At 48.9% G+C, this 71,892-nt stretch overlaps 3 protein-coding genes across 5 annotated transcripts in view; 1 reads left to right on the forward strand and 2 right to left on the reverse strand.

Annotated features, from left to right (window-relative positions):
- The first annotated feature begins 7,370 nt into the window (after positions 1–7,370).
- LOC119114365 (keratin-associated protein 5-2) lies at positions 7,371–15,406 on the forward strand. Of its 3 annotated transcripts, XM_037238561.1 has the most exons (9): positions 7,371–7,439; positions 7,768–7,869; positions 10,259–10,342; positions 11,147–11,230; positions 12,038–12,121; positions 12,957–13,040; positions 13,864–13,947; positions 14,356–14,457; positions 15,160–15,406. In XM_037238561.1, exons 1-9 carry the CDS (start codon positions 7,385–7,387, stop codon positions 15,258–15,260), a joined length of 780 nt encoding a protein of 259 aa, XP_037094456.1. In that variant the 5' UTR covers positions 7,371–7,384; the 3' UTR covers positions 15,261–15,406. The 3 variants fall into 3 exon arrangements, with proteins under 3 accessions (XP_037094456.1, XP_037094457.1, XP_037094458.1); XM_037238562.1 differs by lacking the exon at positions 12,957–13,040; XM_037238563.1 differs by lacking the exons at positions 11,147–11,230; positions 12,038–12,121.
- Positions 15,407–28,243: 12,837 nt separating this feature from the next.
- On the reverse strand, positions 28,244–55,607 carry LOC119113468 (cytochrome P450 3A9-like). Its single transcript, XM_037237778.1, has 5 exons — positions 55,528–55,607; positions 45,846–45,981; positions 35,175–35,338; positions 29,401–30,043; positions 28,244–29,342 (listed from the first exon to the last, which is right to left on the reverse strand). Exons 1-5 carry the CDS (start codon positions 55,605–55,607, stop codon positions 28,569–28,571), a joined length of 1,797 nt encoding a protein of 598 aa, XP_037093673.1. The 3' UTR covers positions 28,244–28,568.
- Positions 55,608–71,354: 15,747 nt separating this feature from the next.
- LOC119113469 (uncharacterized) overlaps positions 71,355–71,892 on the reverse strand; it is a 5,866-nt gene continuing 5,328 nt past the window's right edge. Inside the window, exon 3 of the mRNA XM_037237779.1 lies at positions 71,355–71,604. Coding sequence (XP_037093674.1) covers positions 71,355–71,604 — 250 coding nt within the window. The remainder of the gene's footprint in view (positions 71,605–71,892) is intronic.

Below are 71,892 nucleotides of genomic sequence, written 5' to 3' on the forward strand. Positions count from 1 at the left end.
AGCAACACTCTTAGGTCGAGCTTATTGGAAACAAATTCCACGGCAACATGCATCGCGCCGTCCAATCCAAACGAAGTTGCGCATGCATCGGCATATCATACAGACGTCACCGCAATTATTTAATCTCCCATTCAACTTCGGAGGGGTCTGCACCCGGAGTTCTACGTTCTGACTGGAGAAACAACTCCAGTACAATCTCATCCAATGTCTTCCGGCTACCTCTCATCCCAGTACGCGCCAGTCTCGGGAAGATGCAATGTCTGACCGGATCCAGAGCTCTTTTCAAATGATTGGACGGTCTGCACGGTCCTGACAAATACCATACAGCACCCGAGCACACATCTCCCACAGCGGTGTTTAGGTCTGCTGGTGCCTTTCCACCTCGCAAAGGTCACGAAATTTGCGTAGAGGTCAGCGGTTTCGCGCCAGAATAATTGCGTAACGATATGGATCACTGACTGTTCAAAGTAACAGAAGTTATTGACGTGGCACTTCAATAACAGAAGTTATTGAAGTGTTTAAACACAAGACCGACTCTTGTTGGTTACAGAACCTCCCTGCCAAACCCAGGGAGTGTTATGACATATTATATAGACAATTAAATAGCAGATCGTCTGGCATCAAACATCTAGATGTACCTTATATTTTGTACCTCATATTTTATGTACCTTTATATTTGGTGGTTAATAGTGACGGGACTACGAGACTATATCAGCGTTTTCATTTCTATGAGCTTGCTTAAAAGCGTAATACCTCCATAATATATTATGCGCAGCATGCCTTTTTAGGAGAACGGATTCTAAGGGTCGTTTTCTCATTTAATTTCGTATTGCGTGCAACGAGCTCTTTTGAAGTACTATACGCACTTGGCACGAGTAGACAGGTTTAGTGAAACCCCACTGCTGTCTGCAGAAATTTAGATATACATATATGTATGTATACATATGCATACATGCATATACGTATATACATATACATATATGTATCTATATATATATATACATATATATATATATATATATATAATAAATATCGAGAACTATTTGCATAGTTTCAGCATGTTTACAGTGAAATACTGAAACCCAGGCAACGGATGTATGAGCTGATGCCCAGTGCCGTGCTCCTTAGGCACAGAGTCAGATTTAACCCCGCCTTGTGCAATGACGTTAGGGCTTCTGGTACGTCGTGTTCGAAAAATCTTCCGGAGTTTATGGAGAATGTTACTAGTCAGGTAGATGGAGACAATAGTTAAGATGTCGCTTTCTTAGATCTTAGTAAGACATTTGATGAGTGGCCACGACAGCGTGTCTTGTATCAGATAAAATTGCATGGTAATGAGGGGAAAATTATTGGCTGGGTAGGGACTTGGCTGCAAGACAGGAAACCGAGAGTAGTGATTAATGGTACAAAATCTCAGTGGGAGCTTGTAGGGTGTGGGGTTTCACGAGGGTCGGTGTTGGGCCATTCGCTCTTTATTATTGTTGTGAATAATATGGAGAGAATTAGAAAGTAAGGCGCTTAAATTTCATGACAATTCTAGACTGACAGAGGTGTCGAAAATACAGACCAGGTAAAACTCGAATTAGAAAAACTAGCGAAATGGGCTTCCAGTATGGCAAATGCTATTTAATCATGACAAGCGTAAGGTGATGCATATGAGTGGTTCCGGCAGTGATGACATTAGCTATGAAATGACAGGTCGAGAGTTGGGCCATATCGAGGAATGGTTTGAATTCCAGAGATTCAAAGGCTGAAAAACAATGTGGGGCTGCGAGGAGCGGGGCATTTCCGATGCTGGGACTTATTAACAAGAATGTCCATTACAAGATTTGGAACATTGTCAAAAATGTGCTCTCGGCTTATGTCAGACCACAGCTAAAGTATCGTAAATAGGCTTGGTCCTCATGCTTGCAAAAATATATAGATAGGCCGTGGAGAGTACAGCGAAAAGCAACTAGGATGATAAACGGGATTGGCAACTTAGGATATAAGGAAAACCTTAAGGCCTAGGATGTGTATTTACTGAAATAATACAGACTTAGAGATGATCTGAGAGAGGTAGTCAAGGTTATGAAAGAAACAGGTAAAGTAGATCTACAAGGGACACAAAAAATAGGCCGAGGCTTAGAGGAAATCAAAAGGTAGAAGGTAGGATTATATTTAGGATCATTAAAAAAGGTCTGATTATTAACAAAAGGTAGGAGTGGAACTTCGAAGAGGCAGATTCTATTTAGTCAAAGAATAATGAATCATTGGAACGGACTGCCAAACAAAGTTGTGAAAGTCCCTCCCCAGCACCATTTAAAAACCGTTTCGACAAGTTGTGTAGGTCTAAGGATCTCATTTATAGCTAAACTCAGGCAGCTCAGGTAGCAAAATTAGTTCAAGGATGAGTGAGGAACCTGGGGTCAGCCAACCTCGGTGGGCTCTTGTGGCTCTTTGTCGGCTGATGCGTATATGTCTATATGCCTACAAATGAAAATAATAAATATATATGGTTCCCCGATCGCGACGGTCCCGCATTTTTTAAGACGTTTTGAGTTGGTCAGTTCTCACAATCACAACCAAATATTTTGCGTCGAATGGAACTTGGACATGAACTTAAAAATACATACATATAACTATACATCCAGAGATAAAAGGCTGAGAGCACATAGTTTCGTAATACAAAGTGTGGCATTTTGAATCTCCACGATTTTTGGCAAATAATGAATACTAATAAAAAATAGATGTCATCAACAAGAAAATATCATTGAAATGGAAAAGGAAGAAATACAGGACAGAAAAAGACCAGTATAAATGCGAGACTTATTTCTTTCTTACCTCTGAGTCGATGCTAAATAAAACCTTATCATATCGTATAATCCCCGCGTGTAGGTCAGATCAACCACGAATCGCTACGGCTTGGTTTAAGCAATGATGCACAGGGAAAAGGCTTTTGGAAATTAAATTGCTCCCTGCTTACAAATTTGAGCCATCTAGATCTGGTCAAAACTGAACACGCATCACGCCTCTCGTTTCACTCAAGCATGCAAGCGAGCTGAAGCAAACAGGCACCACACATCACGCATCAATTATACATGCAAGCGATTTCAACTAAACAAGCATTGCGCGTCATGCATCAGGTGTCACTTACACATGTACACGATTTTAAGCTATCACACATTACACATCAAGCCACGTTTCACGTTCGCATAATCAGCAAATGATGAGACCTGTACGTTGAGATTTGGTCGCCGACTTTTTACAAAATCCTGGAAGGTATGGACCATATGCCCCTTTTAGAGCTCAAAGTTATCTACAGAGTACGGAAGTACTCAGACAGGAAACTAAGTGAATGTTTTCTTATAAAAGTCGACGACCAAACCTCAACACACAGGGCTCATCATGGCCGATTATGTAAACGCAATATGTGCCATGATGCGCGATGCCTGTTTAATTAAAGTCGCTTGCATGTATAATTGATGCTTGGTGTGTGGTGCCTGTTTACTTCAACTTGCTAGCGTGCTTGCATGAAGCGTGACTCATGATGCCTGTTTATTTGAATCCGTGTGCATGCACACGTATTTTCGCGTTTTTTAATTCTTAGATACGTACTGTATTGTGGTAATGACTGGCAATTGCTCCTTGTTTGGTTCCTGGGTGTTGGTGTCCAAAAAAACTGTGGCTTGCTATTTTAAAAATAGAAAAAAATCGAGTACGATCATCGGCAGGTCGTTTTGAATTCACTTCTGATATTCTTTCGATTGAAGCATTTTGCCGAAATGTCAAGGCATTGACATTTCCATTCGCCTGATTTTTCTCCGAAGAACAAGGCTATTACTACTGTGTTATCTATGTGAATACCGTTCCTCGCGCATGCACTCAACAACGTACGTGAAATACTCAGGTAGTATATGGTGTGTTGTCGGATGTGTACACAAATGATAAAAGGAATCCTACTTTTCCGTAGTTTTAAGTCTACATTTAACACGATGAGTTGGAACGTTTTATATTACTGCTTACAAAAGCTCAGTTTCGGCACCAAGCTCATAAATGTTTTTCGTTGTTCGCACAAACATACGTTTCCTCACATTGTCTTCAATGACCACTCGTCAAAACACACAATACATCTGGAGAAGGGTTGCAGACAAGGAGACCCCGCACCACGCCATTTTTCAAAACAGGTCCTGAAATTCGGTCCAATTTGAATCAGACAGAATAATACCATTCGAGGATTTATATTAAGCGAAACACCCGTTAAAGTCATCCAATGCGCCGATGATAAAACTTAAGGCATTTACACGTGCAAACACATACCCTGACGTTAATTTGAACATTGATGTGAATGTGTTAAAAGATCATGAGATGATATTTCTCGATATCTGTCCGGACATGGCTTGGGACACTTCAGCAACAAAGTAAGAGTATTCGGCGACTGCAGCAGTAAGTTACAACCCACATCGTCACAACTGCAAAATATGTCATATGCGATGCGAGGCGTCGATATATTCACCCGTACTTCAATTACTTTAACACATTGTTCAAGCGAGACTTTGACACTGAAAAATACATAGCCAGAGAGCATGGTAAAATGAAGAACTAAAGAAAAAAGTAAAATGTTTCATCGGGAAATATAAATTCTGTCAATGAATAAAAGACCGACAAAGCTTTCGGCAAGATTGTTAAAATCATCTCTATTCTTCCACCAGCGGATTTTGTGCCTTCTCTCCTCAACGTCCCCCTAGCCATGCTATTCGCTCAGTCTCTCAAGCGTGTCGTTCGGTCCTGCCGCGCCTGGCCGACTGGCGCTCTGGACCGCGCCACTGCGCACCCCGCAGTGTGGCCCTGTCACTGCTGCCGCTGCCGCCTCGCACCTGTCAACATGCCCTTCCCCTCACCCCCCCCCCCCCCCCTCGGACTTTGCTGCCGCCCCCTCTGCCGCCATAGCTGCCGCCGCCGCCGCTCCCGCCCAGCTGTGTGAAGCCGCGCTGGGTCACACGCTCGTGCCGGAATCTCGTGAAATGTCTGTTTCGTACAATTGTGTGTCTGTAGCTGAGTGAAGGATGTCGCAATGTGATTGATGTTCGTTGGTTTCCTGTTGTTGTGTAGCTTGTGTCTTTCGCCGACGATATCATTAGACCTGCAGCGCAGATGATGGGACAGTTTTGCTGAAGATGTGTAGCTGGTAATCGTCGGCTTATGGAACTGCAGAATTTGAATTACGCTGCTATGTCGTCATAAATGCCAAAGTGACTTCGAAATACTCTCCTCGATATACCTTTCCCCATTTTTTCGGGCGTGTAGCTCGAAAAACAGAGGGGCTTTGGTCTTCAGAAGGGCAGGACTGTAAACAGCACCAAAAAGCATTTAAGATGACTATGTTAGTTCAAAACCTCACATAAATGTGGGACGCCCCCTTTAACTTATTCGATTATTGCAAGTCATATTTCCGTAATAAATAGGAAAAATGTCCAGTTTCTTATACCATGCCGAACAAAACGCAATTCGTGACTGAAATTTGCACAGATTGCTCAACGTTGATGGAGAGCAAATTGATGCCCATAAGATTTGGAAATCACGCTCACGGACGCTGGATCTCAACGGCCGGACGATAATATTACTTGTGGCCTTGAGCGCAGCCTGTTGCATGGGTGACAGGATTTGAATGACGTTGCTAAGGCGTCGTGCACTTACATTAATGCTTTCAGAATAGTCTCCACAAATAGGCTGCACATCCTCGCAGGCGTGCAGCTCAGAACTATAGGAAATATTTGTTAAGAAGGGAAGAGCTGTGAACTGCACCGAGTAATCTCAAACTGCTTCTTTAATTTTCAAACCCCATACAAATGTGGAACTTTACATTCATTAAGTTTTTACGCTCAGTGCAGTAGATTATTGATGTACGCAGTGCGTTCGCTTAGCGGCATTCCATGTGCAAGACACTGAATTGACACTTAGCGGGGAGATTATCTCCATGTAGTTTTTCACTTTACACTTATAATCAGCCGAATTTGTTTTTACCATTTCGCCAGAATAATTATGTTTCAATGGGACGAAGGTTTCGTGTGGGCCGCAGTTTCTAAAAGACCACAAGTACTAATCTAATGTCGCAAGTATTGAAAACCTGTCACTAGAGCCTCTGAAATGAGCAAATTGATGACCGTTTTGGTATTTGACACATACCTGGTGAAGCATTTTGTTGATAACAAGGTAGTACTACCCACAACATGCTGTGAACATTTCTGCTCAAGGAGATGGCGTCGGCGTTTAAGTTGATGAAGGCGTCGCTCATGCCACACGGATCTGTGTGGCATGAGCGACGACTTTATGGCATGGCATGGCAATGTCATGTGCCACGCCTCACTACATGAAGGCTAGTGCAACGGTCAAAGCGGCGCACGGGCACACTGGAGGCTTGTGTAGGTGGGTAAATGTCGGGAGTGCGTGTGTGGGGGGAGGGGGGGGGGGGGGGCGATACCGCGCGTATTGAAGGGCACAGCGTGGGTAGTGGCATGTGACAGTGCCGCCCCCGCCCCCCCCCCCCCTGGTCTGACAGGCATGAGATACTACAATATCGCAGCGAAATACTCAGCTCTGTAGAGCCTTCCACTTATTTTATATGCAATGTTTTCCCATCTCGCGGTTTTTAGAATGTTACGATCGAATAGGTATGCCCAAGACACCCCTGAAAAATGTTTTGCGTTATGTAATGTTATGAAAGAAGTTGTGTGTTAATGTAACGGGTGTCGCTCCATCACATATCTGCAACTGCACGCATCACGCCAAACTGAACGCCCTTGAGCGCCATTATTTCTTCTCCGAGTAAACAAACAGTACCCAATCCATTGTGTCTCAGTCGGACTAGTCATATCAAAGTCAACCAAACTTAAGTGGCGTCTCTCGGCAGTCTCCCAGTCCATTCCAGTCCGCTTTGCTGGACGATCAAATTCCTCAACATCTCTAGCGACATTTGTGAATGCGAATGCCAGTCCACTTTACTGGACGATCAAATTCCTCAAAATCTCTAGCGACATTTGCGAATGCGAATGCCAGCCCACTTTACTGGACGATCAAATTCCTCAAAATCTGGCGACGTTTACGAATGTTACGTGATTTATTTGGGAGTGCGCAATCTGCATAGTCCCACTAACCACGACCAGGGCGCACGCAGTTCCGCCTGATGTCCTGCACAGTGCCGTGTTGGACACCGTACGCCTCCTGCCAGCCTTTGACAGCGGTGACATTCCCGCAGAGGTTAGAGATCTGCGCACAGAAAATTGACGACAGCTATTGAACGTGTCAGGAGTAACTGACGTTGCACTGTGGCCTTCCTGGCTCGCCGTGCGTATATAAAGTGGGCGGGGGCCTGGTTGGGTATCAGGTTTCTCTTCGGTCGCCAAACATGCGCCTGCTACCTCTGATCCTGCTGCTCTGTCTGGCGGTCTTCGCCGTCGAAGGTAGGTTGCCGCACACGCTGATAACAGGTTGTTGGTTCCAGTAAATAGAGGAGTTGAGAGCAGGCAAATGTAGTCTGCCGATATGGCGCGGCAAGTCCTCAAGTACAACACCGACTCTTGTCGGTTGTAGAGCCGCCCTGCCAACTCCGCGGGATGTTATGTCTTGTCTCCGAAACCCAGAACGAAAATACGTCGTGTGCGTGAGAGTGAGTTCATATAAGTGCGCCACAATACGCCCAGGAACTAGGTACGGGCTCGGCAACAACAGCACGGCAAAAGCAGCCGGTAGAACCGCGCAGTGTGTCGTGTGACGGATTCTCCCTTCCAGGCAGAGGCAAAAAGGGCTTTTGCGGCAAGGGTGGCCTCTGGTGCCCCAAGGGCCAAGTCTGCAGACCCTGTGGCAGGGGAAGATGCTGCCGGCCCGTAAACCGTGAGTACTGCATGGGTGACAGACGGTATCCTATTGATGCGGCATGTCTCCGCGTTGCATGCAGATGAACAACACCGCCATATAATATCGCTGTCGGTAAATAATATCGGTATATATATCGACATAAATTGACGGCATTGACATCAATATATTTCATTCCATTTCAAATCGCATTATCCAGTGAACGAAATGCTGATACCAGGTAGAACTGAGGCTCAGTGAGGCAAGTGGCAAACTATAGGCTCCAGGTGACGTGTGTCGGAGCGTCGTGCCCACTTATGCTGGCCCACCTGGCCACTTATCGAGCCATACTGGCCGCGATGCCCACTCTATTTCAAATGTAGGGATGCAACGCGTACTTATGGTGCGACGCAATCGCAGCATAGCCTTGCCAGGGCAATGTATCTCCAAGAAAAATCAGCAAAATCAGCCCCCGCATTTGACGACATTTTCCCTGGCCTCCTCTTATCCCACATCAAGTGGGGTGAGAGGAAGACGGGGAAAGTCACCAAGAAAGACAGGGAGCGTGGAAATCACATTTCCCCGGGTGGTTTCGACGCTCGCTCTCACCTGGACATGCTACAGCAGCTGTCAGCCGTGGCTCAGTTTCACGGTCGCCCCGACGGAGGCTCCGTCAGAGCTCTTACGCAAACTTTTAGGAAATCTGACTGTGCGGGGCCAGGCTTGGTGGCGGAGGTCACTCACGATACCCGCGCCACCACCCCACTACCTGCCTCTCTGCCTAGTCCCATAGCCCTAAAATGGTCAAAACTGACCGACAGGGCTATTATCCCCCGATCCCGATAAAAAACATCGATGGTAAAATTTTCGTGTGTGCGCCCTGGGTGATTTTTAAAAAAAAATGATCGAGTGCGCGTAGCCACAAACGTACCCCGCCAAAGCGACCAGCGGCGTTGTTCTGAATTCGATGTCAGGTAAACCCTCGGCCATCCTGTGGCTGGTAACAAAGGAGAAAAGACGCCTTTTCTGTCATTAACGTAATTTGGCACCATCTGAATTGTCACCTGGAGCCAAAAATTTCACAAACCGTTGGAATACAACTCTATATGCGATATACCACAAGAACGGAGACAAATTAAATGAAATGCGGTAAACCCATCAAACATTTTCGTTTTGCGAGTTTATTTGCACGAAAGTATCATGTAATGGCCGTAAAATACTAAACGATGATTGAGAGTTGACTAACAAAAGAATGAGATAAAGGCCTCATTGACATAACCAGTCTAGAGATGTGTAGTTTCCTGTCCATTTGAGGGAGGGTGGGATTGTGCCCCAAACCAATGGTGAGGCTGCCTATTTTCAGTTATTATTTCTATCCATAATTTTTCACTTTTTATACCTTGTATGGTTTAGCCCCCAAAACTAATTTTGAGAAACTACACCACTGCTCCCAAGGCAGTGAAAAGAAAGCGCATCAAATCTGGGGAAAAACTTATTTGAATGCATTTCGGAGGCAGTTAGCCATGTTTTCCTTTGCATCCTCTTCACCCTCCCTCCTTAACCCCTACGTATTTTGGAAAACTGCATCCCTGGAGACTTTCATTTACCGATATCATGGTTCTACAGGCACCTGGAGACAATATCACTTTTCGTTTTGTGATATCGTACAATCAGCTGGAAACGAGGGGCAACCTTCACTGTCTTTGCATAATCGTTACCGGTGCAGAGCTCGCCCTTTCGAACATGACCCTAACTATTTGCAATAAAACCCATGTAATCTTGGTATCAACAGATGCAAACAATACTTTTGGTCACTTTTAGCACCTTGATCATCTTTATGTGCAATATGATGAGAATTGAAAGTGTTTAATCTCATGCCTGTCCACTGATCAATACGCTAAGTATGAGGTGCAACGGGCAGTGTGAGAGGTCCGTGCCAGCGACGCTTGGCTTTTTACCTCAAAGCCGCTGTTCCTCTCAGCAGCAAGAGGCCCCGGATGAACTCTTGACAGGAGTCGCCCCAACGTCCTCCGTTACCTACGCAGCTACGGCTCATTTATCCACAAACAAAAATCCTCATAGATCAGCAAAAACCTTTAACGATATGCGCTTTAACGCTTTAACGCTAACGCAGTGCTTCGAAAACAAATGGAGCAGTAAGAGCAGCGAGTCGTTGTTGCAGTGTGAAACTACACCGCCTTGCACTGCGAAATGATAACGAAGAGTTGCCATATCAAAAGTGACCTATCGGTTGCATTAATCCTGAGCATTTCGCTGTTTGTAACATGGATGCCTTCACACACCAATGCATGTGGAGGAAAATGCCCAACACGCGACATCCTGTAACTGTTGTCCTGTAATGGTTGTCCTGTAACTGTTGTCCAACCTGTAATGGGTTGTCGAGTCTGACGGTGGCCCTACGCTTCAGTTGCCTGCGGCAAGCCGGGAGGCTTCTGGTGCCGTAAGGGCTACTCCTGCCAGTACTGCAAAGGCGGCAGATGCTGCAAGCCCAGTGAGTCTTGGGGCGGACGAGCGCTGTTAGGGGCTATCCAAGCATGATATGTGTTCTCTCGTGTCGAAATGCAATTTCATGATGCTAATGGTTGAACATAATGTAAATAACGTGCGTTGCAATTGCCACGTCCGATAAATATTTGTTTTAAGTAAACGCATGGATCCACAGTGTATGCCGTATACATGGCATTGCTTTCAACTGTTCTTAAGTTATGATGTGTCGAATAGGTGAACTTTGCGTCCGATCTTCCAAAATTAGATATTGCAACACAACCATAACGTCCAAGTAAAGTTCTATGCGATTGCGATCTGGTGATAGTTGGGATTAATGCTGATAGGACTAGACCTACATATTTTATTTTATGGGCTCACGTAACAGCACAAATCGCTCCACAGTGCGCTATGCGCAGCATATGTTTTTACATAAATTGATTCTATGGGTTGTTTTCGCATTGAATTCCCTATTGCCTGCAACGAGCAGCATGCGCATTTGGCACGAGGTCAGTCATTTATGGCACAACAAGGATTTGCACAAAGCATCGACTATCAGTACTTCGAAATCAAAGGGAGCAGTAAAAGCAGCGAGTCGTCGTTGCAGTGTAAAAATGCACCGCCTTGCACTGCGGAATGATAAAGGAAATTGCCGTATTAGAAGTGACCTATCGGTTGTATTAGTTATGAGCATTTCGCTGTTGTAACATGGGTACCTTCATACAACTACGCATGTGGAGGAAAATGCCCAATACGCGACATCCTGTAACTGTAATGAGTTGTCGAGTCTGACCGTGGTACTATGCTTCAGTTGCCTGCGGCAAGCCGGGAGGCTTCTGGTGCCGTAAGGGCTACTCCTGTCAGCGTTGTGGACGCGGCAGGTGCTGCAAGCCCAGTGAGTCTTGGGGCAGACGAGGGCTGTCGAGGGCTGTCGACACATGATGTGTGTTACCGCTTTGAAAGACAATTTCATGATGCCCAGGCTGATTGTGATGTTGATGGCGTGCGTTGCAGTTGCCACATCTCTTTGATAAATATTAGTTAGCGGGAAGAGGATACATCCACAGTGCGTGCTCTATCTACAGCGTTGCTTTCGACTGCGCTTATTTTGTGATGTGTCGGATAAGTGCATTTTGTGCCATATCTTCCAAAACACAATATCGCAACACAACCATAATGTCCAATCCAAACTGTATGCGATGGTGATCTGGCGATAGTTGGCGGTTGATAGTGACGAGGCTAAACCTACATATTTTGCTTGATGAATTTAGATAAAAGCACAAATCGCTCCACAATGCGCTATGCGCAGCATCTGTTTTTAAAGAAATGGATTCTACGGGTCGTTTTCACGTTGAATTCCTTATTGCGTGCAACGAGCAGGCGTGCGCATTTCGCATGAGGTCAGGCCTTTATGGCACAACAAGAATTTGCACGATGCATGGACTATCAGTACTTCGAAAACAAAGGGAGCAGTAAACGCAGCGTGTCGTCGTTGCAACGTGAAAATGCACGGCCGTGCACTGAGGAATGATACTGAAAATTGCCTTGTTAGAAGTGACTTATCGGTTGTATTACTAATGAGCATTTCGCTGTTGTTGCATGAATACCTTCATACAGCAATGCATGTGGAGGAAAATGCCCAGCACGCGACGTCCTGTAACTGTAGTGAGTTGTCGAGTCTGACTGTGGTACTACGCTTCAGTTGCCTGCGGCAAGCCGGGAGGCTTCTGGTGCCGTAAGGGCTACTCCTGTCAGCGTTGTGGACGCGGCAGGTGCTGCAAGCCCAGTGAGTCTTGGGGCAGACGAGGGCTGTCGAGGGCTGCCGACACATGATGTGTGTTACCGCTTCGAAAGACAATTTCATGATGCCCAGGCTGATTGTGATGGCGTTGTTGCAGTTACCACATCTCTTTGGTAAATATGTGTTCGCGGGAAGAGGATACATCAACAGTGCATGCTGTATCCACAACATTGCTTTCAACTGCTCTTATTTTGTGATGTGTCGGATAAGTGCATTTTGCGTCATATCTTCCAAAACACAATATCGCAACACAGCCATAATATCTAATCCAAACTGTATGCGATGGTGATCTGGCGATAGTTGGCGGTTGATAGTGACGAAGCTAGACCTATATATTTTGCTTGATGAGTTTAGATAAAAGCACAAATCGCTCCACAATGCGCTATGCGCAGCATATGTTTTTACACAAATGGGTTCTACGGGTCGTTTTTTGCATTGAATTCCTTATTGCGTGCAACGAGCAGCGTGCGCATTTCGCATGAGGTCAGGCCTTTATGGCACAAGGATTTGCACAAAGCATGGACTATCAGTACTTCGAAAACAAAGGGAGCAGTAAGAGCAGAGTCGTCGCTGCAACGTGAAAATGCACGGCCTTGCACTGAGGAATGACACTGAAAATGGCCTTGTTAGAAGTGACTTATCGGTTGTATTACTAATGAGCATTTCGCTGTTGTTGCATGAATACCTTCATACCACTACGCATGCAATGGAAAATGCCCAACACGCGACATCCCGTAACTGTTGTCCTGTAATGGTTGTCCTGTAACTGTTGTCCAACCTGTAGTGGGTTGTCGAGTCTGACGGTGGCCCTACGCTTCAGTTGCCTGCGGTAAGCCGGGAGGCTTCTGGTGCCGTAAGGGCTACTCCTGTCAGCGTTGTGGACGCGGCAGGTGCTGCAAGCCCCGTGAGTCTTGGGGCAGACGAGGGCAGAAAAGGGCTGTCGACATATGATATGTGTGTTATGGTTTCGAAAGACAATTTCATGATGCCCAGGCTGATTGTGATGTTGATGGCGTGCGTTGCAGTTGCCACATCTCTTTGATAAATATTAGTTAGCGGGAAGAGGATACATCCACAGTGCGTGCTCTATCTACAGCGTTGCTTTCGACTGCGCTTATTTTGTGATGTGTCGGATAAGTGCATTTTGTGCCATATCTACCAAAACGCAATATCGCAACACAACCATAATGTCCCATCCAAACTGTATGCGATGGCGATCTGGCGATAGTTGGCGGTTGATAGTGACGAGGCTAAACCTACATATTTTGCTTTATGAATTTAGATAAAAGCACAATTCGCTCCACAATGCGCTAGGCGCAGCATATGTTTTTTTTTACAGAAATGGATTCTACGGGTTGTTTTCGCACTGAACACTTTATTGCGTGCAACGAGTTTTTTTAACGTACTATGCGCATTTGGCACGAGGTCAGGCCTTTATGACACAACAAGGATTTGCACAAAGCATGGACTAACTGTACTTCGAAAACAAAGGGAGCAGTACAAGCAGCGAGTCGTCGCTGCAACGTGAAAATGCACCGCCTTGCACCGCGGAATGATAATGAAAATTGCCGTATAAAAGTGACTTGTAGGTTGCATAAGTTATGAGCATTTCACTGTTGTAACATGGATGCCTTCACACAACAATGCATGTGGAGGAAAATGCCCAATACGCGACATCCTGTAACTGTAATGAGTTGTCGAGTCTGACCGTTTGTCCTACGCTTCAGTTGCCTGCGGTAAGCCGGGAGGCGTCTGGTGCCGTAAGGGCTACTCCTGTCAGTCTTGTGGACACGGCAGGTGCTGCAGACCGAGTGAGTCTTGGGGCAGACGAAGATTGTCGACTATGCAGCAGTCAGTGATGTGATGTGCTTGAAACAGGAGAAGCTCTTCGACAGCAAATGCAGGACAATTGACATGTGTTTTTTTTGCCAAACGGCAATTTCATGAAGCTAATGTTAAACATGTTGTAGATGACATGCGTTGGAATTACCAGGTCTCTTTAATAAATAATCATTTAGAAGTAAAGGCATGCATTTATAGTGCATGCCCTATCCACAGCATTACCTTCAGCTGTTTTTAAATTGCGATGTGTCGTTTGAGTGTTTTGTGTGTCATGTCTTCAAAACTCAATATCATAAACAACCACAGTGTCCAATCATCCCTATGGCACAGCGAGCCAGTATCTGAGGTGACCTGATTGGGTAATTACCCTTTTTCAGTCAATACTTGCAGATATGTCAACCAGAGTTGCGGTAAAGGTCGCCGGTGCCTCCCCTGCGGACCGTTCAAACGTCTCTGCTGCCAGCGCAGGGTCTCGCTGTGTAAGACTGAGCATCCACTGGTTGCTGGGAGCAGTACATCAGCACATGCACATGAATTGTGGCGTTCCGTGCCCCATCATTTCAGCAGTCTTCATTCAACTCGTTGGCCAAGCCACCCCCTTGTAGCACAAGTCCATGACAGCGGAATCTGTCATATTAAATATCATTGCATGCCTGCACCATTACGACCCCTTGATCCTCGAAATATATCTTGACCCTTGAGATACATCTCGCGTCCATTGGCAGTTTGTAGCTACTTGCATAATCGTGTTTACCTTGTCTGATTACGGAGCTTTCTATTTGTTCACAATCTTCAGATATTGCCAGTACTATCGAGCCGCACCTGTAGCATTCGTTGTCGAAGACATCCCATCGAAATTGAGCCGAGGACACACCAATAGGCCTGACAGTGGAGACGTGCCCATAACGCAAAATGACTAGAGTAAATCTGAAATGGATTTGATTGAATTGGGTCTGTGTCATGGCTCGTTTCGTCTTTTTGCAGTGTTATCTGTCTCTCAATATGTAATCACGCTTTGCCTTGGCCATTGCGTAGTGTTATGTCGATTCGTTGTGTCCTTGCATTCTGTTAGTTTCCTTACGAAATGACAAAATTGGTTCAGTTCTATTTCCGAAGTTCCGCTACATCGCAAGTGACCATGGAATACGTCACGCTTACAAATGCCGTGTATCCCGTTTTAGACGAATGCCAACGGCGTTGCCGGAAGCCCAACCACTGCGTCAAGTGCAAGATTGGCTACTGCTGCCGCAAGGCCTGCTATGGCAAACACTGCAAGCACTAACTGTTACTGGCACCAACTGCAACAGACTTCAACAACAGAACAGCTCGACAGATATGGCGCTAAAGCAACGACACATTCAAGAATATGCGTTTTGGTCTCATTTGTTCAAAAAATGCGCTATAGTTGCTTCTGAATAAACCTATTATCATTCGTCTGCTTCTTGAATGCTGACAGGTCCGCCATGATGCACTTTTTGTGTTGGGGACAAAGGCAGTTGCAAATGGTAACAAGATTTGACGACATTATCCTCTATATGACAACCATAAATGCTACTGCGGAAGAGCATAGGAGCTAAGATGCTTGTCGCCAGCAATGCTCCGTGATGCTGCTTAGCAGAGCACTTCACGGATTGGGTCGACCACAGATTGCGCATCAATCCGCGGACCGGATCGGGCCGGATCAGGTATTTCCATCAAAACATGGATTAGGACCAGACCTGATTTTCAGACCAGGCCCACACACGTTGCATGAATTGAAAACCATTGTAATGGAAGTAATCACTAAATAGTCCCTGAAATGTTCCATTAAGTGATCAACTCGGAACGAAAACATTTAGACTAAAAAATTACATTAGTTTCAACTCTAAGCTATGTATGGGCACGCTGAACAGCACTCAACTCAGCTATAGATTACAAAAATAATGTTTTTGGTCAACAGATAGCACCTTAAAAATGTGCAACAAAGTTACTTTTCTCGGCAGTAAATATCCCTAGAAATATAAAAACCTCTATGTGTCTAACCACTTCAAGTCTTTAATTTCCTCAAGTCTTTTGAACGTAAAAAGTACTGGAAGACATTTCAACATTCTTAGATAGAGCTCTCTCACCCCATGCCATTTGTTCCATTGGAACCGGAACCAAGCCTAACTTCCGAAACGGTATTCGATGCTTCCTTTAAAAAGTCGCCTTCAGTGCCTCATTAGCTGTCAATTGCATCAGATAGTTCTAGGATCGCGAGGTGATGCTCTACTTTGTGGTAAGCTTAGCCGGTCATCGTACCATGTCGTACTCGCTTTCTACCGGCTAACTATTACATCATTTCCGGAACCTGTGACCAGGAATCGTTTCCAATGTAGGTAGTAGGTAAGGCGCACCGTTGGTCACCATGTAGGTTAATACTCTCTCTGGGCTAAAAAGGAGCAGAACCACTGTTGATTGTGTGAGTGAGCATTGTGGTGTGAATGTTGGTGTGTGGAAGTGTGTACAAAATGGAGGTGGTGAGTTACCAAGATCTCTCTTTGACTGACTCTCGAGAAAGGCTGGCGCGAGCGAGGTCTACACTGGTATAACTATCACACCAGCAGTAAGAAATTGGGTACGCATTGGTGCCATGATCCGGATTCGCAAATATCCATTTGCAAGTCGTCAATCTCCAAGTTTTCTTAACCCATCCTGAACCTATCATTAAAAGCTTGAGCCAATATCTAAGTGTGTGAAAGGGTTTCACACGCATTCTTATATGTTGCTACTTACTGATTCACCCGACTACATCCGCACCTATGCCTTCTGAGGGTCAGCTTATTGCACAAGCTATGCAAAAAAATTGTACACGAAAGTGGGGTTCAAGGGCGTACACAACCCGTTATAATATTCAGCGAAGAGAGTCCGTCAAAATTTCAAGACTGGGCAAGGGATGTGGAGAGCATCTTTTGCACAACGGACGATGAACTCATGCGACTTTAAGCAACCCGTACTCCGAGTGGACCTGCAGGAAAACATGTCTCTAGGGTTATTGATAAAAATACACAAATAGGCCTGAATGGTCTCTGTACGTAATTGCATGAGAGAAAGATCTCTATTGCGTTTAAATGCAGTTGCGTCAAGTCAAACAGCATTCTGGAGAACTTGCGCTTTTTCAGGAGGATTCAGGCGCATGCATGCGAGACTTTTCATGATGTGTCTAGTGCCGACGGGCAACGTTTTTCGGCGGAAATTTTCCAAAAAAGGAGAAATTGACGATACTTAGCCCGTGGCATCACCCGTTTGCAATTTTATACGTTTCAGGAAGCAGCTTTGCGTTGTGCGGAGACCGCAAAAACCTACTTCACATTTAAAATGTGTAGAATGAACAATAAGTCCCACTGCGGAACCCGGATGTCGAAATAGTCCGCAGCGTACCTGGTTCTGGAAGAGTGAAAAAAATAGGGGAGGCGCTTAAAGAACTAGGCCCAAAGTTGGATAGCCTCGAAATAGGTGTCAGCTTCAAAACGGAATTCGCATCCGTGCGTAACAAAGAGTCAAGATCAACCGCAAAATCGAAGATATACAACCCGAAATGGACCGCCGCGGAAACATCCATAAATTTTGCACAATCACGTCACTTTCAGCCGTCTCAACGGTCGGGAAAAGCAGGTTACCGCGACGGATTTTCACTCCATCTTCGTTTCAGCCTCCGCATCAACCTCCGAACTTGCAGCAAAACGAGCTTTATGATGCGCGTTCAAGTTATTAGTGGGTAAATGATGGTTGTCCTGCATGGCTATTTGCACAAAAATAGGCCGCTCTCAACGTAAAAGTCGTGCTGGAAACAATCCTCAGCGCTCTAACGTCAAAAAAGTCCGGGAAACTAAGTCGGTCCTCTGTTCTTAGAACTGAGCAAAAGGAGGGCCAATGTGAAAATGGCTTACCTGGCAAAAGTGCGCGAATCTTTATAAAATCGAACACTCCTATACGCTGGATATAACTTGGTAATCGTAGAACGTACTCGCTGGTAGATAGGGGCGCGGACTTCCTTATCTCTCTTATTTTCCGTGAAGCATTTGACAGAACCTCGCTTGAAAATGTCTATGATTTCTCGACAAAAAACTACCCTCTTTCAACCCATTTTTGGACATAGCCTTTAAGCTTTTGGAATCGCTATTCTTCCTGTAGCGATTTCAAAGCCCCAAAAAACATTCAAGTTTCAACTTGCAGAAGGTCCTAAAAATCTGTGTTTTGAGAAATGATTTTCTCAAACGCTTTGGTGCAATTAAATTTTGGCAGGAATACGCATGACATTCAAAATAGCATCATTCCTCTACAACCCTCAAAATCTGACATGTCAGTTAGTGACATCTGTAGTCCGGACTCCTCGAAGGGCAACAATTCTTGCGCAGTCTTACGTCAATTTAATTACGTCAATTACGACAATTAGCCAGCTTTCATCAACCGTGCACAGCTCAAAGAGCAAAATTGTTTAATAGAACCGCTGAATGCCGCTCGCTGTCTCAGCGAACAGCCAGGTCTTTTTCCGATGAATCCCGTGGGGTGTCCGGATATAAATGGACGCGCAAAACCGTCCTGGTTAATACCACTACCAGAGACCATACTTTGCCAGCCCGACATGTTACGGGCATTGCTGAAACGTTACAACAAGCCGAAATGCGCACCGTAGAAATAGATAAGGACTCCGGACATCAAAGGACCACTCTGGATCCTACTTCCAAGCTTCAAAAGGCTGATCTGTTACACATGCGTGTCTTTGAGGACAATACAAAGCGGTGTATGTCATCACTGAGATGTGTGAAATCATCCGCACGTGTATCCCCTATTCTCGAATACAACGGCGATGTGTTCGAGGGTGATGAAGAGCGAACCAACTGCCTAAATGAGCATTTCTCCCGAAAGTTTGGTGACCCTACAGTCAGGGCTCTATCCGGCCAGCCACTGTCTGATGCGCTTGGGCTTAACTGCTTTACCGTGCCACATGACCGGGTAGTACAACTGTTGCACGGTGTGTATGCGCAAAAGGGCTGTGGTCCTCATGAACTAAGCGTCAGGATCTTGCGAGAGTGTGCCGATGAGCGGCCGGAACCGATTCAAGGGGCATGCCAACTATCAGTTAGATCCGGCACCTTTTCTAACGAGTGGAAAGAGGCTAACGTGATCCCAGTGTATAAAAATGCAACCAAAATGTTACCTGAAAATCATCGATCTGCATCGCTTCTGCCAAGTTGTTCAAATATTTTAGGGGGTCGCTTATGATAGCCTGCTACCTGCTTCCCTACCGGTCGTACCATCATCCTAGTGTCGTTTCCTTCCGAAACGATCCTGCATCACCAACCTCTCCTGCTTTCTTGAACATTGCTGGACCTTAATTGCCTGAGGCAAACAGACTGACGTCATCTGCACGGATTTTTCCTCGGCGCTCATCAGCGTCAACCATATGCTTCTGTTGCACAAGCTTCGACACTCTTTCGGAATTACTTGTGTCGCGTACGACTGGCTTGAGTCGTACCTGACCGATCGCAAGCAGCGAGTCGTCCTGAATGGCAAGCAGTCTGACTAGGTTCCAGTCCTACCCGGCGTACCAGAGGACAGTACCTTACGACCGCTTTTGGCATCTTTTCTGGGGAACCTACCCAGTCGCATGGCAAATGAGTGCATCATGTGCGACGATGATGTAAAACTCCACCGATGTATTGAAAGCAGCGCAGACTGTGTCCCCGTCCAGTTGGACTTGAATCGTCTCCGCCACTTGTCCAGAACCTGGTGACTCGGCGTCAACCCAGTAAAGTGCAATTTCATTTCTTTCATGCTCCGGACCTCTCCTCTTGTCCATCAGTGCAAAACAGACGGTCACTACCTGTAAACGAGTGATCAGACCCGTGACCTCAGCCTTCTATTGGACGCAAAGCTCACTTTTGCTTCACATGTTGACGCTACGATCGCCATAGTTAAAGGAATGCTTGGTTTAATCGTACGGGGCATGCAAATGCCGAGGTGCGCACGCCAAACGCGTTTCATCCACCCAGCCTTGCTGTGCGCGTTCAACGCTCGTGTGAAAGCGGCAGTTGTGCACGGCAGTGTCATCTGGAGCGGGCTACCATCACACACCTAGCTCGCTTCGAGCGACTCCAGCACAGATTTCTAATATGGATGGCTGCAAACACCCGGGATAAGTGCCCGTCTCCGGAATTTGAGGGTTTTCTCACACATTTCGCATGCTATCAGTCAAGGCCCACTTCATTTAGTCGAATGTTTTATTCATGCACACATATCTCGCCATCAACTGGACTGTGCTCAGCTGACCACACTGTTCGGGCTGGCAGCACCAGTAAGACGTCCGCGCCATACTGGTCTCTTCCACGCGCCGCTTGGAAGAGTCAGCACCGTAAAAGCAGGATTCCCTGTCCGCATTCCGTCACCTGCAGCCGCCTTCTTCAAGGTACACCAACAGCTAAATTTGTTCATTTGCTGTAATTCCGTTCCCATGCACGCAGGTGTGTCAGCAGTGAAGGCACGTTCAACCTAGTTAATCTGCTCGTCAAAGCACTTGACTAACTCTGCAAGCGTGGTAGTGTGTATGCTTGTGTTTTGCGTTTGGGTATTTATTGTTTTTAACTTATTGGCTACATCAGTCACTGGCTATCTATTGAACCTGTGGATTGCTTATGCAACTTAAATAACTAAGTACATAAATAGACACACCTTGTCATCAAAAACAGCATTTCGAAAACCTGATGGACAGACCTTCGGACATATTTGCCAAAAGCGATTTTGATACTGGTCGTGCAGACCTAGTAACAATGAATATAGATACAACGGATCATTCCCCTATAAGACAAAATCCATAAGCATCCTTTCAGTCAGAAACAGATGTTAGAAGACCACATAAAGTGTCTGTTAAAGGCTGGAATAATTCAGCCGAGTCGAAGTCCGTGATCTAGCCCGCTTGTCATAGCTGACAATAGAGATGTAGGAACAAGGTATTGTGTAGATTACAGAAAATTAAACCGAGTAAATTTAAAGGACTGCTACCACCTCCCTTGCATCGTCGACATCCTCGCCTCCCTTGGAATATCAAAATGTTTCACTTGTTTGGACCTAAAAAGCGGTTATTGGCAAGTTGCTATGGATCCTGATTCTATCGACAAAACTATTTCCCCTTGTTTCTTAGGGTTATATTCCTTTTCAGCCCTCCCGTTCGGTCTCTGCAATGCCATTGGACTATTCTCTGAGCTAACGAACAGAGTTTTGGCATGTATCCAACATATATTTGCAATTGCGCACGTTGATGATATAACGATGTTTTCAAAAAGCTTCGAAGAATATCCTAGTCACATCGAAGCAATGTTTGAACGTCTACGAAGTGCAACGTTGAAGCTCAAAATATCAAAATGCGAATTTCTGAAATGGAAGCTAAGCACTCAGGTAATATAGTGTCACAAAGTGGGATCAAGACAGATCTTGCTGAAGAAGAGGTCACTAGAGACCTGAATCATCCCTTCTATGTGAAAGGCGATCTTTCTTTCGTTGGCATGTACTCGTATTATCGCCGCTTCTTTCCAAATTTTGCGAAAATGACCAAACTTCTTGCGGGACTACCAAAGAAAAGCGACCACTTTATTAGAATGAAGGATGTCAAATAGCGTCGGCAAGTCTTCGCGAAGCTCTCACCGAAGCTCCTGTGCTGGCTTACCCACACATGTCAAAGCCATACAAACTTTACGCCAATGCATCCAACCACGTCATTGGTGCAGCTCTCGTGCAATACACGGAGCAAGGCGAAAATGAGGTTCAATATCTCTCACATCAATTGAATGCCACATAGCAACGATGGCCTGTCCTGGAAAAGAAGCACACGCGATTGGTCGCGGCATTCAAAAAACTTACTGTCATGACGGGCCACAAACTCCTAACACACCTTTTACCGACGAGGTGAGAAATGCAAGAATCCGACGCTGGCCATAATTCTCGACGAAATGGTTGCTATGTCCAGAACATTTTTGGCAAGCAAACTGTTGCTGGTGCATTCCGACGTCCCGAAGCGCCATCAGACAAAAGTATATAGACTCCGACCAAACACCTAGGGTGTCACTCCAAAGTGAAAATTGCTCAGCAGAAGTGGTGCGCCATCCGAAAAACATCAGGAAATTTCTGTCTTACAATTCCGACGTCAGGAGTTTGCAGAAACATGACTGTGATATGATGATGATAAGCAGCATCCTCACGAGTCGGGAACATCCCAAGTTTGCTGAAATCTCCGTCCATTTTACGATGTTTGACGTTTCAATATTTCATGTTGCAGACACTCAAATGTGCATTCCACTTCCTGGCTTGCAATTAGTCATTTTTCGCATCGTGCAAAGCCCTCTTGTCGAAGAAACCCAGTCAGGATATCTTGATGCTTATCTAAGCATCGTTGAAACATTTGATATATTCCGTTCTCGTTTTATTGGCCTGGCATGTACCGAGACGCAGTTCAGTACTTGAAAACTTGTGTAGCCTGCACCATGCGAAAATTGCGAAAAGAACAACCTCCTCTGCGAATGTGCAGATTCGAAAATACCTCTTGTAAATTATTGCAAAGACATTTCTGGACCATTTCCTCGATGCTATAATGGGAATCAATAAACTTAATGAGAAGCGCATTGTGAAAGAGATTAAACAAGCATAGTTTTGATTGGCCACAGGTAGAACAATTTTGCTTAACGTTTTCTTCTGTGCCCTTTATATTCATCTTGACATGTTGACAGACATTTTAACTTAATCTGTTAGAACGACCATTTTTGACCTTTCGTGACCTCTGGTGATCTCACCTTTGAACTAAGGTGAAATATTTGTGTGACTTTTTCATGATTTGGCGGGGGGTTCACAACGGTATCTTATCTTTGTTTTCTCGCACGACATTGAGGTTCCTCGGCCAGGCGCGCTTTTCTCAGACCCACGGCTGGACGCAGGTTAATATATCAGCTTCCAGATCCATCAAAGGGTCTCTCTGTCCCAAAGCAGGGCCTTCTGATGTGGAGGTGGCCTTCCAATCCTAGAGTATGGTCATCCTATTCATAATATAGAACCTCCACGTCCATCAAATGACCTTAACATCTCAAAACCTGATACTCCCAAAACCTTATTATCTTGATGCATAGCGGTTGCCTCTTAACCCAGAACACGGATCTCCTAATTCATGATAAGACAGCCAACAAAGACTGCCTTCAGCACAAAATAGGGCCTTATTTTCCCAGGGCTCTAGCTATCTTAAACGGAGCGTGCCACATTTTATGGGGTTTTGAAATGAAATAGTCTTTTTGAAGATCAGTCGTTGCAGTTCACAGCCATGGCTTTCTTAATACCCAAACCTCCCTAATTTCTGACCTACATACCCGTGAAGATGAACAGACTATTTTGTGAAGACTTTTTCAATGCCACTCAGGCATCCATGACGTTATAAAACCCTCACAAATTCTACCATTCTATTCGTCATGCGGCGATTCAGACCGAGCAATATACAATTGTCGAGTCGTCCATATCTTTCGTACGTTAGCGCCATTTCCAGACACAATATTCGTCAATTTGCCCCAAATCAATGTTGTGCAAGGTACTATGACGGAATCAGTCAATGGCGTAAAGAGAAGCATACCTACTAGATATAAAAATTTTGTTGTCCAGGGCAATCTTTTCCACTTAACAGTACACCAACAGTTACAAGTAAACTTATTTCATTATATCCGATGCTTGCTCTAGTACTTTCAAATTTGGAGCATTCTCATTGATGATGAAGGGAGCTTTCTTGGCTTCATAAAATCAGAAATCAAATGAAAATTGAATCAAATTCAATTAAAACGAACAAAATTGATCCAAATCTTAATCAATCAAATCAAATCTTAAATAAAAAATGCTCGCTCCATACCTCAAGGCAAACCTTGAGGCGTGATTTACAGTCTTTCATGGATTTTCTTTGATATTTTCCGTTTGGCAGATACATTCCAAAGATTGAGGTGTGCAGGGCAAGGTATCACATTTCGTGAATGTTAGAAATGAGAGCAGGATGAGAGTTCTAGTTGGCAAGCAGAGTCAACTCACTTTATAGGTACCAACATGATTTATGGTGCCGTGTAAGTGATCCACCGATCTTGCGATGCTGATGGTTACAGTAGCTTGTTCATACGTTGCATTCCAACAGAATGAGAGATTGTCTGGGTGAAAAACGACACCATTAATCGGTAGCATTTTGGAGTTACAAGTAGTTCCTGTGCCATGACGTAATGCAATTCAGACAGCCCTAGAATTGTCTACTAAATGTTGATGTCATGAAATAAGTGTCACGATGAGGGTAACTAACACACAGAGGCCAAACTCCCCTAGGATAAAACTTGACTAACTCACTTCCCACGCGCTGAGCCTGAAGGCCCCAGTGTTTGCCGTACACTATCTAAAGAAAACAACATCTGAAGCATCAAAGAATGGTTTAAAAATGTAACCTACTGATCAGCCCCCCCCCCCCCCACACACACACACACCCTCATCCATATGAAACATATTGTTGTGCCTCTGGTAATGATCCAATGCTAAAATGCGTCAGTTGTGTGTCATTTCGCTAAAAGGAATGATTTAGGTGCGTTCAGCTAGCAACAGCGCTATCAACGGTGCGCTTACGCTGAGAGTGGGCAAAGATAACGATAACGCCAATGCGTGCGAAAAAAAGCGAGAAATCTGTCATTTCACAGCGTGGGTCTCGACCGATCAGCAGATAGAGGGCGCTGATGGAAAATACCGTGGTCTGTCCGCTTCAAGGCGCCGGCAAAAAGCAGGGACACATTCCGCAGACAACCGGTCCCTGTGTCTGTCACACTGTGGCACACACTGTGTTTGCTGGCGTTTTTTAGGGATGGGTTGCATCATTCTTCACTGATCCGGCCTCCGGGGGCTGAGTTGAGCGAGGTGAGTGGAGTATGAATCGAGGACACCAGCTCATTTGACGCTTCTGACCACAGGACACTTGTGCAGAAATCACAATATTGCATTAATATTAGTACTAGTGCAATTAAAACACGTTTGATCGACTGCATTCCAACGACGATATTTTGGACATCGAAGCATGGTAGATGTCAACCTGCACACAAGCGCTCATTAAAATATAATAATTGATGCGTAGTTGACCGTAAGTGTTCTTATGCAATAGTCTTATTACTATGGTGCGTGTTTTTACCAGCCCATCTTTCTTGGTCGGACTGGAAGAACACAGAAGGGGTGAAACTCCAAAGTTTGGTGTGGCAGAGTATGCATGGTCAGACAGTGATCACCGGTCCTCATAGCATCAGATAACCATCATAGACAGAGAGTAACACTGGAAAGCTAAGAAGATTGGGAAGACGCTGGCTGACAACCCCATCCGTAAGCTAAGCGTGAGCGTCAGCCCAATAGAACACCTATTTTTTCTCGGAAAAATCCTAGAACATGTCGATGAATGACATCAAGTTTGAACATCGAGACATTGCCTTTCCGGTCAGCTCAGTTGGAAGAGCACCGTACTCGAAACCAGAACACTCTGGTTCGAATGCCAGCGAAGTCCCAGCGCCTCCTCGTGACCAACACCGGTGGCGGAGGGCACCGTCTGGACATCACAGCACGGAGGAAGAAGTGCCGACGAGCGGTCACTGACTGAGCCCTGGAGCACAGCGACGTCTTCTGGCGGGCCGGTCAGGTTCGTCACGACCAGGTCTAGCGCTGTTAGTGTCGGGCGGAGGTGCGCCACCTCTCGCTCTGCTGCGGCAGACTGATGTTAGAGTCCGGTCGGTGCTCGTGTTATTTTTACATATATCGTGACCGTTACCGTTTTTTGCATATATCGTGACCGTTACCGTTTTTGTTGTGTGTGCTTAAATGTCTGCTACCTTTGTACAATGTAAGCCTGGCTAGATTCATGATGCTCACAATAGGGATGAATCTTTAGCACGCGCACGCGTGTTTTGTTGAATGCGCGCTTACACTGCACTGTAGGCTTCGTCGTCCTAATATAAGACCAAGGACATTAGAGTTATCAGTGCATGCCAACAAATCACTCCCTGCCAAAAGCACTCTGGTGGAGAGGCTAAAGTCAAACGTAGGAGCGTTCGTCTTATCCCGCTCTCGCTCCAGTTCCGCCCACTTCAAACGTTCGAAACAGCATACGTGTGACCTGTATTCGCCGTGGTGAGGAAGATATGACGGCGGATATGAGCATTACTATCGCGCAGATGATATGGAAGTCCAAACAAGTGGTGCCAGACGTCGATGGGGCACCGAGTCTACGTCTGTCATTAGTCATGTCTGCCTGTCACGAGAGCTCACGGTCAAACGGGCTCTTGGAGGTAGAGTTAACGGAAAACACGGGCTACTTTAATGAAAACAATGACTTTCTGTTCAGGTAAAGTGGGATTCCCGGCGCAGAAAAGAATCTTCTGAGCCGGATCAGTGCCCTGACTGCTTTGACAAGCTCAAGTATGATAACCTCCTTAACCTGAACTTTAACAACACGTTACTGCTACAAAGCCATCAGTTTGTACAAATGGGGTCTCCCAAAAGCCTTGAGGGGCAAAGACACACTCTATTTCTCCCCATGTCTGCTGGCAAGTTTGGGCTCGACATTTAACCCATAACAATAGGAACGTATGCCGGGTCTATCAAAACTCATCAATGAGGCTTGATAACACGAGACAAGCTCCGTATTGTGAGAATGTCACACTGCCATGTTGGTGTTGCAAGCGGCGCTGAATGAAGCAGCGAGTGCAGGGTCGATATGAGCCCATTTCTCGATTAAAATTTTGGAGTTAAGGTTGTGCAAACGCAACTTCGCGAGATAATATCTTCACTTAGAGCGATCCTTTTATTTGGCGGAAAACTTGAAATAAATATGGAGAAGGGTAAAAGATGGACACACGGAAGTTTTCCTTTGGTAAAACATGCCACAGTTTGTATCATACGTTTATATGTAACTTATTTCAAGAGCGTTCGTACTTCGCTGTTACATACATGCCTCTCGGTGCTACAAACGTTGAACTCGATCTCGAGATGCAGCCCGCGATGCCGGCGTCTGCTTTGAATGGAGAACCAATGTGTTCTCAACGTCAAGTCCCTTGATTCGCCGCTGCCGCTCAACATCAGCGCGCAATGTCCCGTCTCCACCAGAAGCGAACCAAACTAAACAGAGTTCTCAGAGAACATGAGCCTTTACGGTTGTACTTTCCCACGGCACAGCATGTGAGCGGGCGGTGAAAGCTGGGTGTGGTCCGATCGGTGACGTTTGCGAATGGTGAGACGTGGGCGTGGACGCAGTTGGCAGGCAACTCGCTCCACAGGCCCTCCAGGATTTAGGGGTGGCATAAGTGATCTATCCATCGTACAGTGCTCATCGCTGTAGTTTTTTTCTCAACGATACGAGAAGTGGTGTGGGTAAAAAAAAAAAGAAGTTAATTGGTAACATTTTTGAGTTACAAACACTTCCTGTGCCATTGCATAATGCAAAGTTAAGACAGCCCGAGAACTGTCTGTTAAATATTGATTGAATGCTTTTTTATTATTTTGATGATGGTACCTGACGCCGAGAGACTTGATACAATACACCTGGATGGTAAGCGAGGCCTGATATAGGTACTCGGTATGGCTGTCGTAATCACCAACATGTCTACAGTCAGGTTCCCATTGCATTTAGGCAACGTTAATCGGGACCAAATGACACTGGTTTCACGTGTACCCCTGTCACTTCGCAAAAGCAGCGACAGTCGCAGAGGCGCTGCTCTCCCTCGTGCTCGTCACGCGGCGCAGAGTTCTGGGGCCACATCAGTGGACCAGCGCCGGTATTCATGGCACATCTGTAAGTGTTAAAACGTCAGAAATTGCATACCTTATTTGGTGTACTCTATTTATGCCTCTATCCTCACAGACCTCAGGAAACCAAAGTAAAATCTGACCTTACGTCGGGTGTGTTTATGAAAATAGTGCTTCCTCTCGCTCTCAGGATCACTCTGCACGTCCTACTTTCTACCTCATATGCCATCATCCTTCACCTACCTTCATTGCCTTCCACTTTCCTCCCCTCCCTTTTATCCCGACCCCTTAGCCATATTTCCGTCCGCTCATCACCACTTTCTCCTCCCCAGCCCATTCCCTACATAACACACCGCCATCCATTTCGCCCTCTTTCATCATCCCACCCACGTCTTCCTCCCTTCGTTCTCATCTTGCTAACCCTTGCCCCGTCCCACTTATCACTTTCCTCCAGTTTGGCCTCATTTATTACTCCTTTCTTTCCACGTGCTGGTATATTTTACTCTTTCATCTGGTCCTGTTCAGCTTCTTTGAGCTCGTTTACTTTATTCCAGCTTTCCTCAACCGTTCCCATCTCATCATACACCCCATACATACATGCATACATACCCCATACATCCGTCTCTCCCCTCCATCCTGGATCTTTCACCTCTTCCTCAATTCTAAAACGTTCTTCTTATAACACTCCTCCCTCATCAATCTTTCTTTTTTCACGCAATCCCTGTCCCGTCGTCCCTTCCCCTTCCCTTCATAGATCCCTGTACACTCCCTTTAGTGCCCCCTCTACACTCCCTTACTCCCTCTACACTTTGTCCGTCACCCCGTCTCCCCGAGGCTGCCTCAGCTCCACCCGCAGGTTGATTTGGCCCGAGGCGGGTGCGAGAGACGGCGGAACGATGGCTAGCTCCAGCGGCTCGCTGGTCGGCAGCAGCCGGTACCGACGCAGCGTGTGACACAGCGCCAGCTTGATCTCCATCATGGCGAACCGCATGCCGATGCAGTGGCGCGGCCCGGCGCCGAACGGCATGTGGCTGCAGGGCACGATGTGCGGCTTGTTTTCGGCGCTGAACCGCTCCGGGTCGAAGCGCTCCGGGTCGGGCCACAGGTCAGGGTCGTGATGCATGCAGATCGGTACCACGGCCACGAAGGCGCCGGGCGGCACGCGCATCCCCTGAACCTCCGTCGCGAAGCTAGCCTGTCGGCCGTACAGCGCTGGGATCGGCGGGTAGAGACGCAGTGATTCCTGAATCACCATCTCCAGGTACGGCAGGCCGAGCACGGTTTCGTAGTCGAGGTCACCGCTGGCCGGTACGCTAGCCACGATCTCGTCGTACAGGCGGCTCTGTACGGTCGGGTGGCGCGCCAGAAGGTATGACGTGAAAGCTAGCGCTGTACTTGTTGTCTCATAGCCGGCCCCGATGAACACGAACGCGTTGGAGAGTAACTCTTGGTCAGTGACGGCTTCGCTGCCACTGTCGGCGCGCTGCGCCTCCAGCAGCAGCTGCAGGGCGTCCGTGACCGTCGCACCACTCCGTTGGCGATGCTGGATGACTCCGCGAAGCCAGCGCTGCAGCTGCTGGTCCACTTGGTACGCGCGCGAGGCCGGCCCGAAGGCGCGCAGCAGGGGGCAGCACCAGACGCGTCAGCGGCTGCAGACCGCGCAGCACACCCATTAGCGGAGCGGACCCAAGCAGCGTCTTCATCATAACAAGGAGCGGGTCGCGCTGGTCCGTCTGGCAGTGCACCTCCATGGCCAGCGCGCACTTACCAATCACCTCCAGGGTGAGGCTGCGGAAGGCGGCGTATACGTTGGTCGGCTGGCCCTGGAGCCTGTTGCCCTCTAGCACGTCCAGGAACGTCTGAATGGACACGTTCATAGCCGGCGACATGCCCTTCAGCTTGTTGGTGGTGAAGGCCGGGTTCAGGACGCGGCGGACGTATTTCCAGCGCTTGCCCCTCAGCGTCAGCAGGTTATGGTCCGGAATGGTCAGCACAGGGCTCTTGTTGTCCTGCCGGTCAGGAAACGTGTCCACCCGCTGAACGAACACCTCGCGCACCAGGTCTGGGTCCGTGGTGCACAGCGTGGGTTTCGTGCCGACGTACAGCGCCACCGTCTTGCCTCGCGTTCCATGCTGGACCCCGTAAGCGTCGAACAGACGCTGGAACTCCGCCGGACCGGCGGTGCCCTTCAGCTTGCCGGCGTGCCCATAAAGCAAGCTGTATGGTGGTATATTGTATCCTAGTCTCTGCAGCGTCTGGAACTTGTAGAGCCGTCGTCTGCAAACCCGCAGAAGATATTTAGTACACGCAGAAGCGATACATAGCCAAAATGCATCTCATCGCTTGAAACAAACGACCGTGCGCGAGTCCATCAAGCGATCAACCGACGCTATTCCGTCAAATGTGAATATTCCAATTCCTTTTACTGCAATGTTAAAAAGCCAAACAGGTAACATGCGAATAGCGTAATGACATGTCTTTGATTGCTGGTTGTTGATGTTGATGTTGTTTTGTTGTTTTTTGTTTGTTGTTGTTGTTGATGTTGAAATGACACGACGGACAGATTGTTGAAAGGCAAGATAGCTTAAAAAAACAGGCATCCGAAATGTGTATTAGCCCAATATCAATAAACCAAAAAGGAATTGGGGTGAATGGCAATTAGATGATTGAAAACTCACGGAATGGTCCAGTCCCACAGTCTATTACGTGCAATGTGACTTGGGCATTGACAAGATCTGTATTGATGCCTTAGGAAGCCTCAGAACGCCGTCCATAAATTACGCTTGACATTGAAGAGGAGGCGAATGGAAGCGTAACGAATGTAATGAATATAAGAGCATCGAGTAACCATGACTATGCGTGTAAAAAAGATGGAAGAGGATGGGAGCTTGTAAATTACCAAATACTTTATTACCAAATACTTTAAATTACCAAATACTTTATTACCAAATACTTTAAATTACCAAATACTTTATTACCAAATACTTAAAATTACCAAATACTTTATTACCAAATACTTTAAATTACCAAATACTTTATTTGTGGATGTCCCCTGAGCGTTTCTACCAAATCCTAAACAGAAGAAAAGGGGAAAGCATTTTCTCGCTATCTGTCCCTCCAGGCAACGGCATGACACCAAAAGTAAATTGCTATCCTTAAACCTTAAACCTTAAACACAATATGAACCACATTCATTGCAGGAGGTTTAACAAAAACTTTGTGGGTTCGGTCTTCCATTCGTAGGTGTGTCAGGAAATAAAACGACAGTTTAGGTAAAATGTATCTCTTTACGGCCAAGTAAGCATAAAGACGTTCCTTTTTCATATCCATCGCCGGAAATTGGCATGTTAACATCTATAAGAACAAACAAAATTGTCACCCAAGGTCATACAAATTGTTTGACGTTGGAAAAGCCAATGACCTGTAAAAACTCAACGGAGTTTTTACCCTTGAGGTTTTCTTGTCTTGCTTGTCGTTTAAGTGTGTTGGGGCTTGTATTGTACCTGTCACAGATATCCGTTCGCCTTTAAAAGGAATGCTTCACATTATAAAATACTGAAGCAAGCATCCCATATCATGAATCAAGCTTACTAATGATTATTGTTATGCCTTTAAGCTGACGACATTGCTCTAGATATTACAATTACTCTATTACTAAATATGGTCCCCAATGCGTCACTGTTTGAGTGCGTCATGGAATGTCTGTGAGACGTCAGAGTTGCTGTCAAACTGACCATGCGAAATCGACACCCTGGTGTTCCCCTGAAGTTCTCCAATCTCCCAACAGGTGGCCGCAGCGGTGCCGGAGGTATTTGTTGAACCAAGTATCGTTAGATACTCGTGGTTTGGTTATTCTCGTCGTTTTCTTGCATATTTGTCGATAAGCTTAAGCTGCTTACTTGTGTCCAAATAACCGTTTATGGTGCTACTCTTAAGCTACTTGATTACAAGTCATATTCCTGTAACAACTAGTAAGGATGGCCAGCTTCTTGTATAATGTAACACAAAACGTGATGCGTGATTGGGACTTCCACAATTTGCACGATATTGGTTGGGAGCCAAGTGGCGTCCATCTTATCTGGAAATCCTGTCAACGAGCGTCAGATATAACTGACTAGTTATATAATTGACTTTCTTGTCCTAAAGGCTTTAGAGGCGGGTCTAGCCTGGAGTTGTTCTTTTTTGGGTGCGGGGCAACCGTTCGTCGCCAGCTGGCTGGTGTGGGATCCGAGGTCCAGTGCACTTATCAAACACGGTGTTTGCGCTGAGATGACTAAGCCACGTCAACATGCGTTTTGTTTTGATATTGAAATCGCTGCCAACTTTTCTTCACGAAGTTGCTTTTCCGACACGGAAAGAAACGTTTGATACCACACCATCAAAGTTACAACAGACGATAAGTAGACGAAGCTTTTGTAAAGTTCTGGGAAAGATTTTTTTGGGGGGCCATGGCCCCGTGCCCCCCCCCCCCCGCCCCCAAAGATCCACCTATGACAGGCCTCCGGAGGCTCTAAATATTACATGTCTGGAGGCATCTGGTAATTTCAGGATTCCAAACATGTAGTTGCCATGAAATATGCCTTGGTACACAGGCGGCGGCAAGGTCACCGGGTCATCACCGCCGGCCTTGAGACGACAACGCCGGTCCTGCTCGGCAGTGGCCGCCAGCGCCACACCTTCTGTACCTGGCCCATGGTTCGGGCCTGCCTTTGGCCGCGCCGGTCCATTGGGGCGGACGGTCGTCTCTGGTCGGCCCCCGCCGCCCCGGGTCACGTCAGCCGTATTCAAGTCTCAAGCACAATGCAGCCACGCTACATCCGCCACACGGTTATTGCGAGCAGCCCGGTTGACCATATATCACCTGCAAAGTTCATTTATAGATATAAGAGGCATACCATATATCTACGTTGCTCGCTACAGACTTAGCCTGACAGCGCTTCGCCCTCCTATATATTATATATATATATATATATATATATATATATATATATATATATATATATATATATATATATATGCATGCTTGTATAAATGCATAAATGTATACATGCATGCAAATAAAGGTTGCAATTTGTTTTGAGACCGTTCTAAATTAACTGATTTCCGGGATTTTGCCTTTATATGCTATGACGTTGTATATATATATATATATATATATATATATATATATATATATATATATATATGTACATATACACACACATATACATCAAATGGCAATGTTTAGTATTTTAATTTGCCAGTCAGTGACTATGCTTACTCTGTTTTTTTTATCTCGACCTAGTTGAAAAAAGTTGGCGGAGACGGGATTTTATCCGCACCTAGGCATCGCAGCGCGTGCATTTGTCTACGTTTTACCTAATATCTCGAAGAGGAGTGCTTTGACGCACACTTGGACCTGCAAATTGAAAGAAAAATGTTCGAGCTTCATTCACCTGTGCATTTTATGCATGCACAGGGTTAAGATTTAAGAAACCACGACCAGCAAAAATGAAACTCTAACACGGAACTCTGTGGCGTAGTCTTAAAATGTGCGCTGTTGCTCGCATATCGCTTCTGAGGTTGTGAACCCCCCGGGGATGGGGATGGTGGCATGCAATTTCCTGCACGATAGAACAGCTTTTCATTTCATTTATTTTGCTTTCTATGAAGGCTGACCCAGGGGTATTGCTTTCTACAATCGTTTGAATCGGTTGTTGGGCTGAGCAAATAAATTTGCCCCAACCTCGCCCCAAATCCTGATCATTCCCCGGATTTCAGCCACTTTGATTTGCGCTGCTGATGGCAAACTGAGACTTGGAACATATCTTTGGTCGTAATTAAAACATTTTTGAAGTTTAGGGTGATTTCCCATCAGCATCTGATGTGATATAGGGTGATGGCAATATTGATAGCGATGCGTTTAGGTATTTGATGAACATGCATTCTAGGCTGCATTTCGTCGGCTCAGCTATCCTGTTTTGCTGACATGTATTGGGGTGAGGGGCTCAGAGTAGTGTCAAGGGCTCAGAGGGGGGGGGGGGGGGGGGCTCAAGGTCCTGGTTGATCTGGCAGAGAAAAATGAATGCAACAATAGTTAGAAACTCGGTGAGGGAGACATTCAAATGAAGTTTGATGCAATCAAGGCCGCGCGTTGAATAGCAATACAGATGCGACATGGCAACGAGCAGCATACCGCAAGGCAGGTGGGCAAAAAGTCGCATGACAATATATCGTATGCAGGGGATTGTGCGTCAAAAGATCAAACAATATTGATACCACAATAGCGAAGGATTACTCAGAATAACAAAGACTGCATGACAAAATGCCGTGTGGAATATATGGGAAACCCCCGTGGAGTTAACATGACAATTGCGCTAGGAGCTCAATATGTTGTCATGGTCTGCCAACTCGGTTTCGGGCCATTCTGGGCTTCCGTATCGTTGAACAGCAGCACAATTCATCCAAATATATATGACGCTTCCTTTTCCAGAGAGTCAAAACGATCCATAAACCAACAGCTAAGTTAGTTACACGGTCCGAGAGATCGACATGTTATTTTGGTTATTTCAGACGGCGATCACGGTTGATTTCCCCTGCTCCACGTCCCCACTTATCATATGCTACGATAATGTGTTTGAAACATAACGGTGACACTTTCGGCGGACGTCATCACGTACGTTTTGTTGACGATTTGTTTTCAAAAGAATGTTCCGCATTTTGCGATGTTGAAGCAAACGTCTAATACGATAACATAAGGTCACATAGAACTATTGGTAAACTTGGCGGGAACGGCTGCTCTAGACACAATTTCTCTGTTTAGTGAATATGCTCCTTAATGCCTCATCGTTTCATTTCGTCATCAAACCTCGCACAACATTGATGGAGAGGCCATTACCACTACCAAGCCGTTATATCAGTAAATCGTGGTTACTACGCCAAATATGAACGACTCGGCAATATTTTCTTGGCATTGATCGCTGCATGGTCGATGAAAGGGCAGGATTTGAATGATGGTACTATGGTGTCATGGACGCACATGTGTAGCCTAGAAACTTAAATGGTTTAGCTTTACAGGAGGGCAGGGTTATGACCTGTACCGAATGATCTTCAAGATGGCAACTTCAGCTTAAAACCCCATACAAATGTAGAACAGCCCGTTTAAATTAAGCCCATTTCCAACGATCTTTATGTTCGCAAAATTTTGCCTAATAAAATCCGTTCTACATGGCCTATAAGTTAGCGTTCTTTGGGCCCATCGTCTCGTCGTAAAACCTTTGTTTTATGATCCACTGACGGCGACCCTTTCCAAACGATGTACTGTCGTGAGACGACACACACATATGACTTCTCACCGTGTAGTTCCACAATACCACCCCCTGGCTAATTGCACGCGCTTCCCCCGACGCGCGCAGCTATGTCCACTCACACGAACAGGACGATGATCACCACGGCAACGAGCGTCAAAACGCCGTGCCACGGCACGACGCCAAGGGGCGGGAGCGCCATCTGGTGGGCTCCCGACACGCCGGGGGTGGCGCTAGTGCCGCCGGTGGCACGTCGAGCCTGTCCGGCTCGCCCTCCGTACACGGACTGGCCGGCGGGCGTCCCGCGCCGCGGAGACTTTGTGACGATTACGTCGCGGAGTGTGAGATTGTGTTTGAAGGGCTGTGTGTGGGGGGGGGGGGAGGGGCATTTATCCGACGATGCCGAAAAGGACAGGCTTGTCCTATCGCATCTGCTCCATCCCGTGACCGTTCCCTAGGCTCAGAACCTTCGTCAGGGTATGTAAAAAACAGGAAATCACTTTTTGTTCAAATTGCTTCTTTACAGCGAAGAGCTTACAGCGACCGGGAAATGATAAATATGATCATACTGTAAGATTGTGACCTGATGCATTCGATAGAACTGGGATAGGGCTACTACGTGCGCGGGCAACGCACTTATCCGATTTCTGGTTTGGTCTTTTTCGGTTGATCCCGGACAGCGTATGGCGTTATGCTGGCGGGCTAGCTGCACAGGTGATATGAAGGGAAACGGCGTGCGATTTCAAGCGTTTGTATATATGAAGGCGCAGGCGCAGCAGGTGTCGACAGTGACGCATCGACTGGCAAAGGTTTTGTGCCGATCGGTGTCAAAGGCTCGGAAAATAGGGTTGTCAACCAAGTAATTTCGCGTGTTTCGGGCGTCTTTTGGTGACATTTGACCTGGGCCAAGATCATCGCGTTCTGAAGAGGATAGAGTATCAACCATGGCGCATCGATTGGTAAAGATTTTGTGCTGATCTGTCCCATAGCCTTGGAGCATGGTAAGCAAATTTCAGGTGGATCCAAATGTCTTTGGTGAATAAAATGGTGACTAAAATTGCAAAACATTGGGGGAGGAAGTCTTGGCTATGTAGTATCCCGGGTGTTTGACAGGAAACAAATAAAAGTGTTAAATGGTACACAATATCAGTGGTAGCTAGTAAATAGTGGGGTTCCACAGGGGTCAGTGGTGGCCCTTTGTTCTTGATTATTGTTGCGAATAATTTCGAGACTAGACCGGAAGGCAAAGTACTAAAATTTGTTGACAACACTAGCTTCGTAGGGGAGTCGAAAAACACAAACCAAGTGAACTAAATCAACCTGAATTACAGAAACCAAAACTTACCGAAAGCGCTTTAGGCGTTTTGGTAAGTTTCGAGCCCACCCAAGGTCACCTCATCCTGCCAACAAGATAATACTGACTATGGCACATCAATTCATGAAGCTTTTGTGTTGTTTGGTCCCATGAGCTCTGAGAATGGGGTTGTCGGCACCCAATGCTGATGTTTTTGTGTGTTTTGGGTGACATTTGACCTGACACAAGGTCACTATGCTATAGAAAGAGCAGGGAAAACGACTATGGAACATCGATTGGTGAAGATTTCATGCTGATAGGTGACTAGAGCTCAGTAATGTGGCCTCTTTGATTTGAATTTTTGCAATTTACAGGTAGTTACAATGGTTGTGGTTTTGGGAAAAAGGGACCTCCCAAACATTGCGGGGCAGAAATATAACCGACTGGGTTTCAACGCACGGGAGCGGGAGCAGTTGCCCTATCCGCTCCCGGCAGGCAGGTGACAAAAATATGCCTGGCCTGAATAACATATACCTGGTGACCTGGCCTGGCACCCTGGACCGGACAACTCGGTCTGGGAGTTACGGCTCGATTCCGCAGAGCGGTGCTCCACTCTGGGCCGAATCCTTGGGCTTTCTCCGTCAGATGGAGACGGAGGACCGGCTGGGGGGCGCTTTGAGCCAGCGTGCCCAATCCTAAGTGGTGGAGGGGAGGAGCCATGGATGGGGCCCTGTCAGACATCTGAGGACCAGCGGTGGTCTTCTGGGTCATAGAGCACCGCTGCGGAGGACGGACTCCTTGCCCACCCCAGACGTACGGTTCGCCGCCTTTGCCCGTTCTTGTTCAGCCAGGCGTGCCCGCTTGGCATCGCGGGCGCGCCTGTCCGCCTCGTGCCGTCCCAGCGTTCCTATCGCCAGCCCGCATGTGTTCGCTAATGGTGTCGGAGGTGACGAAGGCAGCGGAGCACACGAAGCGGAGGCGGACGAAAGTGGTGAAGAAACCGATGCGGAGGCCGGTGGAGCCCGCGGGCCACGGCCGCGCCGAGCCACCGTCCAGCCCTCCTCTCCGGCAGGAGACAGCGGCGCCGGGGGAGTCGACAACACGGAGGGTGCCGACCGGCCAGGCACCGGGGATTTACGACGCCTCTAGATGAGCTTTTTTGTGGTGTGTAGTGCTACTGTGAAAACCACGGTTTTGTTATGTTACCGGTTCTCATCACGAATACTATAAATTAACTCCTTTGCGTCTAATGCACGCTTAGCCTCTAGACCATTGGCGAACTCTGCCTCGATGTTGCCATCCGTCACATCTCGTGATGTCTCCAAACTTGTCACAGCCGTTGCGTCGTTGGAACGGTGGCAGGGTGGAGAGCTTTACATCTCCGCTGGAGAAGATCAGAATCCGAGGGCAAGGGGGACCGAATCCCCCAAGCACCCGGGCCCCAGCGCTGTCCGATCTCCTTTCGGGGGCCGGGTATTTGCTGAGTTTTGAGAACCATGCGATTTCTAGCAAGCATTCGGCACCGGGGCTCCCCACCCACCTCGGAGCCCAGCTGGGGGACGGCCCAACACTCCCTCGAGAGGTGGTCACCGCCAGGGCTACCCCGGTGCTATACGGGGCGGACGACGCCCCCCACACGGCCAAGTGCAACCGGTGAGACCCCTCGCCGTCCTGACTGTGGTTCAGCGCCGCCGCCCCTTGACCCCTTAAGTCGCTGCACACGGCCAGGCGCCCCAAGCAGAGACCCGGGCGGTTAACCGACCAGCACGGTGTCGTTGGTTTCCCTTTCTCCTTCCTAGCGGGGACACAGTCGATTGTGGATTCACGCAAACGGGGGCTTTCAGTTTTGACATCGCGCGCTCCTGTCTGCAGCAGCCTTCAGTTCCGCGCAGCAGTTAGCAGGATGTAGAGAGTCTCCACCAGAGCATCTTGTGCAGGTGTCGGGGCGGTCCCTCGAAGAGCTATCTACAGCCACCCGGAACAGCGTACATCCTGTGAAGACCACCGGCGATTGATATTCGTCAGCCAGCGAAGTAAAGCTGTATGCTCGTCACCCTTTGTACACTCGGGATTTAGGTAGCTGCTCAGTGCTCTTTTCGTCGCTCAGAACTCTCCTCTGCCGCTTGAAAACTTAGGCATAACGTTCAGCCTGTGTTGTGAAGCACATCGTTTTTCATTCTGCTCCCGCGAGCCAGGTCAAGTGTCCGGTTGTCAACCATGTACAGCAATCTAAAGCGTCATCATGACACCCTTGACGATTTCCTTGTACGCCAGGTTAAACCACTTTAATCTAGTGCAGCCATTGCACGTAATGTAAGAGTCGTCGTTAACCTATCAGACTCAGTCTTTGGTAGAAAGGTTCTTAATCATGTTATAGGCACGTTATTTTAGGTCTCGCCAAGCGCGTGCACTTAGTGTTTTCTCCCCTAACATGTTTACACAGTCGCTTATGTGTGGGCAGGTCAAATTTCGGATACACTCACACTTTTCTGTCGACATATTATTCTTGACTGTCCGGTCTTGTCTTGCGTGTCACCCCCCTTGATAATGTTTTCCCGCCGTCGACTTGTTCCGTTGTTTTGCCGCCTTCTTCGATGACGTTTCCTTTCCTGCCGATGGTTTCTGTTTTCCTTTCTGTCGTCGGCGATCTCCGACCCTGTAATCTCCCAGCGTGCCGTCGTGAACGGCGTCGTTGCTGACGTCAACTTCGCTGCTGGACAATCACTCACTGTTATGACGTCACAGTATTCATGCCCGATCCTGAAGCATGGTAGTGTTTAGGTCTTGCATAAGAACTCGAATGACAGCCGGAACGAACGATATGGAACATAAAAAGAACCATATCGCAAGCTATGAACTGGAAGCGGTAAAATGACCATTCGCTCGGGCACCGAACCATTTTCTGACGCACTTGAGCTTGTTGATCTGTTCGGTGGCGTGCGTTTGAAGTCGCACAGCGGCGCCGGCACACCCCGTAAGAGCAGCGCAGTACCGGCCATCTCCCGTATGTATGCATGTATGTTGTTTGCGTGTATGGATGTACGTAGGCAAGTGCATGGCAAATGTGCGTCCTTCGAGCATGAAGGGAAGAGATGATGAGATGAAGGGTCCAGTGTGACGTTTGAGTGTGAGAGTGTGGCGTGCGTTTGAAGTCGCACAGCGGCGCGGGCTCACCCCGTAAGAGCAGCGCAGTACTGACCGTCTCCCGTATGCATGTATGTATATTGTTTGCGTGTATGTATGTACGTAAATATTCATATGCATATATGTATGCAGTGTGTGCATGTACATGTGAGATTGTACGTATGTATGTAGTTTGTATATATGTACGTATGTATTTGTATACCTGCATGCAGTGTGTACATGTGTATGTGTGTATGTACACGCGCATGTATGTATTCATGTATGTGCATGCGTGTGTGTATGCGTGTAGGTATGTTTGTATGCATGTGTGCATGCATGAGCGTGACACATGTCATTACATCTGGAAGTCAGTCCTCTACTCCGCGCATGTACTGCCGACGCGGCCAGGGAATGGCGCGGGCCGCACCGTGACCTCACCACGACACCGCGCGGCAACGGCAAGGTCGACATGGCCACATCTGGCTGGTCAGCCTGCAGCGATGGCACAATGTCGTGCCTGACCACGTCCTCGCTCTCGTGGGCTGTTTCGGCGGCGGGGCGTCGGCGGCGTTGGCGGCTCGCTGCCGCTTGAGGGACAGCTGGAGCATGTGCTCGTGTGCTGATCCGCACTATGTGTCGATAGTCTGAGGTTCTTCGACTCGGCTGCGCCGTCTGCGACGCTCTCCGATCCCTGTGTGACAATTCACTATACATCGGACGTATCTTCAAATTTGTACGGCATGTTAAGCTCTGCGCTTTGTGTACACCTCCCTGGGGAGTTAACACCACGTGTAACAAGTTCGCAAGATTTTGAAAAGTTTTAATGAACATTTGTGTCGGGCGCGGTATGACCGCGCAATCGATGCGCCCGAAAGCTCTCATAACCAAATAACCAACAGGTCCATTATAACCAGATAACCAGCGACCCGCAACTCCGGCCGATCCACTGCGACATAGTACGTCACATATGATGCATACGTCACATAGATGCCGCCACATGGATGGTGTTCCGGATTTTAAATTGTGCACACGGGAGTTTTAGATTTGAAGTCTTAGCACGTGATCAGCCGCATGGGCAAGCCGGCTACGTCCGCAGCCTGTAAACAGTGTTTTCGTCAATCGGCAAATGCTCCACCAATGACGCTGGCTTACAGTGCCTACTCACAGTGGTACTCACGTGCGGTGATTCGACAGGTCGTCACTGACCCGGGCGCTGAAGGCATCACCGTCGGAGCCGTCCAGCACACGCCACCAGCATCCAGACAGCGGGATGTCGCACGTTCGGACAGCGACAACGTCTACAGAATGATTAACGTTTTGCTTAACCTTGTGCGTCCGCGATCATGAGCGCGGCACGGAAATGTCGGGTTTGCTCAACATAAAAAGTTTTTGCCCGATAGCGCTGTTTGACTAGCACCTCTTGACATTTCTAGGATCGGTTGTTTTCAACATAAGAAGTTCCACCTCGTGAACGCATTGAATTTCGTCATTTTCTTGCTTGCTTGGTATAATTATAGTGTATCCATCACTACCTGTTGTATGAAAGTACGGTTCCTCATAGTCAAACCTACTACACTAGTCGGTAGATTTGTTATCTGGTGTGAGGAGTTTCACAGTTTGCATACTTGGATGTTCTTATTTGCAGATGCGACCTTTTCATTCTCAAGAAGTTTACACGCACAGACCAAGGCGAAGTCCAAGAAGAAAGAAGGAAGTGCAGGAAGGAACAACACATAATATCTGTTAAGTTTCCAGGTTAAACCAGCAAATTCTTAAAAAGGTTGATATGTGAAACAGTGCACATTGCCCTAGTGTGCGATCTAACAAGTGACCACAGTGACCTCATTGAACGTGGTTCTGCAGTTGCCCCCCAGACTTGTAGTGAGATGTCCAGCTGCCACGCGCTGTGAGCTGGAGTTGTGTGCACAGAACATAGATGGCGCAGCGAACAGCAATCCGCACTTGGACTGATCAGCTGACCGGGGTGACCTTGGGCGCGCTGCGCGGTATGGTTCGTTGGCTACCGCCTGTCGAAAGTCTTCAAGATTAGGGGAACCCGCGAAGAGGACAGCACGATACTTAGAACGAACTTAGTCATCTATCTGGTACTTCCTCCTGGGTTGCATTAATTATAAAGGGCATCGTATTGAGTTTTTGCCCCAATACCCTAACACAACTCTTCTTTAGCCGCGAACGAGAAACTAATGCGTGTGGACGCACAGATGTGGGGGAAAAATTGCTCCTTTCGAACGATGCAAACATCTGCTGTCCCCCGCTCGTCCAGCTCAGAAGGATCGTTAGATATCCTCATGGCTGCTCCATCCCTGCCATCAACAATGCTAGGGACCTAACCCGAAACACCATCCTGTCTTCACCCGACACACCTGCGACCTCGGAGGACTGCGGTGATGGCTGGAGCCTCCCCGACGCCCGGCAGGTGTGGCCCGAAACGCCGCCAGCCGACAACGTCGGCACCGCGCGACAGTCTGAGAAGTCCTATTTCCGTGCGTAGTTGAAAGGTGTTGGTCCACAACTCCGTGGTGCAATTGTGGTGGCAGTGAATTAACACCGTCGCACGGTGTAGGACGTGACGTCATATGTTTTGCAGTTATCAGTTCTTCAAGTCCTGTCACCTCAATAGCACCCTAAAGTCGCCGTGCGAGTGAAATGTGAGGAGAGCGCAAAATGGCCTCAGTAGCTAACGCACTTTATAATACCAATCTTCATCATCATATCGTGATAGTCAGACTGATGCCCGCTTGGCGGTTACGTCTTGGGATAGCACATTTGTCCATTGTGTGTCATTGGTTAACTTCCTGCAAAAAACGTCTTCCGAATGAATTTGTCGTTGCGTCATTTGTCGTCGCGAACGAGACCGCGGTCTGAGCGGTTTCTATCATAACGTAAGACAATTCCTGCGCATAACTCCTCACATCTGTTTTTTTCAGCATCGGGTGTGGTGCGTCCTGCCCTAACGCCACTGGAGCGGTACATGGGCGCCCTGGAGAAGAGCTGCGAGGGTCAGCACAAGGCCCGGGAGGCGCAAAGAACTCGTGGTTGCCCTGCTGACCAGCATGCCGCACGGCGGAGGGATTCCGAGACATGAAGCGGAAGCTGCTCGACGAGGAACTTGCAGATCATCCTGTTCGTCTTTGCCTGAAAAAAATTAAAATGCCTACGCGAAAAAGCCTCACTCTGCTATGGCTTTAGTTCGGTCCATACGCGTCTTACTTCCGCAACTGGTGTCGTGAAAATCCCACACGATCCTGCAAGGTGTATTTGTGCAACTAAGTTGCTTCCGCTGGCAGCCGACACCCTTTATCCGTTATTAAACTGCATGTCAGTTAACGGATGCTTGATCAACAGCGTTGAACCAAGGCTTTTGCAAGCTGCCTATCGTAAATACACGTAAATGCCTGCTTACAGGTAGTGTTACTTGCACATCGATTACGAAACCCTCAAAACTCCATCCCCGGCCTGAATGAAGACGTTTCATGGCGCCAACATGGGCATTTAACTCTGTGACTAGCGTCGATGCCATCGCACCGGCCCGCTTGTCGCGCGGATATACGCATCCACCCATTGAGCGAAGCGATGTCACGACCAACATGCATGTATAACTCTGAGGGAATTTTCTGGAGGCAGGTCACCAGGCCCATGAAAACCAATTCCAGTGGCATCGGCGCGGACCATGGTCCCGAGCCCGCACATGACCGCGGAGCGGGCGAGTTTTGAGTGGCAAAAAACAGCAGCCACCGCCTGCAAAAATCTGCAGCTGTGCGGTCCAGAAGAAGCCACCAGAATCTGAGCCGCGCCACTTTTGCCAGCTGGGCGGCGTTTAAGCGCTCTCCCGCCCCGCACGCGCCCTGGCTTGTGCATGCCGGCGATGCACTGTAATGCCGTCTTATGGCGGTCTTAATAGTTTATATGGTCTAACCATGTAGCGGTGGTTTACCCAACTCCAACGTTTCATTGTCACGTTTCGGGCCTGAGCTGGCAGAAAAGCCACCCCGGTAGAGTCGCCTATCTGTTTTGTTATGTTTTTCTCTAATTGTCGCTTCTTCACCTACAAGTGGCATTTCGACCCCAAAGATTATCAAGTACCGCTAACCTAGCTTCATGTAAAGGTCAAACTGTCCGGTTTCAAGGTGACATACCTGTCTCGACGACGTTTACTTTTCTCTTTACCTGTTCTGCCTAGATCGGCAATCTCCAACTGATATCTCACATAAAGACCGAGGGCTGCAGCGTTGCAAAGATGACTGCACCGCTTTGGTCCGCCGTTCCCATGGCAACGATCGAATGACGCAACGTCTGTGTCGGTATGAATTGCTCGTCATACTGGCGAGGAAAGGTCAACCCGACCAGAGGAAGACTCAAACAGCGATGACTCGTCAAAAGAAACCGGTACTTTCTCTTAGCCATGAATTATGACGCATTGCATCAGCATCCTTCATGGCCTTAAGCCCAGAGGCATGAGCCAGCGGACGCGAGAGGGGCATATTCACTTCGGTAGATAACGAGTTAAAGCAAACGGCCAGAAAAAAGAGTGAACATGAATTTGGGAACCGGGTAGAAGTTAGGCACACAGAGACGTGGGTGATGCACCAAGAGCGTAATCTGCCGCTTGCTTCAGGTGCCATTAACCGGATGATCGGACCACCCGTCCGGCTCCCTCCATTGTGAAAACGACGGCTTACGAGTTGAGGCCTCCCGAATTCGACTTTTACTGCACTCAGTGCGCCCGCAACCCGCCACATGCATCCTCGGCACGAACCAACACGGCCACTTTTTCGTTCTTCGCAAGCGTTGGCACATGAGGCGGGAATGCGCCCACCCATGATGCTTTCCTCAATCTGCACGATTGGATGGTGTCGTTGAGCCCGACGTTTGCTATTGGCGTAAATGACTTCCGGCGCACGGAATGGTCTCACGTGAACTGGGGGGGGGGGGGGGGGGGCGAATGCCGATCTTCAGCAGCCACCTTCATCTAAACCAGTTCTTGCCGATTATTCAAGTCACGATCCAAACTTTTCGATGCTTGCCGCGTTGTATTTTAACATTCGGTTCCGGCTCCGGCAATACATGACGATAATTGGTGAAACACATTCCACAGTAGGCAGAACACACCAGGACCTTGGCAGGACAGCAATGGTCTTCAGCTTCGCCTTTTTCATCAACGCAGTTCTAGTTCTAAATACATCCGTTCAATTCACTCGCTCACATCTTTTCACATTATATTTAGCAAATGACAACCACACGGTAGCGACCATCAAGGGCGGATTTTATCGAGTGGTTCACGTATAAAATGGATGCCGGACCAAGCTAGGTACAGATTCGGGAAAGACGTGAGCATGGGGACGGGCTGGAGGCAAGGTTTTCACGAAATGTCGGATAGATGCATGCAGACATGCCTGTACAATCCAGACATACTACTTCCAGACGTACTTGGAGACACTTGCCGCTTATAGTTCTTTCAGTCACAATTAGTGTACACCGTTTTTGCTCCGTTCACACTACTTTTGTAATCCACAACGCAAAGGAGTAAGTAATGAGCTTCCATGAAACTCCTTGATAGTTCATGACTATTTCATAGACAAATACAAACGAATGGATAGCAGGTGCGCGCAGCTGATCGGGAACGGATAGGGGATGGATATGGATGGACACGGCTAGAGGACTAGCGGAAGCAATGGGTAAGGCACTCCCGAGTACAGCAACGTCCACTACACGAACCTCCCCGTGCACAACTCCTCAAGCAAGTACCAACAACAGCTACAGAACTAACGGAAGCAATGGGTAAAGGTACCCCTGAGAGCAGTGACGTCCGCTGCACGAATCTGCCCGGCACAACTCCCCAAGCAAGTACCAACAAAGCGTGCAGTAGCAAAACACCCCTGTGACAGCACACCACGACCAATAGCGATCACTAGCAGAGCTGAGCCTGAGCCGGACAGAGCCAGCCAGGGCTCGCCCCTTATAAGCCGTCGTCTGCGGCGCTGGTGGCGCCACCTGCAAACGGGCACCGCTCCCTCGGCGCTGGCAATGTACAGCTCGTTGTCTACCAGGTTCTCTGTGGACAGAAGCTCCTCCCAGAGCAAGGGCTGCTGTGGTGGTGACGGTGGTGGTGGGTGGGACCTCATCGGGAGCCCTTGTTGATACGGGACCCTCTGGGCGCGCCGTATCAGCTGGCGGAAGTTGGAAGAGATCCTCCTTAATCTCCTCGTACATCGCATCATCAAACTCTGAGTCACCGGCGCCACTTGCTTGCACGTTTTGGCCCGCCTATCCTGTCACTGTCTGCCCCATTCCGAGGTCCCCCTGCAGGTGAGACGCAGGACGCGGCCAGCACGAGGCGGCTCCTGCGACGTCGGACGATCAGCACGGCCGCCAGCGCCACGGCCAGCACCAGCAGGACCCCGAGCCCGCCGAAGAGCGCCAGCCGGTGCTGGCTGTCCAACTGTCCGGGTCCATGACCGGCGCTGGCGGCTCCGGGACAGCGAGGGTCGCCGCTGGCGGGAGACGTCGCGGCGTCGGCGTCGGCGAGACACCTGCTCTGGAGCTGCCAAAGCACCTGGCTGAGCGGCTCAGGATGTGCTCGCGGACACCAAGCGACGTGTCTGCTTCCTCGCCGGACACGCGGGGCGGAAAACGCACGTCGAGGCCGCTCAAGCAGACCAGCGTGCCCTCAGAGAACGTCAGTGACCCGCGGAAAGCGTTATGGAATCAGAAGGTCCCTTATGATTAGTGGCTGGTCAGCACCCACGGTGCTTTTGCTTACACGGAGACCAATCAGACCGCGGGCTTGAGGTGGTTGATAGTGTTATTCGCGAGCTCGATCGAACCGCTAGCGTTCACGCTCAGTCCGTTGGAAGAAAGCGTCCCAAAACGTGAGTTACTGATCTTCAGCCAAGTGACATTCACGTGAATAGCGTTTTCTGGCAGCTTTGTGAAGTTGGTGTCGCTGATGATCATTTCTGAATGTTACCAGAGAGGGCGAAAGGCGCAGTGTCAGAGAAGAGCACCGAAGGAATAGTCAGCTTTGCCCATCCATCCGAGCCATCCAAACATCCTTTATCGGCGGCATCTACTGTCATATTGGACAGTTCCAGATGGTGAATACTCCCAGCGAAGAGCTTTTCTTCGCAGCTTATTCTCCCGCCCGTCATGAGCAGATGACGGACTGCTGATGTGAACACTTGTGGTGCCGTCAAACAGCCGGACGCGAAATCAGGGCCATGTCGGGTCCCAAAGAGCTGGAAGTGTATGTGAAGGCGTTTGGCGAGGCAATGCACTTTTGAATGTCTTCAAAGGTAATTGTAGTGTTTTGTGACCAGAAGCCAGATAGACCTGAGCTTTCTATACGTAATTTTTTCACAAAGCGAATTCCCAAGGTGCGCATGCTGTTAGATTCTTGAAGCCTCATGCCTTCGTACCGTATGGTGACATTTTCTACTTCTGTAATCGTGACAGCCTTCAATGACGTCAACTGTTCCAAGGCGAGACTCTGGATTTTAACAGCTGACGAGTTTGAAATCTGGATGTTTTGAACAGTCGGTGGTATCTCGTTCTTGATTAGGGGGGATCTGAAACAAAATACGTTTCATGCAGCATTATCAAGTGTAGCACTATTGCGTCCAACCCACAGGCCCGGTCATCTGGCTGTAGTTTCTCACCCGATGACGAAGTTATGACACTTAGAACTGACACTATGACACTTAAGAAGCTATGACACTTAGGCTTTCGGCAGCCAGGGCAGCCAGCAGTATAAAAAGCGTCCGTTGTCTGGTCCGAGGTCTATTTCCAACTATCATTATTGGTTTGGTTTTGTTTAGCTTTCATTTTTAATTTGATGGTATCCTTCCTTTCTTTAGTGTTCAAAAGTCCTAGGCGCATTGCCCCGTTGTCTTGGAACCCATTTCGTGTAAATGTATAATGACCTGGCATGCTTTTCATGTCATTCCCTGGTGCGCTTTAGAGTCCATGAAAGCAGCTGGTTGAAAAGCAGGTGCACAACAGACGTTCTCAGCCGCTCATTGACTTTTTTGTTTCTTCTTCACACACCTTTTTTTCTCCACTTGTCGCGTTCAGTTTCAACAGGCGGTGCAAATGTGGGAGAGCCTTGGAATTATTGCAATCAGTTGTTGCCTAATATCATATATACAGCTACACAAAAATATCCCACCTACGCCTGTCGCCCACAGGTGTGTAAGAAATGAATTATTATTAAAAACAAATGGTGACAATGAATTAATATTAAATAAATGATTAAATGAGTTATTATTGAAATAGATTATTAAAATGAATTATTATTTAAATACATGATAAAATACTGACCGCTTTTTGGCATCAAACGTTAGTAGCCACACTTCCGTGTCCAGTTGGCCGCTGACCAATAGCTGCACATAACCAACCCGTTAGCCGGGTGTCGTCACGCTTGGGGCGGGCAGCGCGCGTTGTGTCAGCCTGGCCGGGCGGGTCATACGCAGCTGTTAGCATCCACCCCGTTCGAGCTCAGGTGCTTGGAAAGAGCACGTCATTCAAACCATGCGTGGTCTCTGGTCCACCAGAAGCTGAAACAATGTATGTCCTCATGGCTTCACCAGTAATGTACCAACAGTAAATGTGACTTGAAACTCCCTTCAAAAGTTGCTGTCGTCGCCTAACGAATCAACCGCTGCATCAGCTAGTCCTGGGGATCGCGAGGCTATTCCACTCTCTGTGATTGGCTTAGCCCACCAGTCCCCGGTCATCGTACGATATCGTATACGTTTCTCATTGGTTGATAATGGCGCAATGTCCACACTGTTTCTGTACCACGTGTTCATGACCGTTTACGTCTGAAAGCAGTATATAAGGCGAGCGGCCTGTTACCGTGCATATTCATTAGATGTAGGAATACGCTGAAGCACAAGGCTGCTGTTGGCGGTACGTGTCGACTCGTTGGTGTTGAATGGGTGTTAGTGAATGGTGTTGAATGGGTGTTGAATAGGTGTTAGTGATGGTAAGATACTGCTCAGTAGAAGCCTTGGACTTAAGGATTGTCTTTGCCCGACTTGCAAGAAGGACTTGCACGACCCAAGTCATCACCAACATAATTATCAGACAAACATTTAACAATTTTCTACATGCATATCTTGGCTGTAGCGAAAAAGCATGCGCCAGAAGACAAGCTTTTCATGCAAGGTCAAGTGAAATTCGTTCTCCCCAAATGCTATGCATCAAGGTGAACATCAAATGCCAGTGAACTATGCCTATGAACCTCAAAATTTGATACAAGTGATATGCATGCACACCAGCCCGCCTCATGAATTTGATGCATCTAGCTCTCTTAGTTTTTGAGGTCTCAGAATGGTCAAATTCATCCCCACCCGAGGGAAAGGCATAGTGTAAGGGCACTGAGCCTGGATCGCTATGATTTAGCTCAAATCCACCAGTAATTGTCAACATGGTAATTACCACGGTGCACCTCGTTTCCCGACACATTCACAACTATAACGCCAAGATCTGCGAAGTTCAAGGTCGTTACACCCTAACCTCCACGATGTTTCTCAAACTCATGTCAGTGGTGGTGTTAAACATTATTATAATGCTGCACATCGTTTTCCGCCACACTAAAAATATGATCAATAAATGCATTCAAAGTGAAAAGTCACTCAACCAGGACCCTTACGATTCATCTAAAGCTGGTGCCATTGGTTAAGTTTGATATGCTGAATACGACGGCGCAATTTGGTTGGAGTCGAGTTAAAAAGTATGGCTTCAACAGGTCCTCAAGAGTCGATATCATTGAACTCGCGCTCTTCATAATCTTGTCCCATCTCTCATCATAATCAGTTCTCAGCATGTAAGCATAGTGGTAGCATGTCCAACACTACTAGTGGCATTCATATGAGCCAAATCACATAAATCCGGTTTCATTTATATAAAATCTCAATGAGATCTCTGGATCACAGCTTAAGACATAACAGTTAACGACATGCACCATTATAGTCGCTATGACCTTGAATTTTGGACATCTGTTGAGGTCATAGCTTTGAATGAGGTGGTACATGAAGTGAGCCATCATCGCCAGCATGTCGAACGCTACTAGAGTTATCAAATGGAGCAGTACCACATAGGCGCGTCTTCGCTGATCTTGAACTTCGATGACTTTTAGAGGTCATAGTTTTTAATATGGCTGTTCACGACATGCACCAGCGTGATTAGCACGTGTATCATAGTGGTATGCGTTTAAAGGGAGTGCTTCACATTAGATTGATTTGAAATAGCTGTTTTGAAGACCTTTCGGTGCTGTTCACAATTCTGTCCTAAAGACCTAAGCCCTCCAAGTTTCTGAGCTATATGCCCGCGAAAATCGGGGAGAGTATTTCAAAGTCACCTTGTCATTCATGGGGTTATAATACTGCCATTTAAATCCTGCCATTTCATAAGCTATGCGGTGATCGAAGCCAAGAAGTATACCATTTTCAAGGCGTTGATATGCAGCGCTCGTGAGTGCGATTTCCAAATAAAACGGCCGCCAACTGGCTGTCAGTTAATGTTGTGCAAGATAGGATGAACTTATGAAATAATGACGCATTGAGGAGCGTTTTCGCTAACAGAGAATTGTACCGGCTGAAGCAGATTTTTCCACTCAAAAATTATACCGATAGTTAGAACTCAACTTGTTTCGTGATATCTGGTGCTTACTTCAATATCTTCAAATGTGAAACATGTCTTTTAAGTAAAAATATCTGGGTCAGTTTCGAAGGTAACTTGAGTGTGGTTGCGGGCATTGCGCTGTCGTGACAGATATTTGTGCAATTTACGCATTTTGACATGCCATTAAACAACACAACCTATTGCTATGTGGATTTTAAGGACTGCTGAACAGAACGCTTGCATAAAAAGGCTCCTTGCCTGGAAGCAATCGCTGTCATGGCTTAGAGAGCCACCAGCTTTTAATTTGACGGGAGGGGAAATGCGCAGTTATTTTCCCATGTAGGTTGCTGGTGATGCGATATCAAGAAAATTATTTTAGCCCAAACCACAAAGACGTCTCTGCATAAACGGGGGCGGGGCGCTGAGCCTCACCCCGTGCTGACTTCAGTATTCCATCACCCCCCCCCCTCCACCTTTTCTATGGCTTCTCTGAGCTAGGTGTTACACCCTAAAGTTTGTTAATCATTGGTACGCTGGGTAGCTGTACAAGCCACCGGCAGCCTCATGTTCGTTTTGTATCAGATAGCTTCCTACAGGCTGTAGGTACCTAATGCTTTTGTTCTTCATATGTTACGGAAGTGTGCGTTTGAGAAGTTTTTAAGATGATCCACCTGGATTGGGATAACAAACAATTTACTTCATTATGCAGCAGCTTCAAAAAGCGGGGTGAGCCTGATAAATGGTTTATACATGTTTCCCCAACATTGGCAAGTGTACTGGCGCACAGTTGTGGCTGTGGCGGTATCTGAATACAATTTGAATGGTAATGCACAGTCAATAGCAGCGGTAGCCATCAGCAATACCTCAGCAAGATTTACTGAGATGTCTCGCAGTAAATTACACCCCATTCCAAGCTGTCACAAACAGTATATAGTTGTCATGTCTATAGTTGGCCTTACCTGCTTTAAGGAGGGACACTGGCAGCTGACAGAGGTGGCTCCATTGCAAGCGGGGGTGAATTTGCAGCATGGAATTTCGCACATAGCGAATGGTTTGCCGCACCGAACGCCGGTGAGCAGCACCGACAGGTGAACCAATGCCGGCAGAAGCACCCCGCTGCCTGCAACCAACATGACCGCAACAGCTGTGGTATCCGGGACGCTAGAGCTGTCCACCGACTGGTGAGTGCCCCTTTCCTGATGTCGACCGACTGGTGATGCCGGCTGTCAGCGCCCGCTGACTGGTGATGCTGACTATTGGAGTCCGCCGACTGGTGATGCTAGCTATTGGCGTCCGCCGACTGGTGATGCTGGCTATTGGCGTCCGCCGACTGGTGATGCTGGCTATCGGTGCCCGCCAGCTGGTAATGCTCACTACTAGCTTCCGCCGACTGGTGACGATGAGTCCTGGCGTGCACCGTCTGGCGCCTCTCCGAATGCCTGGTGACTGCTGACCAGAGCTCTCTTGACGTCCGCTGATGGATGACCTGGACCCCCAGCTCTCCACCAGCTGTTACCAACCCTGCCGTGCACCGTCCGGTGGGGTGGCGGCCGTCTGGCCGGTCCGGCACCGAGACTGTACCTCACTGCCGACTCTCAGCCGGGTGGGGCGGACGCCAGACCACAGGACGTGCGATAGGTGGTCAGACGCCATCCGGGACGAAACCACGGCACTGGGCAGAAGGGGAAGGGGAGGGGGAGGAGATGCGTCCTCCCGTGGGGTCCGGACTAATGCAGAGGCGGGCGGGTGGGGGGTAAAGAACAAGAGCAGGGCGCAGGATGTGGCGGCCGGAGAAGTAAAAGGGTGCCAAGAGGCGAATCTGAGTTAGAGAGAATGGTGAGATAGCCAAGAAGAGCTATACCGAGGCATGCCTCAGGATACATGAGCTCTGGCTCCTCGGGTAATGCCTCTGGCTCATCGAGTAATGCCTCTGGCCGCTCGGGTGATGTTTCTGAGCTGCGATGGAACATCTCACGGATCAGAAAATCAGTTGCGTGACGCGGTTTGAGATTTGAGGTTTGAGCTGCTGAGCCGCCACCATACCGAGCCGCTCCAGGCCCGCTCGGTGGCCGTGTCGCCACGCCTGATATCCGCCAGCATCGTCGCTGCTCCAGCTCCGTTCGGCAGCCGGCTGCGCGGACACCCTATCGGTCACTTCCGCCGTCGTCTGACGTGGCGGCGCCGGAGACCAAGCTTTGCCGAGACCTCGCTGGGGTTAGACCTCCACTGGCTCACGAACGGGTCCAGTGGAGCGTCACAGGGTGTCACAGGGTGTCGACTCGGCGGTGCTGCGGCGCCAGACACCAAGCTTAGCTGAGACCTCGCTGGGGTTAGACCTCCACTGGCTCACGAACGGGTCCAGTGGAGCGTCACAGGGTGTCACAGGGTGTCGACTCGGCGGTGCTGCGGCGCCAGACACCAAGCTTAGCTGAGACCTCGCTGGGGTTAGACCTCCACTGGCTCACGAACGGGTCCAGTGGAGCGTCACAGGGTGTCACAGGGTGTCGACTCGGCGGTGCTGCGGCGCCAGACACCAAGCTTAGCTGAGACCTCGCTGGGGTTAGACCTCCACTGGCTCACGAACGGGTCCAGTGGAGCGTCACAGGGTGTCACAGGGTGTCGACTCGGCGACGCGGCAGCGCCAGTGAACGCTGTTTTAAATCTCTGAACGTATTAAGATGTGCTCCGCGCACATCGTATGGCGGGGATCGGAGCACGCTTTTGCTGCTGTATCGGGCAGTCATACGCTCGAAGCTGGACTATGCATTATGCATTGCATTTATTTATGACATGCATTTGCATTTGCATTGCATTTATATATGCATTTATTTATGACAGCGCGCGTGAATCCACGAAACGCATCATTAACACCATCCACCACACCGCTTTACGTGCCACCACAGAGGCGTTCCGTACATCTCCTACCCCAAGCCTCCTGGTAGAATCTCACGAGCCGCCGCCGTCAGCGAGGAGGAAAATGCTCGGCATGCGTTATGCACTTAAGCTGCGACAGTTCCCGTGACATCCCGCATATCACGCAGTTTTTCCGCGGCCTGCTGCGGCTTTTGTTCGTCATGCACCTTGGGCGCATGCTGTGACCTTTGGCTCCCGGATACAAGCCTTGCTGCAGGAAAACGAAATTCCCATTTGAAGGGTGAAGCGATCAGGTCATCTGGGCACTCCTCCTTGGCATTTGATCTCACCCTTCACAGACACATCTCTGACTAAAATAAAATAAATGTATCACTGCCAGATATAATGAGATCCAGAGCGCTTGAGCGTATAGCGTTATATGAGGGCCACACAGATACTTACACGGACGGCTCTAAAACTTCTGATGGTGTAGGCTGCGCGTTTGTGAGCGGTGGCGTCATCCGGTCGTTTTCACTGCCCCCAAACGCTTCGGTGTTCACATCGGAACTCATAGCAATCACTAAGGCACTATGTTTCATTGAAGCAGGTGACGAACCTTTACATCTCATTTTGACGGACTCTGATCAGCGTTTTGAGTATAAAGTATTTTTATCCATCACGTCACCTTATACAGAACACTACGCAGCCAGGCATGCACTGGTATTGGAGATCAGCGACATGCTATGTTTTTTTACGCGAAGAAACCCGCGACACCCCCTCTTGACAGGTATATCTTAATTTTTTTGCAAAATATTGTTACGTGGAAGCTGGCACCATTGTACGACAATATTTGACGATGCGAAGGAAGAGCAAGCAGAGTCAAAAGTCGCCATATTTTGTGCCATTCTTTGATGGACTTGCGAGGCGGCGTTGAAAATGCAATGGTCGCTTTCTTCAGATCGACAAGCTGGAAAGCTGTTTTGATGGTCCCAATGCATTGGTCAAGTAAGCGCACGCCCACACTTTTCATCTTGACATGTCAGCTAGGCATACATCACTACGCATTGAACTCGAGCGCAGATATATCCGCTTTTCTCATCCTCGCAGCATGTGCTACCAGATACACATCATGATGTGGCAACCACGTCAGCAGAAGATACCTCTACTACTACCGCGCCAATTGCCTGCCAATGTCGTCGTCATAGGAGTGTTCTAAAATCTCTACTCAGGAGTGTTCTAAAATCGGCTGGAGGGGCTTAGCTGACAGGGTTGACAAAATTTACCAACAAAACCCGATTTCTCCTCGGGTTTCAGCCGCTGTAAGTTGTGCCCCGGCGTTTTTGTGAAATGTCCTTTATCTTTTATTGAACCAAAAACTATATTGCCAGGGAGAAATCAACGTACTGCACTTTGCAATTTCACTTGCCCATCGCATTGTTCTGCACTTTGCAATCGCACTTGCCCATCGCATTGTACTGCGCTTTGCAATTGTACTTGTCCATCGCATTGTACTGCGCTTGCAATTGTACTTGTCCATCGCATTGTACTGCGCTTTGCAATCGTACTTGTCCATCACATGGTACTGCGCTTTGAAATTGCACTTGTCCATCGCATTGTACTGCGCTTTGCAGTTGCACTTGTCCATCGCATTGTACTGCGCTTTGCAGTTGCACTTGTCCATCGCATTGTACTGCGCTTTGCAATCGTACTTGTCCATCGCATTGTACTGCGCTTGCAATTGTACTTGTCCATCGCATTGTACTGCGCTTGCAATTGTACTTGTCCATCGCATTGTACTGCGCTTGCAATTGTGCTTGTCCATCACATTGTACTGCGCTTGCAATTGTACTTGTCCATCGCATTGTACTGCGCTTGCAATTGTACTTGTCCATCGCATTGTACTGCGCTTTGCAATCGTACTTGTCCATCACATGGTACTGCGCTTTGAAATTGCACTTGTCCATCGCATTGTACTGCGCTTTGCAATCGTACTTGTCCATCGCATTGTACTGCGCTTGCAATTGTACTTGTCCATCGCATTGTACTGCGCTTTGCAGTTGCACTTGTCCATCGCATTGTACTGCGCTTGCAATTGTACTTGTCCATCACATTGTACTGCGCTTGCAATTGTACTTGTCCATCGCATTGTACTGCGCTTTGCAATCGTACTTGTCCATCACATGGTACTGCGCTTTGCAGTTGCACTTGTCCATCGCATTGTACTGCGCTTTGCAGTTGCACTTGTCCATCGCATTGTACTGCGCTTGCAATTGTACTTGTCCATCGCATTGTACTGCGCTTTGCAATCGTACTTGTCCATCACATGGTACTGCGCTTTGAAATTGCACTTGTCCATCGCATTGTACTGCGCTTTGCAATCGTACTTGTCCATCGCATTGTACTGCGCTTGCAATTGTACTTGTCCATCGCATTGTACTGCGCTTTGCAGTTGCACTTGTCCATCGCATTGTACTGCGCTTGCAATTGTACTTGTCCATCACATTGTACTGCGCTTGCAATTGTACTTGTCCATCGCATTGTACTGCGCTTTGCAATCGTACTTGTCCATCACATGGTACTGCGCTTTGCAGTTGCACTTGTCCATCGCATTGTACTGCGCTTTGCAGTTGCACTTGTCCATCGCATTGTACTGCGCTTGCAATTGTACTTGTCCATCGCATTGTACTGCGCTTTGCAATCGTACTTGTCCATCACATGGTACTGCGCTTTGAAATTGCACTTGTCCATCGCATTGTACTGCGCTTTGCAGTTGCACTTGTCCATCGCATTGTACTGCGCTTTGCAGTTGCACTTGTCCATCGCATTGTACTGCGCTTGCAATTGTACTTGTCCATCGCATTGTACTGCGCTTGCAATTGTACTTGTCCATCGCATTGTACTGCGCTTTGCAGTTGCACTTGTCCATCGCATTGTACTGCGCTTTGCAATCGTACTTGTCCATCGCATTGTACTGCGCTTTGCAATCGTACTTGTCCATCACATGGTACTGCGCTTTGAAATTGCACTTGTCCATCGCATTGTACTGCGCTTTGCAATTGCGCTTGTCCATCACATTGTACCGCGCTTTGCAATTGCACTTGCCCATCGCGTTGTCTTGCACTTGCACTTGCCCCTCGCATTGTACTGCGCTTTGCAATTGTACTTGCCCATCGCATTGCGGTGTGCTCGCATTTGCATCCCCACTGCAACCCAATGCTATACTGCAATTGTATGAGAAGCTTGGCGTTCGTTGTTCACAGCAAATATATGTACGTAAAACGGACTAATGTGATCGACGAAACGGGTACCGTTTATCGGTCACCGAATCTGGTCCGAGGGGCAAAACGACGGTTTTCTTCAGAATAGCGGGGCCTGGCATCTGCGAACGAGAAGCCACAAGCAATATTTTTACACTGACAGTAAGTACGCTTTTTATAGGTTTATTCCGACTGGTTTGCATGCGTGGATTTTGGGCCCCAGGCGCATGCTAAACACAGGTTTTTGGGCCCCAGGTACATCCTAAACATAGGTTTTTGCGTGTACCCGGAACCCACCACCAAAACCGTGCCATCTAATTCATCGGATAATTTTGTCTGCGCCACTGCGCCGGACATGACCTCTGAGGGAAGTGCTGACCTCTGAGAGGAGTGCTGACCTCTGAGAGGAGTGATGACCTCTGAGAGGAGTGATGACCTCTGAGGGGAGTGCTGACCTCTGAGGGGAGTGCTGACCTCTGAGGGGAGTGATGACCTCTGAGGGGAGTGCTGACCTCTGAGAGGAGCGATGACCTCTGAGGGGAGTGCTGACCTCTGAGAGGAGTGATGACCTCTGAGGGGAGTGATGACCTCTGAGGGGAGTGCTGACCTCTGAGAGGAGTGATGACCTCTGAGGGGATTGATGACCTCTGAGGGGAGTGCTGACCTCTGAGAGGAGCGATGACCTCTGAGAGGAGTGATGACCTCTGAGGGGAGTGCTGACCTCTGAGAGGAGTGATGACCTCTGAGGGGAGTGATGACCTCTGAGGGGAGTGCTGACCTCTGAGAGGAGTGATGACCTCTGAGGGGAGTGATGACCTCTGAGGGGAGTGATGACCTCTGAGGGGAGTGCTGACCTCTGAGGGGAGTGCTGACCTCTGAGAGGAGTGATGACCTCTGAGGGGAATGATGACCTCTGAGGGGAGTGATGACCTCTGAGGGGAGTGATGACCTCTGAGAGGAGTGCGTGCCGCACAGTGCTGCGGCACGACCGCCCCAGGCTCGGGTTGACCCTCGTTGGCCAGTTGCCAGCTGACCTTTCCATTTCAGACGGGCCAAACAATGCGACAGGTTTGGAACTCGTACCCAGTGCCGCTGTATTGCAAGTCCAGCACCATTCCCTCGGACCCACATTCTTTGTCCGTCTTGCCTAGCTACTCAAAGATTTCACGAAACTCTCAAGTACAAGTTCTCACCAAAGAAAGTTCTATTTGACTGCCAACAATGGCAGCAAAGTACGTATCATGCGTCTCTCAGTCCGTATAGATTTGTGATATGGCGACCGAGTTAAATGTGTGGCCATGCAGATGTACATTCTCAGCACCACACTAGTACCTATTGCTTATGGGGCGGGGCAGGGGAAAGACTCATGGACCATGAAACTCTGAAATGGTGGTGGAAAATATCATGGCAAGGGCTCACCTTATTCCGCGTTGGAGTGTTGAAAGAATGACAGCAGCTCTACCTTAACAATCATAAGATAGAAAGTAGTGCATGTCAGGTGGGCAGACTTATCTGATCGTGATGTTGGCTGGCGCATTTCCAGCAGCATGGCAAGGAGTACTCCATCATATCGCTCCCTTCAAGAGCGGGTTTTTTTCTGGCGCATCCTTTTGTTTCTGTGACGTTGGAAACCTGGGGATTATTGAAGTCCATTTGTTGCCCCAATTCAAATGCTATGCTATGAAAGAACTAACTGCATTTGCAAGCTGGTATATCATATAACGGAGTTGGCAGCATAGCGAAGAAAGATATGCCCTTTTCACGCTTGAGCATTATTAGACAGGGATCTAATTCGGCACCAAATCTGAAATGCACGACAATCGGGATAAAAGGGGAACGAAGCCATGTTTTGTCGTTGGACTGTGAAATAAGACGGTAAATGTTGCCATTTTTCATTTTTCTCCGACATGAATGGGGGGCTAAAAAGATGCAAACAATAACAATAGGGGGGGGGGGGGGTAGGGAACCAAACCAGTATTGGAAACTAACGCCCCTCTAAAAGTATATAAAGTGACACACCTGGGCAATGTCATAACAAGGACAAACCAGTTTTATGTCTGATGCCGGTCTGCCATCGTGTTGATATGGCAACGAGGCGATACACCTGCGTAAACACAGATGTGCTTGACTGGGGACCGGTCGGCAGTTTCGCTCAGGCTGTCGGAGCATCGCTGCCGTGTTCTCACTCGGCCAGATCCGGACATCAGGCCGCAGCACTGAGCTGCCTCCATCGCTGCCGTGCCCACACTCGGCCAGATTCGGACATCAGGCTGCAGCACTGAGCTGCCTCTATCGCTGTCGTGTTCTCACTCAGCCAGATCCGGACATCAGGCTGCAGCACTGAGCTGCTTCCATCGCAACCGTGTCCACGCTCGGCCAGATCCGGACATCAGGCTGCGGCACTGAGCTGCCTCCACCGCTGCCGTGTTCTCACTCGGCCAGATCCGGACATCAGGCTGCAGCACTGAGCTGCCTCCATCGCGACCGTGTCCACGCTCGGCCAGATCCGGACATCAGGCTGCAGCACCGAGCTGCCTCCATCGCGGCACTAGGTCAGGTCCAGGCATCAGGCTGCAGCACTGAGCTGCCTCCATCGCTGTCGTGCCCACATTCGGCCAGCTCTGGACATCAGGCTGCAGCGCTGAGTTCCTATCTTCGTTCCCTTTTCTGTCTCCATTCTCGCTCCTTCTTCCCCTCCCTTCCTAAACCCCTCTGACTTCCCCACTGTTCTCTGTTGACCCTTCGACTTGCTCTCGTTCCCTCTATCACTACCTCCACTTTTCTCCACATCGCTCCCTTCATTGCTCTCCCCCACGTTTCCTCCCCTGCTCCGCCATCTCCGCTGGCTTAGCCACCCCCTGAACCATTCCTTCCACTGCTCCCTTCCCTGTTTACTGATCAAGTCACGCCTGTACCGAGCCTTGTTCACTGCTCGCTATGTGCAAGAGCCACATAGCGGGCAGTGAACGGAATTCACTGCCGCAACCGGGGGCCTCGCCCCGCCCAGCGCCAGCCACCTCGCCTGCGCCAATGCCAACCCCAGTGTCATGTGAGCAGCTGGCCCCGCTGCTGCTCTGTGCCAGCAGCGCGGCGGCGCTGCTCGTGTCTTACGCGCTGGCCGTACCGCGCGGTCACGTGACTGTGGTGCTGCCCAGCCTTGGGGAGCTCAGCTGGTGCTGGCCAGAGTCGACCGCCTGCAGTGCCTTTCTCGCCGTGACCGCCATGGCCCAGACGTTGACCTCGGCGCTGCTGTTCCGCCGGCGCCGCTGCCAGCGCCAGCAAGGCTACTGGGCGGCGTTCATCTGGGTGGAGCTCGTCATGGGCCTGGTGGCAGCGGGCTTCTACGTCTTCGTCGCCTGCGTCTCGTTCGTCGACGCACCCTTCCTCCAATGGTTCGTGACATCGAGCGCTCAGTTCTTCGCCAAGTTGGCGGCCGTGATGGTGTTTTGGCAGACGTCGGCGAAGAAGCGGCTGCTGACGGCTGTGCGCAGGCTGCTGATTTTCACGCATCTCTTCTTTACCGGCTGCATGGGTGTCGCTTGGTGTCTGGTGTCGAAGGCGCACCACGAGCAAGTGGTAGCCAGCCTCCGGCTCTGCACTCCGGCAGGTGAGGAGGACGAGCAGAGTGGTAGCCAGCCTCCGGCTCTGCACTCCAGCAGGTGAGGAGGACGAACAGAGTGGTAGCCAGCGTCCGGCTCTGCACTCCGGCAGGTGAGGACGAACAGAGAGGTAGCCAGCCTCCGGCTCTGCACTCCGGCAGCTGAGGAGGACGAACAGAGAGGTAACCAGCCTCCGGCTCTGCACCCCGGCAGGTGAGCACGAACAGATAGGTAGACGGCAGCGCTCTCAGTGCGCTAACCGCAACTCTCAGCGTGCGTCGGTGATGGAAAGGAGAGCTAACGACTGTTTGACGGTCAGAATTTTTCAATCTGCGCCAAGTAATCGGGTAGCAAACGTATTCCCATCAGGTCCTCATTTCCCATGGAGCAAATTGACGACCGGTATATCTGCAAATCATGCTCACGAACGCCAGATATGAACGACTGGACAATCGTGTGTTTTTTGTTTACCTTGGCCGGTGCAATGCTAAGGGAATGGCAGGACTTCAATGACGTTATTATGGCGTCATGGGCGCCTGGGTAACCTTGAAATAGTCTCCCACAAACAGTCTGCATATCTTCGTGAGAATACAACTCAGAAAATAGAAGGGCCTAGATCTTACGAAGGACAGGGCTGTGAACTGCACCGAATGATCTTCAAGATGGCTATTTCAATTCGAAACCCCACACAGATGTAGAACACTCCCTTTAATCCATTAGCGCGCAAATAACATCAGTTATGATCATTCACTTAAGCATAAAGAATAAAGTCTTCACCAAATCAAGTCGTCTTATTTTACTGCACGTTCCATGATGCATGATAAATGTCGGTAAAGTTGGATCGGCGGCTGGGCCAGACGCCTCATGTTAAAATGCTGTCGATTCTTATACCGGATTTACTCTTACGGACTCGGCGCCGCTCGGAAACCCACGAGCCATGGTAAATGAAGGCGGGCCTAGCATTCTGTAAGGCTTAGCAGTATGTTATTAAATCCTGTAGCCTTGCCTGGCGCACGAAGCGTGCCTTAGGGAAAACATTGTTGCTATTGATTCTCACTTTCGTCAACAGGTTCTCAGCCCGCGTGCGTTTCATTTACGTGGCTTGACCATGCGCACCAAGTAAGTTCCAAACAAATTCCGACATACATAAGCTATCACCTATGATTTGAACGTGCAAACGACAAGGGGATTGGAACCGACACAGATATTTTTATGTCACGTATGCAAAAGGCGGCGGCATACCCTCCCCAGAGGTAGTGGGCACATACCCGTCAGTCCCAAACCGGCACAGTCCTGACAGCGCAAGGGCGGAGTAGGCCCGATTTCGTTCCGAACCATACGGTGCGACCTGAAAACGGCGTGAGCCGGCGCCGGGGTCGTGGTGCGACACTCACCACCGCTGGTGAGTTGGCGCCGGGGTCGTGGTGCGACACTCACCACCGCTGGTGAGTTGGCGCCGGGTCGTGGTGCGACACTCACCACTGCTGGTGAGTTGGCGCCGGGCTAATGATGTGGCACTCACCACCGCTGGTGAGCTGGCGCCGGACTTGTGGTGCGACACTCACCACCGCTGGTGAGCTGGCCGCGAGTTTGTGTTGCAACACTCACCACCGCTGGTGAATGGTTTTGCTCGGCTGCGGCTCAGCTGTTAAGACCGGCTGGCGTCGGCGGCGCATGGGCTGCAGGTGATGACCTCAGGTGACGTGCCGCGCTCACCCGTCAGGCTGCGGCGAGGTGACCTGCCAGAGGTCAGCGGTCCACATCACCTGACGGGTCGTCTGCCACCACGTCTGTCGTCACCACGCTGACCTGACGGGTCGTCTGCGCCGGCAGCGGCGCCGGACGCCCCGCGAACGAAGGAGGACGACTACTGGCTGGTGTACTGCGCAAGCCAGTGGGCCTGCGTGCTGCTGCTCGCCCTGTTCTGGAGCACGCTGCCCGTTGAACTGCACGGGCCCCTTCAGCCGGGCGAGGCTCTCGAGCCGCTCCTGCCAGCGGCGCCGTCAGCCAAGCAGGAAGCGTATTCATCGCTGGAGGATATCAACTGGAACTCTCCTGCCCATTGTACGGTTGGTAGCGGTTGCTGTGATGCGGTACCATAGAATATCTCGGAGCGATGCTGTTTTTCTCATCAGACTGGACCAGTGCAATCGGTATAATCCTATCAAGTTCCGCGGTGAGAGACGGAGGACAAACACGGCCTATAAGATGGCAGAATAGACGAGTAAAGTGTATTAGTTGTTTTTGACTAGCACGCTATGTATCGAGGTAAGTAGTTGCTGTTTTTTAACTGACATTATTTTCACAACGGACCCATGGGACCCCTGGCTTTCAAGTGACCCCTGGATACGCCAAGGCTCTTGTTCGTCTCCAGAGCAGCATGTACATGTCTGGAGGGTCTTTGGTCCCGACTAAGAGCTTTGGGTTACTTGAATATATGACCAGAAATGTGGTCATGCATAGAAAGTGGCTAGAGGCCCGTGGCTGGGCTAAGGGGCCTCGATCCCATGCAGTTGAACTCTGACTGAATTCGAGATCCCCTGGGGCTCCTCGTCTCTCGTCACTGGTCAGATCCCAGAGATCCCTCCCTTGGTGAAAGAGAGATCTGAGTTTTCCGTACGCCTGTCCTGACGCGAAATGAACCATTTCGAATCTGCGATGGGGTCTTTTCAGACCAGAAATGAGCCCTTCCCGTGCCTGAGGCTGACACCGGCATTTTTCGGTATTAAAATAGGATCTACCCAGCCTGAGATGGGTCCTTTCCGCACCCGAGTTTGGCACGCTGTGCTTCTTTAGCAACACAAAAAGTGAATTATTTCCGCGTATCGGAGGCCCGGTTCTTGGCCACCTCAAACTATAGGGGGAGATAGTTTTTCCACCGCCGCGAAAAATGGAGGGGCCCATCGGCAAACCACTTTATCCCGCTGCTCCTCCCCACCCCCCTCTCCAGAAACGCTGCCACTATTAGAAAAAACAACTTTCCGTGCGTCCTATTCCGAAGAATTGCGCTTTCCATAGCTGTCGGCCAGTGACACGTTGAAGGGAATGGGGCGGAAGCGATGCAGTGGAATATTATCATCGGTACACCACTGCTGATTACCGGATGCTTCAGCCAATGCCATTCCTACTGCTGATTACCGGATGCTTCAGCCCATGCCGTTCCTATTATCATCTCTGCCGTACACAACGCATGAGTCAGTCATGTCGGCATCCGCGCAACGAAAAGAGGTTTTAGTCGACCAATGTATGCAAGATGCAGATGTATCTGGCTCATCCTGGGTGTGTCATCAAGCAAAAGACAAAACTCAAGTGTACTCAAGTGTGATTTTAAGAGCCGAAAGGTTTTGTTTTGTTTTCCTTTGCCTGTTTGCGCAGTGTTGGCACAGCGGGTTCTGACGGCCCAAAGTGCGTATTGATCCTGCGAAATGTTGTTGGGTTGAGTGCACCAAGACTGTTGTTCACCTGTTGCCTTGAAAGTATTTGATGATGATGATGATGCATGGGAAGCTTGTGAAAGCAGACAAAGGTTGAGAAAAGCAAGAAAATATACCTCTTCAGTCGATATTCTGGACAAAAAAGGTTGTTTAGGTCACGGAAGTCACGAAAGAAAAACCTTCCTTAACAAATATGGCGTCGGTTCCACCGATGCAGCCGATACCCTGCCTTGTTGGATAACGGTTTTTGCTGTATTTAATTCTGGTGAGCTGCGTACCCTAGACCATTCATCGTGTACACCGCTAGCATTGGATGAACCTAATAACTTCTAGTCCTGGGAACATGTAACCGGGCACGTGCCACGTGCCACGTTATGCCACGTGGACATCCTCTGAAGCTGTGTCTTTCGCAAATAGGTTACAGCTGTGCTGTGTTAGTGTTATAGTGTTCATAGTGTTCATAATAGTGTTCATAATAGTGTTCATCTCCAGCCTGAACCGACCGACCTGAGTGCATCGGCGTAGTCGGGGGTTTTGGTGGCCTTGCCCCATTCCCTTGTATGATATGATGGCTGTAAATCAATAGCGGTAGCCGCCAATTTAGAATATCAAACCATAAATTGAATAACCCTAGAATTTAAAGTTGCGTATGCAAAACGTTAAACGATGAGAACAATTTCAGCACATAAAACATGCTCTTTTCTGCGTGACGCCAAACAGTGTAATTACCGAACGTGTTCGCTGCGTGACACGTTTTCTGTTATCATCTTCGCGTTTTTCGTGTCAATGACTGCCCCTGTCAGGTTACTGGAGTTTACGTTTGTACGTGCTAAGCGCGATCATATAAATGGAAACTGCAAATTGTGCTGTTTGCAACGCATTACACACCTTTTCATCACCCGTGGAATGACCTGGGTGTGCAAACTTACTGGTTTATAACTGAACCTGTTGTGCCATTTTTGCCTCATTTCGATCAAGTAGCGGACAGGGGTTCTACGCTTCCCATAAAGATTCTACGTGACGTCACATACAATCGTTGTCTTCTGGGTTACTGCGAACACTAAAATTTGCATAATCGATGGGATATGGTGTTATGAATGACGTCAACAGCATATATTCTTCGTCGTCCAGGTCGCCGCAAATGCATGCTTTGTCTTTGCCTCAAAGATAATGCCTCACATTTGAAGATGATGAGGCAAGCATCAGGTATCATGCAGTAAGCTCGCTTATAACTGTTCGTATACTTTTGAGTGAAAAAGGTCGCTCCAGAAAAAAACATTTTCTCTATTTAGTAAATGAGTTCCTTATTGCCCCACTGTTTGATTGCGTCACGAAGTGTTTGTATGACGCTCAGGTGCTGCCAAACTAGCCGTGTGAAATTGCTATCCCAGCACTCACTTGTAGTACTCCAGTCACTCGAGAGGTGGGCGTGGCAGTGCTGGAGACGTGACTGTGGTGTCGCTGAACAAGATATCGTTATGAGCTCGTGTTTTGGCTCCTTCTCGTAGTGTTCTTGCACATTTATCCGCGCAGTGAAATTGTCGGAGTATATTTAAATGCTCGGTTATGACACTTTTCTTAAGCTGTTCAATTACAACTCTTATTTCCGCAACCAATGACAATCATGTACAACTGCCTTCACCATGTACCAATTAATCGCCTGTGACCAGTACCTGAACTTTGGTTGTGGCTCTTGGGGAGAGAACAAAAATGTTAAAATTACGACTTGTAATGAGAACAAAACAACACAGATAGACTAGCACTGCATTCACATCTGGCACTAAAGGACATTTTTGGGCAGCAAATGACAGTAAACACCATGCTTTAGCCGGTCTCAGTGATTGCCAAGGACCATTAGAGATTGGTTGCTTGCAATCCTTAAATTTTCTAGCTTCCTAAGTCTATGCTCACACTTGTACTCTTTAAGCTATGGAGCTGACAGACGTTCGTTGATATTGATAATTCTATGGTGAAGATGTTAGTCCTACTTGAGGCTGATAGAAGTCGATGCTTAAGATGTTGTGCACCTGTTGCACCATTCCCAAAGCACGTTATGACAAATTTATGATTGAAATGTCATGCAAACCACAATATAAATAGGAGCATCTGGGGCATGGTAATCAACGCAGCTACGTTGTAGCCAATATTTGCACCATTTATTTGGGATACAAAATATCTGCTCACCCGCTCCACAAAGTTATGTACAAAACTACACCACCTGGGACGTCAGGCTGCTGCGTGATCAGTGCTCGGAGGCCAACGCAGCAGCGGCGGAAGAATCATTTCCTCCTCACAGGGAGATCTAGCCGTACAAAGTTAGCATCGCTACATCTGCTCACCGGCGTTGAGTCTGGTACGGCACTTTTCTCAGTGTATGACACTGAGCTAAATGTTTATATTGCCTCTATCTATGCTGCCAACCAGTCGCGCTATCATCCCTCCGCGCGCGGCTCCCCTCCCCCCCCCTTTAAAAAAAAAACGTTGGTAGGCTACATGAATGGCGCGCACGCAATAACAGTCTTCAACGACAGAGCCGCTGTAAGTTATTTATCGGTTTGATATTGCTTTTTAAGACCTTCTTGACTTTATACAAATATTCAATGACAAAATCTGGCTCAAATAAAAGTTAGATATCAAAAAACGTAAATAATCACATAAACACAAGACTAAAAGTTCTGCTCAACGGAGAACAAGAAACCTTGCTTTAGCTTTATATTCAGAGCATGATTCTGTGGTGAAGCTCCATATATCGACAAAAAAAATAATGCTTTTCTTAATGATCTTTTTATGCATTTTCGTCACGTATTCAGCTCGGATTTCTTGGTGGGGAATATGCCTTCTCTCCAACGCTAAATCTCCCCCAAGAGCCGGAAACTCGCGGGAGCCGTGTTTTTCCGCGTGCCCAACGAGTGACTGTTTGGGATGGTATTTGACGTCACCATTATACCTTCCATACAATATCCATTTTTGAAAGTTTCAAACGAAACTTTATTAACAGTACTATTTCAAGATAATTGATACTAATTTATTCATCAATATATGGTTAATTTATGTTATTTTTACAGGTACATGTTAGTGTGACATCATATACTTTCGTATAATTTTGTATTTTGTTACAATGATTTCTGCGTGCAGTTCAGAAACGGTGAATCATGACATGTACGAGATGTTTTCTGCGCTTCTCCCCGGCCCGTCAAGAGAGGCTGTTGTTGTTCTGAGTGCGGGCTCGGACCCGGTGTCTGAGCGCATCGGTGTCGTAGTTGGACGGTGCGTGGGTGGAGCGTGTGCTGGTGACCAGCAACGGACCTGGGCACTACGTGCATTGCAAGAAAAGATTGCGTGTGATGTGGTAGAAAGATTCGGCTGTAACCCGCCAGCAGTGTCCCTCGTTTAGTCGTGAGTGTGGCACGCGTTGCTGTCGAAGTTGCAGGACCAGCTTGCCTTCTTCTGACATCGCTCACAGAGAACAATTTTTGAAAATTATTTCCAGTGTATCTTTGTGGAGAGCAAAATGTCTTGGGGCTGAAAACACCAAGAAACACCAAAGTTTCAAACACTGCCTGTGACTGCGGCGGATTATTTCCAGGCGAACATGGGTTAATGATGCTAAAACAAATTTTAATTTCCATTTGATCTAGTCACTCAATGCCCGCAGAATCCTCAATATCTCTGTACATCCCAGACACAATTCTGATTGTGCCTTTGGATCTCATAGCTATCGGTGTACGGTGTAAGAGTCCAATTAACAATTGCAAAATGAATAGCGCCGGAGGTTTATTCCTTGCACCCTTTTAACGTCCGACTCCTTCATTTTATTAACCTCAAAATACAAACAGAATTGCTTCTTCCGGTACCTCCTCTGGCTTCTGTTCCAGCTAACAAAGTTTAAAATGAAAATAGAACGACGAAAATCGAGCCCGTTCGAAATCAAGTGGTCAAATCTGGCGATTTTCTTGCGGGGCCTTCCACCATCATGGAGCCCTTTGTCAACCCTAGCCCTCCCCTTGCGAGGGCGCTGGCTGCGCCCTATAAACATGGAACGCTCTTCGCCCCTTGAATAAGTGCCTCTCCGTCCGGTGGTTACCCGCGAGAGCTGATCACCGCTGTTAGACACTCGAACGTGTGTTGTAAGTAGAGCTCAAGAATAATGTAGATAGTTCGAAGAGAGATTATGACACCCTGGAGGTGGCCGTATCTTTCGAAGCTGAGGCTGAATACTTTTGGAAATATACGGATAGCTGAAATGCCTTAAGTTTTGGGAAAAAGGGCCTCCCAGACATTCTAGGGGTGCGAACCCATACTCTTGCTCCCCCTGTCCCCCCCCCCTGTTGTGCCACGCGCCCTTGGCTGACAGATGCCCTCATGCCCCAATTTGGCGTCCTCCTGGAGGAATGCTGGTCACGCAGCCCCCCAAAATTCACAAAAAAACGCAGTCCAAACAAATCATATTCGACTCCCCGACAATCTGTTCCAGCAGCGCAAGCTCCGTACGCACAACACTAAAGCTTATATATTGTGCTCGCTAGGTGACGCTGTAAGCCATCCATCGACGCCGTTTCCTGACGATTCGCGAAGCTGTGTTTTTTGGACCAACTGTCGCTGACATCATCTGGTGGATCTTCTCTCGGGTGTTCATCCGCCAGTCCGAAAAAAACGATTTATCTGCCGACTAATAGTTTTATTCCGAACCACCTACCTGGCGCCAGGATTTAATGCCAGGTCTCCATGACCTTGAATTATAGCGCTGACCGTGAGATCACACCGGTCGTTGTGACCAGACGCAAACGCGCAGTTTCAGAAAATGAGTGGGGGGGGGGGGGGCTGAGCAGTACTAAAAAACAGCGGGACTGTTTCCTTGAATGCGCTAAACAATGGGTTTCTTCCCTGATTGGCTCACTTTCTTCTCAAAGTTGGGGGCTGAGGCACAATCTGGGGAAGGAGAGGGGTGTGTGGCTGGAGCCCACCCAACTGAACAGGAAGCTTCACTTCTGACTAGGCATGTGCCTGGATGCCAAGGATGGATCCAGGAGCCGGTATTGGTTCCGTGATATGGGAGCATGGTGTCTTTCGAGCCTCCAGGCATGGCATCTGGTTGTGCGCTGCCCCGTGAGACCACGTAGAAGCCCAGCCCTGTCAATATCTTATGATTTGCCGTATGTCTCATATATATATATATATATATATATATATATATATATATATATATATATGTATGGCAAATCATAAGATATGATAGGGCTGGCTTCTACGTGGTCTCACGTAAAAGCCAGAGAGAGAGAGAGAGAGAGAGAGAGATATATATATATATATATATATATATATATATATATATATATATATTAAACTTACTTTGTCGCCTTGCAACGATTTCGGGACACGTCACCAATCGTGATCTTCCTGAGAACAGAAGACGCATTCAATTCAAACGCTAGAAATATTCGGTGGCTTCACTTCCTTTCGCGCACGCCGACGCATGCAAACAGTTACCAGCTACATGCAAAAATGTGTGAATCGTGCTAGACAACCAACGAACGTATTGATTGCTCCCTTGGTACGGGACGTGCTCACAATACCACATATCTAATACAGGGCTTGGTTTTTTTAAACAAACGGGGGAATGGAATGGCTGTGAAACTGGCGAGATGGAATGGCTGAAACTACCCAAAATGCACAACAGGCAAAAGCTAGATATTCCTTGATTCACCCCACTTTTCTTCTCAGAGTTCGGACGGCTTAGGCCGCCCCAATCGAATAGGAGGCCACAGTCCTGGTCCAAAAACATCTATACGCAAAACCCCTCAAGACACTCGCAGTTCGTTTTGTGGTCGTTCAATATATGGTAACAGGCCTTGTCGTTTCTGAGCGTTCCGTGCCTCGTGAAGACCAGCGTCCACCCCGTGCATCCTGACATCAACCCAGCCAACCCCACTCCTGCGGCTGCTTCTTGGACTGCGTGGGATTGTCGACGGAGTTCGTGTGGTAAATTTGCTCGTGGTTGAATTCTTGCTAATGCAAACGCCAATGTGGCGTATGCAATCAGGCTCCATCCAACCCGTGGCCTGACATGGAGCGGCGTGGAAGAAGTCCTAACGATCTGCAGCATCGTCAGGAATGAGACGTCACGATCCTGCTCTCATTCGTTCAGCTGGTTTTGCGTGTTAGTTTTGGGATGCGATGCCTCAATATGGGAAGCCGGGCCGGCCCCCGCCTGTGGGCCAGGTACGCGGTTATTCCCGTTCACACCTCGGACCTCACGATGACGTCATCGCCTGGAACGCTCGGAGTGTTTGCGTCCCGCATCAGCCCAATCGCTGTACAAACTCTGGCTGCGCCGAGAGTGAGGACGGTCACTTCCTGAAAGGATTACAAAGCGCACGGGCTTTTTGACTTACCTTTTTTGGTAATCGGCATGGACTGTGCACACACAAAGGCCAAGCAGTCCGTCACTGGCAAGTGCTCAAGTGCGACAGGTACGTATGATGTCATCGGTGGTTACGTCACGCACGGATGACCGCATGTGCAAAACGCGGGACCTGTCGCAACGAGCCCACCTGTGACGTCACAGGCAACAACCGCGCGCCATCTCGCCGCTTATGAAGAAGACGCGGGGATCGAACTAGCGTCGACCAAATATGCAAGGCACGAAATGGGCGAGAGCAGCAGCGGATCTGCGACCATAGGTAGTCGGCAGCACTCGCGGAAGCACCCGCATTGCAAGGCTGCATCGCTCGGCCCACGCAAGCCGACCAAACCACGACGGGCCTGCTATGTGCGAGCATCCGTGACCGTGACATGCGGCTTGTTGGTGTGCTATCTGCTCAAATGCTGTCAGTTTGCACGGGCCTTGCGGCTGCTGCTTTCCTCATCGATATCACAGGAGTTTCCGTGCGCAAGCCTACAAAATGAGGGCTCATCCCTCTTTGTTCTGGATGTTCACCGATTCCCTGCTTCGTCCTTCAGGGGGAGGTGGCGAACGTAAGGAGAGCTGAGCACGGAATACGAGTACCACAATGTTTATTCGTATTATCAACAGCAAACAATACCACAGCGCGCACGTACATTAGGAAACCACAGTAAAACAGCTGATTGGTAGCCTCGCAAGCCTTCCTCCTCACACACAGTACAGATCATCACAACCGGGGCGTCCGCACGACGCCCTCCACGAGGCTCGACTAGCACCGTCCGGGCGCTGAGTGACCAGCTGTCTCGAGCGCCGGTGTCGGCGGCCCGGACCCGACCCTGCCGCCGGTCAGACCGGCCCGGGCGCGCGTCGCCGGCTCCCGGCCCGCCTCATCCGCCCGGCTGGCCACCACAACGCCGACTGCAAGTCACAGCTCGGACATTCCTCGCACCCCGCGCGGCTGCGCCGCCGGCTATGAATAGCTTCGGCGGCGTCAGCGGGGCCTGGCGTCGCTCCAACGGCCTGGCTTGGATCGGCTCCGGTGTCTGAATCGGATCGCTTTAAACAGCCTGGTTTCGATCGCTCCAGTGGCCTGGTTCAGATCGCTCCAGTGGCCTGGCTCAATTTGCTCTAGTGGCCTGGCTCGATCACTTCTAGCGGCCTGGCTCAATCGCACCAGCGGCCTGGCTCGGATCACTCTAGCGGCCGCCGGCGCCGCTAGCTCTGGCCCATGGTCTCCGCGGTTGGCAGCGGCAGCGGCCAGCGAAGCGGTGGCAGCGGCGCGGGGTGGCAGCGGTGGCAGAGGACGGCGGCGGCCGTCTCCGGCTCGGCCGCGGCCGCAGCCGCAGCGGGGGCGGCGGCGGAGCGTTCTCCCACAGCAGCCACCGTCCCCCGGACGCGTCTCCTGTGGCGATTCTTTACCGGCCTCCTCAGGCGTCTCCTGGGCAGTCTCCTGCGATGCCTGCTGTGCCGTGTTCTGCGGCGCCTCCTGGGTGGCCTCATGAACTGCCTCCTGCGAGCAGTGTCCGCCGCACGGCGCCTGGCTCACCTCCACCGGCGGCTGCTTCCCTTCGGTCGGTGGCTGGCCCCCCTCAGCCGGCGGTTGCGCGCCCCCTCGGCCGGCGGCGCCACCGGCTTTTCGGCCACCCTCAGCCTCCATCACCGCCTCCGCCTCAGTCGTTGCCCGCCTTCGCGTTCTCAGCCCGTCGGCAGCTGCTCCGTCTCACTGGGCTGCTCGCCCGCGGTCTGCTCCGCCGCTGCAACGCTGCTCTGCCGCTCCAACCGTCCCAGGCAGTTCTGGATGCTCATGATGACGTCCTTTCGTGATGTCCGCACCTCGTCGTCGCCGCCAGTCTCCACATCGTCCAGCTTGATGAGCTCCCGCGTCAGCATCTCGTCGAGGAATATGTACTTGCTTCTCGCCCTTCGTGCCAGTGAAGGCGTCCACCTGGCTCGCCAGCTGGGCCACATCGTCCCGCACGGTCCCGATCCTTTCCATCGCTCGCTCCTTGGGCGTCTTCGCCGGCGGCGGCGGCGGCGGTCGCTCCTTCTCCGGCTCAGGCTGCGGCTGCGGCTTGGGCTGCGGCGCCGTGGCCGGCCGCGGGCTTGGGCGCCGTCTGGGGCGGGCGCCGCGCGTCACCACCGCGCTCCACGTGCACAGGGATCGGAATTTGTTCGGCGGCCGGCGGCCAGCCGCGCCCGAACGCCGCAGCCGCCTGGAACGGCCGCGGCTCCG

The sequence above is a fragment of the Pollicipes pollicipes genome, unplaced genomic scaffold (genome assembly GCF_011947565.3).
Source record: "Pollicipes pollicipes isolate AB1234 unplaced genomic scaffold, Ppol_2.1 Scaffold_7262;HRSCAF=8765_pilon_pilon_pilon, whole genome shotgun sequence".
NCBI lineage: Eukaryota > Metazoa > Arthropoda > Thecostraca > Pollicipedomorpha > Pollicipedidae > Pollicipes > Pollicipes pollicipes.

Bases quoted from the DNA above. Each gene is read 5' to 3' on its own strand.
- LOC119114365 (XM_037238561.1), top strand. From the start codon at position 7,385: ATGCGCCTGCTACCTCTGATCCTGCTGCTCTGTCTGGCGGTCTTCGCC. The intron at 7,440-7,767 runs GTAGGTTGCCGC...TCTCCCTTCCAG, and splicing joins GGCGGTCTTCGCCGTCGAAG to GCAGAGGCAAAAAGGGCTTT. The intron at 13,948-14,355 runs GTGAGTCTTGGG...ACCCTTTTTCAG, and splicing joins CGGCAGGTGCTGCAGACCGA to TCAATACTTGCAGATATGTC.
- LOC119113468 (XM_037237778.1), bottom strand. From the start codon at position 55,607: ATGGACAAGTGCAACTGCAAAGCGCAGTACAATGCGATGGACAAGTGC. The intron at 35,339-45,845 runs GTCCGACGTCGC...CCCGCCGGCCAG, and splicing joins CGCTGGCGGCCGTGCTGATC to TCCGTGTACGGAGGGCGAGC. The intron at 30,044-35,174 runs GTGAGTGGACAT...GCGGGTTTGCAG, and splicing joins GTGATCATCGTCCTGTTCGT to ACGACGGCTCTACAAGTTCC.